Source organism: Marmota flaviventris, chromosome 6 (assembly GCF_047511675.1).
Source record: "Marmota flaviventris isolate mMarFla1 chromosome 6, mMarFla1.hap1, whole genome shotgun sequence".
In the NCBI taxonomy this organism is placed as follows: Eukaryota; Metazoa; Chordata; class Mammalia; order Rodentia; family Sciuridae; genus Marmota; species Marmota flaviventris.
In genome coordinates this window covers 124,537,386-124,609,474 of record NC_092503.1, presented here as the reverse complement: position 1 = coordinate 124,609,474, position 72,089 = coordinate 124,537,386, and the positions used below count along the sequence as shown (strand labels likewise).

The window sequence follows — 72,089 nt, the reverse complement described above, 5'->3', positions numbered from 1 at the left end:
ATAGCCTGAGCCAATTTCTTCTGTGACTTGTTTTGTCTTTTAAAATCCTTTGTCTTCCAAATTTGTTGACGTTTATATTAAGTCTTTTTTTTAAAGTTTAGCTTTTAGTTGGACACAATATCTTTATTTTATTTATTTATTTTTATGTGGTACTGTAAGGGTAAAAGAAATTGAAGTTAAAGCATAAAAGTTAAAGGGTAAAAGACCGGGTGTTGTAAAGTTTCTAAGCTGCAAGGTCTGAGTTAAAATGTAAAGGATTAGGTATTGTTAGGTTTCTATGTTACCTGCAAAACCTGAAATTTCTGTAGCTGTTAAGACAATGCTTGGAACTGCCCAGTAAATATTTCCCCCTGACTATTTGGTTGTTTAATAAGGGCTCTGTGTGGTCGCACGTAGGCATTGCAGGGCCTGAACCAATCAGTTTGAATGTGTACTCTCCTTAGGAATGACCTATCACTCCAGCCTGACCTGTTCCCGCCAATGAATGAACTAATCATGTTTAGGAGTTGTTGTTCAATTTTCCCGCGCCTCATGATGATTTGTTCTGATGTGTACAAAGCACTCCGCCCTCCCCAAAAAGTGTACTTAAGCAGTGCTCAGCCCCTGCTGGGGGCTCTGGGCTGCTTTCCCTTCTTGAGTGGGCACGGAGCCCCAGCATGCTGGTTCAATAAATCCCCCTTCTGCCAATTGCATGAGTGGTCACTTGGTGGTCTCTTTCTCCGACGTTTCGCGGGACCCTTACAGTACTGAAGATCGAACCCAGGGCCTTATATGTGCGAGGCGAGCGCTCTGCCGTTGAACCACAACCCCAGCCCTATATTAAGTCTTTTAATTCAAAAGTTAGTGAAAATAGGTTGTACAATAAACAGGGACAATTCAACCTTTAACTTAAAAATTTCTAAGATGTTTAAGCCTTATATACTTACTGATGGTTCCCCAGAATATGAAACGGTATACCTCATGACATATTTTTTAAAAATTATTGTGGAAGTTTCTAAACCTATAAAAAAGTAGAGAAAATATTGTGAACCACTAGGTTTCAATAGTTAACAACATTTTGCTGTTTGGTTTGCTATGTTTGCCTTGCTCTTCTACTAAAACAAACAAGAAAACTGGAATATTTTAAAGCGAATCCTAGACATATTCTACTTCCTCTGTAAATGCTTCCAGATGCTTTTCTAATAGACTTTGCTTACATAAAAATGCCATTATTACACTACACCAAATTATTCATGTAAAGACTTAATAATTTTACAATATTAATACCCAATTCATAATAAAATTGCTTGATCTTACTAAAGATACCTTTGTACAGTTGTCAAAATTCAGATTCAAACAAGATTTGTATGAAAGAGTTAAAAAAAAAAACCCTCTGGCTGTAGTGGTGCATGCATGTTGATCCCAGCTACTCAGGAAGCTAAGGCAGGGATTCAAGGCCATCTTTGGCAAGTTTGAGACTGAGAAACTGATGTGACTCCATTTTTAAGAAACCAGCCTCTACCTCAGAGCAAAGCCTGTCCAGGGAAGGAGGGTGGCTCTTGTCCTTGGAAAAACCCACAGAGCACTCCTAGGCACATACCCACCCTGCTGAGTTGTTTGTCTACAATAACAGGAAAGATCTGAGGCTCAAGTGTCCCCAACTCAGTTAGGCTAGGTGAGGACCCATAGCAACCCCCTAGCAACCACCAATCAGAATGAGACAGATGACCAGATGACCAGATGGGATGCCAGATGACCCCCCAGTAGTTTATGGTGGTTATTAAATGTTGGGAAACCATGTAGTTCAGCATGAACTCCCCTTGTGGCTTAAACCAATCAGTTCAAAGGAATCCCCCTCTTATAGTAACCAATCACCCCTACCCAACTTGTTCCCGCCAGTGAATGTGCTAATCAATGTTAAGAGTAGTTTGATTTTCCCGAGATGTGAAATGATTTGCTGTGTGATTTTGAGGGCCACAGCTGAGTCAGGATGACCATAGCATATTGCCAGAAGGAAGTGGTTGAGAGGTGACCAGCGAGCCATTGAGATGATGATGGTTATGTTAAGCTGTGTATTCAATTGTATATTTGACCTTTACTGTCTGGCAATAGGGCGGCTCTTGCTGCCTCCGGCACCCACTACTTTGGAGTTCCCAGGGAGTTCTCACGGTTCCGAGGGAGAGTGTGGCGAGGACCCCGGGGGAGGGTGAGAGTGTTCCCGAGGAGCGTGTGTGGAGTTCTGGTGGAGTTTGGCAATAAAGAGTTGCTGTTTTGAACCTACAAGTGCTTCGTGGAGGCTTGGTTATTTGTGCCCAGCCAGACTGCGGCATGAAATGATTTGCTGTGTGATGTTGTGATGCATAGAGTATACCAAAAAAAAACCTATAAATCCTCACTGGACTAAGGGCCAGGACTCACTCCTCGGGACCACTGAGTCCAGGCTTGAGCTTGCAATAAAGACTCTTGTGTGATTGCATTGGATTCGGCTCCTGGAGGTCTATTGGGATCCCACAAATCTGGTGTTACAAGACCAGTCTGGGCAAGCGAGACCTTGTCTCAAAATAAAAAATAGAAAGGCTGGGGCTATAACTCAGTGGTAAAGCACACTTGGGTTCAATCCTCACTGATTGCCCCCTCCCTTGCAAAAAAGGATCCCAAACTTGAAAATAGGCAAAATGATGACTTTATGTCCTTTCTCTATGGCACTGGAGCATTTTCTAACAGGCCTACACAGAATTATATAATTCTCTAGGGTATCTTTGCTTTATCTTACTATTTTAGTATTTAGAGTACTCTTTAAGGGTAATATTGTTTGTAGAAAAGTAATATTGATGTAAATAATTCTTGGTCAACAGCAATGTAAATTAATTTTGCTCAGTAGAATAGGAAAGATGTATGTTTGACAGTGCCTGTGTATGTTCAGTCTTTTAAATTCCCTTCTGACTAGTTCTTTTTGTGAGTACCCCTGTTAATATTAGGGGATAGACAAATGAAGATGGTGGGAATGAGGTTAAGAGAATAATTCCATAAAATGGGCCCACTGTGCTGACCCCCACATGCTTTCTTTACCAAAAAGTAATTTGTCTATAGTCCTGCCTGGCCTAAGGGGACAGGATATGTCACATTTCTTAGCAAACTACCTGTTATCTGTAAGAAAATGCAGGCAGAAAATAATGTTGATAAGAGGGAACCAAGTTACTTTGAAAGCAGTGACTTTTGTGACCCTTTTTACAGACCAGATTCTGGAAGATGAATATAGTTTCTCCTAACCATAAAATCTGTAAGAATGTATGGTTAAGAATCCAATTAGAACAAGTCAGCGAGGGCCAAGGTGACCTAGAGTTGCCATAGCAGTGGAGGCTTGGAAGTCTGATGACACTCTGCTGTCAGTCAATAGTCAAGAGGTGGACCTGGGAAGGACTCTGGAAATTTCACTGGCATCCCCAATAAAACTGGAGGGCAAGAGAGGAACGTTGATGAAAAATGTCCCCTTTCTCTTTTCCTATCCCTTCAATAAGAGTTTATTGAAGAGTTTCTCTTATTCTGAGCAATATTTCTAAAATCTTTCTGACCTTATCTAATTCTAAGCACTTCCCAAAGGTTCCACATCTAAACACAATAGTCAATTGATTTGAGTGTCCATCCTCTTCATACCTCACAATGAGATTAAATGCCAATATGAGTTTTGGAGTTTGGGAAGGGACAAACCATTTTCAAACCATAGTAGGAGATATCCTGCTTTAAACTTTTTAAAATTTTTATTTTGAAAACACATTGCATTGTATTTTTATGTTTTTTTTTTTTAAATCCTCATATCTATAGCAATTCATCCTTCCTTTACTGTCATGTTGTTGATTTGTTGGAGAAACCAGTTCATTATCCTGTAGAATGGTCCACATTCTGGATTTGGCTGGTTACTTCCTCATGGTGTTGGCTAACTTATTCCCTTAACACCTGTATATCTTGTAACTGGGAAATCAAGAGATTTTCTCAAATTTGGGCTCAATTTTTTTAAAGACAAGAATAGTTCATAAACAGTGCAGTGTACCCATTGAATCACATGTAGAGGCATATGGTCTCCATCCATTTTTTAGTGGTGCTAATTTTGATAGAAGGTGCAAGTATTACTGGCCTGATTCCTCCACGTCCCATAGTGTCGGTATGGATTTACTGCCCTTTGACTACAAAAATGGTCCTGAGCCCTTTAAGTGTTTTCTTTGCCAGCTGGCCCTGAAGCTTTGCCAGTAGAGGGCACTGGAGAGTCATTGAAGGAAAAAGAAAAAAAGATTTTGCTTTCTTGGTGTGGTCAGCTCTTTGCCAGGTTTCCGCAACATGTGCATAGCTCTTCTAGCACTTGCTCCTGCAGCACCCGAAAATTCCATAGCATCCAGCATCTGCAGTGCATAATCAGCAACACCCAGCAGCCAGTGGCTGTTAATTAGCTACCACTTCTGAAGAGGTTTCGTGCTGGAGAGTTCCCGGTACAAACAGCTTTTGCCTGCTCCAAAGAGGGTAGATTTCCAGCAAGTTCTGCCTTCATAGAATCACCATGACATCTCTACCATCCAGTGAGCCACTGTTGCATCCTACCTAACAAGGCAAGATTCTATCCCCTCTTGTTTTCTCAGACTAAATAGTCACACATAAATACCTCATATCCTGTGTAAGCAGTTTTATTTTACTACACATGAATTATTCTCATGAACATACAAACATGTTATAAATTTCTCCCATTAAAAACAAAATAAAATAAACTCCTTGATATCATAATTTTTTTTTTATTTTTTAATTTTTTATTGTGGGTTGTTCAAAACATTACAAATTTCTTGACATATCACATTCCACACTTTGATTCAAGTGGGTTATGAACTCCCACCTTCACCCCATACACAGATTGCAGAATCACATCAGTTACGCATCCATTGATTTACAAATTGCCATACTAGTGTCTGTTGTGCTCCGCTGCCTTTCCCATCCTCCACCCTCCCCCCTCCCCACCTCTCCCCTCCCCTCCCCTCCTCTCTCTCTACCTCCTCCACTGTATAACCCTGAGGGTCTCCTTCCATTACCATGCAATTTCCCTTCTCTCTCCCTTTCCCTCCCACCTCTCATCCCTGTTAAATGTTAATCTTCTTCTCCTGCTCTTCGTCCCTACACTGATCTTAGTTACTCTCCTTATATCAAAGAAGACATTTGGCATTTGTTTTTTAGGGATTGGCTAGCTTCACTTAGCATAATCTGCTCTAATGCCATCCATTTCCCTGTAAATTCTATGATTTTGTCATTTTTTAATGCAGAGTAATACTCCATTGTGTATAAATGCCACATTTTTTTTATCCATTCGTCTATTGAAGGGCATCTAGGTTGGTTCCACAGTCTTGCTATTGTGAACTGTGCTGCTATGAACATCGATGTAGCAGTGTCCCTGTAGCATGCTCTTTTTAGGTCTTTAGGGAATAGACCAAGAAGGGGAATAGCTGGGTCAAATGGTGGCTCCATTCCCAGCTTTCCAAGAAATCTCCATACTGCTTTCCAAATTGGCTGCACCAATCTGCAGTCCCACCAGCAATGTACAAGTGTACCCTTTTCCCCACATCCTCGCCAGCACTTGTTGTTTGACTTCCTAATGGCTGCCAATCTTACTGGAGTGAGATGGTATCTTAGAGTGGTTTTGATTTGCATTTCTCTGACAGCTAGAGATGTTGAGCATTTTTTCATGTACTTGTTGATTGACTGTATGTCCTCCTCTGAGAAGTGTCTGTTCAGGTCCTTGGCCCATTTGTTGATTGGGTTGTTTGTTATCTTATTGTCTAATTTTTTGAGTTCTTTGTATACTCTGGATATTAGGGCTCTATCTGAAGTGTGAGGAGTAAAGATTTGTTCCCAGGGTGTAGGCTCCCTATTTACTTCTCTTACTGTTTCTTTTGCTGAGAAAAAACTTTTTAGTTTGAGTAAGTCCCATTTGTTGATTCTAGTTATTAACTTTTGTGCTATGGGTGTCCTATTGAGGAATTTGGAGCCCGACCCCACCGACTGTAGATCGTAGCCAACTTTTTCTTCTATCAGACGGCACGTCTCTGATTTGATATCAAGCTCCTTGATCCATTTTGAATTCACTTTTGTGCATGGCGAGAGAAAGGGATTCAGTTTCATTTTGTTGCATATGGATTTCCAGTTTTCCCAGCACCATTTGTTGAAGATGCTATCCTTCCTCCATTGCATGCTTTTAGCCCCTTTATCAAATATAAGATAGTTGTAGTTTTGTGGATTGGTTTATGTGTCCTCTATTCTGTACCATTGGTCCACCCGCCTGTTTTGGTACCAGTACCATGCTGTTTTTGTTACTATTGCTCTGTCGTATAGTTTGAAGTCTGGTATTGCTATACCGCCTGATTCACACTTCCTGCTTAGCATTGTTTTTGCTATTCTGGGTCTTTTATTTTTCCATATGAATTTCATGATTGCTTTCTCTATTTCTACAAGAAATGCCATTGGGATTTTGATTGGCATTGCATTAAACCTATAGAGAACTTTTGGTAATATCGCCATTTTGATGATGTTAGTTCTGCCTATCCATGAACAGGGTATATTTTTCCATCTTCTAAGATCTTCTTCTATTTCTCTCTTTAGGGTTCTGTAGTTTTCATTGTATAAGTCTTTCACCTCTTTTGTTAGGTTGATTCCCAAGTATTTTATTTTTTTTGAAGATATTGTGAATGGAGTGGTTGTCCTCATTTCCATTTCAGAGGATTTGTCGCTGATATACAGGAATGCCTTTGATTTATGCATGTTGATTTTATATCCTGCCACTTTGCTGAATTCATTTATTAGCTCTAATAGTTTCTTTGTAGAGCCTTTTGGGTCTGCTAGGTATAGAATCATATCATCTGCAAATAGTGATAATTTAAGTTCTTCTTTTCCTATTTTTATGCCTTTAATTTCTTTCGTCTGTCTAATTGCTCTGGCCAGTGTTTCGAGAACTATGTTGAACAGAAGTGGAGAGAGAGGGCATCCCTATCTTGTTACAGATTTTAGAGGGAATGCCTTCAGTTTTTCTCCATTCAGAATGATGCTAGCCTGAGGCTTAGCATAGATTGCTTTTACAATATTGAGGTATGTTCCTGTTATCCCTAGTTTTTCTAGAGTTTTGAACATAAAGGGATGCTCTACTTTGTCGAATGCTTTTTCCGCATCTATCGAGATGATCATATGGTTCTTATTTTTAAGTCTATTGATATGGTGAATAACATTTATTGATTTCCGTATATTGAACCAGCCTTGCATCCCAGGGATGAATCCTACTTTGTCATGGTGTACAATTTTTTTGATATGTTTTTGTATCCGATTCGCCAGAATTTTATTGAGGATTTTTGCATCTAGGTTCATTAGAGATATTGGTCTGTAGTTTTCTTTCTTTGAAGTGTCTTTGTCTGGTTTAGGTATCAGGGTGATGTTGGCCTCATAGAATGAATTTGGAAGTTCTCCCTCCTTTTCTATTTCCTGAAGTAGCTTGAAAAGTATTGGTATTAGTTCTTCTTTAAAGGTTTTGTAAAATTCTGCTGTATACCCATCCGGACCTGGGCTTTTCTTAGTTGGTAGTCTTTTTATGGTTTCTTCTATTTCCTCAATTGATATTGGTCTGTTTAGGTTTTCTATATCCTCCTGACTCAATCTGGGCAGATCATATGACTTAAGAAATTTATCTATGCCTTCACTATCTTCTAATTTGTTGGAGTATAAGGATTCAAAATAGTTTTTGATTATCTTCTGTATTTCGGAAGTGTCTGTTGTGATATTGCCTTTTTCATCCCATATGCTAGTAATTTGAGTTCTCTCTCTTCTTCTCTTCGCTAGCATCGCTAAGGGTCTGTCGATTTTGTTTATTTTTTCAAAGAACCAACTTTTAGTTTTGTCAATTTTTTCAATTGTTTCTTTTGTTTCGATGTCATTAATTTCAGCTCTGATTTTAAGTATTTCTTGCCTTCTACTTCTTTTGCTGTTGTTTTGCTCTTCTTTTTCAAGGATTTTGAGATGAAGTATGAGATCATTTATTTGTTGTTTTTTTTCTTTTTTTAAGGAATGAACTCCAAGCAATGAATTTTCCTCTTAGAACTGCTTTCAATGTGTCCCATAGATTCCGATATGTTGTGTCTGTGTTTTCATTTATCTCTAAGAATTTTTTAATTTCCTTCTTGATGTCTTCTATAACCCATTGATCATTCAGTAACCTATTGTTCATTCTCCAAGTGATGTATGCTTTTTCCTTCCTTCTTTTATCGTTGATTTTCAGTTTCATTCCATTATGATCAGATAAGATGCATGGTATTATCTCTACTCCTTTATATTGTCTAAGAGTTGCCCTGTGACATAATATATGATCTATTTTTGAGAAGGATCCATGTGCTGCTGAGAAAAAAGTGTAACTGCTTGATGTTGGGTGGTATACTCTATATATGTCAATTAGGTCTAGGTTATTAATAGTGTTATTGAGTTCTATAGTTTCCTTATTCAACTTTTGTTTGGAAGATCTGTCCAGTGGCGAGAGAGGTGTGTTGAAGTCTCCCATGATTATGGTATGGTGGTCTATTAGACTCTTGAACTTGAGAAGAGTTTGTTTGACGAACATAGCTGCACCATTGTTTGGGGTATAAATATTTATGATTGTTATGTCTTGTTGGTGTATGGTTCCCTTAAGCAGTATGTAGTGTCCCTCTTTATCTCTTTTGATTAACTTTGGCTTGAAATCTATTTTATTTGATATGAGTATGGACACTCCTGCTTGTTTCCGAAGTCCATATGAGTGATATGATTTTTCCCAACCTTTCACCTTCAGCCTATGTATGTCTTTTCCTATCAAATGCGTCTCCTGTAGGCAGCATATTGTTGGGTCTTGTTTTGTGATCCATTCTACTAGCCTGTGTCTCTTAATTGGTGAGTTTAAGCCATTAACATTTAGGGTTATTATTGAGATATGGGTTGTTCTTCCAGCCATATTTGTTTATTTCTGTTACTAAACATGGTTTGTTTTCCTCTTTGATTATTCCCCCCCCCCCTTTACTGTCCTACCTCCCACTGTTGGTTTTCATTGTTATTTTCCATTTCCTCTTCCTGTAATGCTTTGGCGAGGATGTTTTGAAGAGATGGTTTTCTAGCTGCGAATTCTTTAAACTTTGTTTATCGTGGAAGGTTTTAATTTCATCCTCCATCCTGAAGCTTAATTTCGATGGATACACAATTCTTGGTTGGAACCCATTTTCTTTCAGTGTTTGAAATATGTTATTCCAGGATCTTCTAGCTTTCAGAGTCTGTGTTGAAAGATCAGCTGTTATCCTGATTGGCTTACCCCTAAATGTAATCTGCTTCCTTTCTCTTGTAGCTTTTAAAATTCTCTCCTTATTCTGTATGTTGGGCATCTTCATTATAATGTGTCTAGGTGTGGATCTCTTATGATTTTGCACATTCGGCGTCCTGTAGCCTTCTAGGATTTGGGATTCTGTCTCATTCTTCAAGTCTGGGAAGTTTTCTTGTATTATTTCATTGAATAGACTTCTCATTCCTTTGGTTTGGGGCTCTGTACCTTCCTGTATCCCAATGACTCTTAAGTTTGGTCTCTTAATGTTATCCCATATTTCTTGGATGTTCTGCTCATGGTTTCTTAACAGTCTTGCTGAGCTGTCTATGTTCTTTTCCAGTTGAAATACTTTGTCTTCATTGTCTGATGTTCTATCTTCTAAGTGTTCTATTCTGCTGGTAGTATTCTCCATTGAGTTTTTAAGTTGGTTTATTGCTTCCTGCATTTCTAGGATTTCTGTTTGTTTGTTTTTTATAACCTCTATCTCCCTGTATAGTTGATCCTTTGCTTCCTGGATTTGTTTGCGTAATTCGTTGTCGAAGTGATCTTTCATTGTCTGATTTTGCTGTTTAATGTCTTCCTTGATACTCCAGATCATCTGAAGCATGTATATCCTGAATTCTTTATCTGACATTCCATCTGTTGCAGCTGTTACCTCTTCTAAAGTTGCGTTGACCTGCATTTCTTGTGGTCCTTTCTTTCCTTGTCTTTTCATACTGCTTGCGTATCTTTCCTGCAGGTGCGGGCGGCGGCTCTGCTCTCTCCTTATTCCAATTGGGGTGTCGTGGCTACCACGCCGGCAGGTCACTGGGCCTGTTCTGGGAGCTGGCGGCGGCTCTGTTCTGCCCCTACTCCAATTGGGGTGACGAGTGTACCACGCCGGCAGGCCACCGGGCCTGATCCGCCGGTCGGTTGCAGGTTTGCCTACCCTGCAGGTGCGGGCGGCGGCTCTACTCTGCCCCTACTCCAAATGGGGTGACGTGTCTGTCGTACCGGCAGGCCACTGGGCCTGTCCCGCTGGTCGGTCGCAGATCTGCCCACCTTTCGGGCACGGGTGGAGGCTCTGCTCTGCCCCTACTCCAATTGGGGTGTCGTGACTACCCCGCCTGCAGGACGCTGGGCCTGTTCCTGGCACGGGCGGCGACTCTGCTCTGCCACTACTCCAATTAGGGTGGTGTCTGTACCACGCCGGCAGGCTCCTGGGCCTGATCCGCTTGTCTGTTGTAGGTCTGCCTACCTTGGAGGCGCGGGCAGCGGATCTGCCCTGCCCCTCCTACCATGCCTGCGGACCCCTGGGCCTGATCTGCAGGTTGATCACTGGTCTGCTCACCCTGCGGGCACGGGTGGCGGTTCCGCTCCGCCCCCACTCCAATTGGGGTCACGTGACCACCACACCGGCAGGGCCTGATCCGGGCGTGGGAGAAGGATCTGCTCTGTCCCTACTCCAGTTGGGGTGACGTGTGTACCACACTGGCAGGCCACTGGGCCTGACCCGCCAGGCTGTCACAGGTCTGTTTACCTTGCAAGCGCGAACGGCGGCTCTGCCCTGCCCCTCCTACCACGCCCATGTACCACTGGGTCGCGGGTCTGCCCACCTTGCGGGTGCGGGTGGCGGCTCCGCTCCGCCCCCTCTCCAATTGGGGTCACGCGGTCACCACGCTGGCGAGCCGCTGGGCCTGCTCCGGGCGCTGGCGGCGGCCCGGCTCCTCCCCTCTGGCTCGACGACAAATTGAGGAGACTCAGGTGACTGTGCCTCACCCCCCCTACCAGGAGACCAACTGCTTATGTCACCGCTGGTATTGATGAAGTTCCCTCCTCCGCCGCTTTCTGCAGACATCAGATCTCTGCCATGTTGGTATCCTATGCGAATGGCAGCATTTCGTTCCCCTTGCCGGGCAACCAAAGCACCGGGTGAGACCTGACCGGCCCTCAGCAGGACCCGGACGGAGAAGCAGTTTCCGTGGGCTCCTAGCCCCGGGCCAGGGAAGTTCCGGGAGCCGGAACTCGGCCGCTCCGTGCTCGGTGTAAGCTCCTATAAGTGTAAGCTCCAAGAAGCAGTCCCCGCGGGCTCAGTTCCGGGAGCCGGAATTCGGCTGCTTAGTGCTTGTTGTATGCTCTGATAGGAGCAGGGTCCAAGAAGCAGCCTCCGCAGGCTCAGCAGCCCTGGGCCAGGGCGGTTCCGGGACGGTTCCGGGAGCCGGAACTCGGCCGCCCCGGGCTCGGTGTTCACTCCGATAAGATCAGGTTCTAAGAAGCACCCAGGCGCTGAACCCTAGCAATCTGTCTGCAAGCCGCAGGCGAATTGCAGCCTGAAATTACCTGTTCTATGGCTGAATGAGCTGCGGTCAGTCGAAAACAGGGGTGGTGACGTCAGTTTACCAACATGGTGGCTGCTGGCCTCCTCTGTGGTCTGACCGGTGTGGAGAACCGAGATGGACCGCTTCCTTCCCCCATCTCGAACCCAGAATTCAGCCCTGAGTACAGTGCTTGCGCGGCTGGCAGAAACTGCAGCGCTGTAACCCTGCGTCTCTATCCCAGCGCGCGCTGCAGACTCTAGCCGCGGGGCGATTTGCTGAATAAGCAGTGTTACCCTCCGTGCGACAAACCTCTCGTTTGAGTCCCCGTAGCTGATCCTCGTGCGATGGAAATCCTTCCTCCAGGTTCCGGAGCACCCCACTATTGCTGGAAATTCCTAACAAGATATCTTTTAGCCGTCCTGACTTGTCATACTCCCACACAGTGAAGCAGCACACAGGGGCAATGCACTCCCCTCGCCGCCATCTTCCTCTGATATCATAAATTTTTAAAGGATTTTTGTTGCAACTGCTCCCCCATTTCTCTGCCCCCTGTTTATAGCAAAACTTGGAAATCTTATGTGTCGATGTCTGCATTTTTTATAACAATCATTCACTAGCTTTTCTTTGTACTTCTTTTATACATGTATATATTCCTAAACAGGACATTTTCTGGGTTTGCCTATTTCTGAACTATATACACATAGCACCATACTGTATGTACGTCGTCTTCTGTGACTTGTCTTTGTTTTTGAGATTCATCATTTTCATGCACGTGGCTCTGGCTTATTCATTTTTACTGCTGTGTAGTGGTTCAAATATGAATATTTTTTAATATTTATTTTTTAGTTATAGGTGGACACAATATCTTTATTTTATTTTATGTGGTGCTGAGTATCGAACCCAGTGCCTTACGCGTTCTAGGCAAGCACTCCACCACTGAGCCACAACCCCAGCCCCTACATTTTTTCTTCTTATACTATTCCTGGAATTTGATTGGTCTTCATCTTTTCCCTATTATGATCAATTATGCTACAAAGACTCTCACACATGTACCCTGACACATACCTATAAGACATTTTAGAGTATGTAACTAGGTATGGAATTAAAACTTTACAATATATGTATATATATAGTATTACTTGGTAAGAGGAGACTATTTTCCAGGAGTTGTATAATTTATACTTCCTCTTGGTAGACAAAGTTTCCATTAAGTCACATCTGCAACTATATTAGCTTGTTTTCTGCTATTATAATGAAATACCTGAGGTTGATTACTTCATATTGAAAAGAGGGGTTTGCTTTTTTTCCCCACACAGTTCTGGAGGTTCAAGGACATGGTGCCAGCTTTTGCTCAGCTTTGGTGAAGGCTCATAGTAGATGGCACCACAATAGTGAGAGCAAGTGGAAGAAGGAGACATCACATAAGACAAAAGGCCAGAGCAAGGGACTGATCCTACTCTTTTTTTTTTTTTTTTTTTTTGGTACTGCAGATTGAACTCAGGGATACTCAACCACTGAGCCACATCCCTAGCCCTATTTTGTATTTTATTTAGAGACAGGGTCTCACTGAGTTACTTAGTCCCTTGAAGTTGCTGAGGATGGCTTTGAACTCAAGATCCTCCTGCCTCAGCCTCCAGAGCTGCTGGGATTACTCTTTTGTTGTTGTTTGTTTGTTGTTTTTGTGGTGCTGGGATTGAATCCAGGGCCTTGTGCATGCGAGGTAAGCACTCTACCAACTGAGCCATATCCCCAGCCATGATCTTACTTTTTTTTTTTTTTTGATAGAGAGAGAGAGAGAAAGAGAGAGAATTTTAATATTTTATTTTTTAGTTTTTGGCGGACACAACATCTTTGTTTGTATGTGGTGTTGAGGATCGAACCCGGGCCGCACGCATGTTGGCGAGCGCGCTGCCGCTTGAGCCACATCCCCAGCCCTCTTACTTTTTTTTTTATAACAACTCATTATCATGAGAATTAATTGGGGTGCCCCCAAAACTACTATATCTCTCCTGAAGATAGTACCTCCAATGACCTCTCACTCTCTTAGAGTTCCCAGAACCTCAACACTGCCACACCAAAAACAAAACCTCTAACACACGAACCCATGGAGACAACATCTAAATCATAGCAGCACCTTTACTTGGTATTGTTGATGTTAGCCATTTTACCTTTCTGATGTGTGTGAAATGTCTTGTTTTGGTTTTAATTTGCTTTTTTCTGATTATTTTTCTTGTTTCTGATTATTAGTGAAGTTGAACATTTATCTTTACTTACTTTCCTTTTAGCCATCTGTCTTCCTCTTTCTTTGTACTGTCCTTTATGTTTTAAATACTTTTTCCCATTGGGCTATTTTTATTTTCCTTATAGATGTATGGGAAGTATTTGTTTTTCATGTATTTGGGACCTAATGTTTCATTGCTTATATTTTTTGCAAATAACTTCTTAGTGTTTCAGACTTGTCTTTTCTCCCTATGGTATCTCTTAAAGAAAAGTTTTTCATTCTAAAGTATTTAAATTTATCAATCTTTATATTTTAGACTATGAGTTTAATTTAATAAGTCCTATCCTGTCCTGAAATCACAAAGGTAATATCTTACATTATTATTATTATTTAAAAATTGTTGTTGTTGCTGTTTTGCAGTACAGAAACAGATAAATAAACCTTTTTTTTTTCTTTTTTTTGTGATACTGGGGATTGACCCCAGGGGGATGAGCCACATCCCCAGACCTTTTTATTTTTTATTTCGAGAAAAGTTCTTGCTAAGCTGCCCAGGTCGGCCTCAAACTTGTGGATCTTCCTGCCTTAGCCTCCCAAGTAGCTGGATTACAGGGATGCACCACTGTGCCCACTTCCTGCAGTATTTTCTATATATTTTAAAGTTTTGCTGCTATGTACTGACTATTAATATTCTTATAAAACTTGTATATTGAAGCTTATCCCCCAGTATGATGGCTTTTGGAGGTGGGACCCTTGAGAGGTCATTATCTTATGATAGTGAAACACTAATAAATGGTATTAGTGTTCTTATAAAAGAGATCTCAGGGAGTGCTCTTGTCTTATGCCATTGAGGACACAGTAAGAAGTTGGCTACTTACAACCTCAAAGAGACCCTTCACTGTAACCTAAATGCACTAGCACCTTGTCTTAGACTTCCCAGCCTCCAATATGGTGAGAAATAAATATTTGCTGTCTAACCTGCCCAGTATGGTATTTTCATTATAGCAGCCTGAATGAAGTAAGATAGGGAGTAGATATCACAATTTTTAGTAGGGAGATTAGGGAAGGCCTCACAGAGAAGGTAACATTTAGCAAAGACCTAAAAGATATGAGGGGGTCAGCTTTAAGAATACCTGAGAGAAATGTGTTTTAGGCAAAGAGAAGGGCTTACAAAAAGGCTCTGAGGCAGGAACATGCCTGGCATATATAAGGAACTGTAGGGAGGCCAGTATGCCTGCATCAGAGAAAAGAAGAGGTGGAGTGTAGGATGTGAGTTCATGAGGTCAGAGATGAGTGGATCCAGATTGGGGAAGACCAGGCCAGCCATTCTAAGGACTTTGTTCTGCTTTAAGATGGAGGTCATTGAAAATTTTGAACAAAGGCTCCAACTATTGACTTTAATTTATGTTTTAATTTCTATGGCTACTCTATTGAAAATGGAACCAGAGAGGCAGGGCATTTTAGTCAGCTTTTGCATTGCTGTGACCAAAAGACCTGACAAAAACAACATAAAGAAAGAAAAGTTTATTTGGCTCATGGTTTCAGAGATTCAGTCCATTGTTGGCTGACTCCATAGCTCCAAGTCTGAGATGAGGCAGAATATCATGGTGGAAGAGTATGGTGGGAAAAAAGCATCTCAGAACATGCCAACAAGAAAGCAGAGGAAAAAAAGAGTTCTGCTCACCAAGGACAAAATATAAACCCCAGAATCACACATTTAATTCATTTTAACTACTATTGATTGCTACCCTCTTCTCTTATCTTTCAGATTTCTGGGCAGCACTCAATCTTCCTGATGCACGTTCTTGGAATGCTGCTGGGACCCCACACTTGAACAAGCAAGACACTTTTACACATAACAAAACACTGCTTTTAAGCCTACTTCTATCTCTTCAAGAGCCTCCAAATGTGGATTTAATACTTTAATAATCCTAAACGTTTTAGAAAATCAAATATGTAATAAAAATTTCCTATTTTTACAATTTACCATGCAACTACTTTTACAAAGAGTCTCCAATGTTTTCCAGTGAAATAATTTTTCATCATTTATTTGGTCACAGTTGTGACAAACGAGTGGTGTAGAGTGCCTGGAACAAAAGGATTTTCCAGGATATGTCACTTTACATGTCAAAAGGGACTTTGCAGATAATTGAGATTAAGGAACTTGAAATAGTGAAATCATTGTGGATTATTCTGGCAGGTCCAATTTAATCACATGAGTCTTTAGAAACAGAGAACCTTTCCTGACTTAAGAGGGAGGGAGGTGGTGGCGGGGAGAGAGATGGATGGAAGAAGCATCTGAGAGATGCAATATTGTTGACTTTGAAGATGGAGGAAGTGGGCCATTAGCCAAGAAATACAGGTAGCCTCTAGATACTAGAAAAGGCAATGGGACAGATTCCTGAACTTCCAGAAGGAACACAGCCCAGCTGACATCTTGACTTTAGTTTAATGAGACCAGAATTAGACTCATTAACACATGGGCCTTGGGGGGACATGACTCACATTCAAACTGTAGCACAAGTTATCATCCAGTTATTATTAAGAGAGTTCAGTACACCACTATAATATTTTATGAACCCAACTTCTTCTGGGTGATGGGACCTGCGTTAAGATCAGTGAATTCCATGGGCATAAACCTATTTCCACATTTCCTAGGTTGCCAAATATGTCACTTTAAAATGTAACTCTTTATGGAACACCACGGTGACAAAGTATTCTTTAAGTTTACAGGGCTGTGTCAACCCTGGAGCAGACCTGTGTTGCCCAAACCCTTCTTATTACCAAAAAGAGCCTGTTTTCATGACTGGCCCTTGATCAGCTCCTGAGAACTGAGCTCTTTGAATGTCCTGATTCATAAGAATATTTTGTATGCTGTAGTATGAGGCCTAAAATTATGTGCTTAATTTTATAAAATTATTGCAAGTTTAATATTATTTGTTAATATTAAACTCCACATCTGGTAAAATTGGGAGGATCTCAAATGGCCTAACCACAAGTTTCCCTCCTCATCCTGATCTTGCAATAAAGTCCTATAACTAAACAACCTTCCTTATCAAAAGGGGCTGGCTCAGTTCCCTTTTATCCCTGAGTAGTAGACTTCAGTTCCCTGACAACCTGAAAAATTAATTAAATAAGCAAATCACAAACTCCCTCAGGAGAGTATCTTGGCAGTACCCTACCATGTTGATACTATAAAGTCTGCCTGTACAGCCACTGGTTATTTACTGTTACCAAATGCAACCCCAAAATGTCCTTGAATGGTGTGCAGTGTTCTTTTCCCTGGTTTATGAGTATATATGGCTAATAAATTGCTAATGAATTAACCTCTAGTTTTAAGCATCATATGTTTGGCCATCCCAAACCCTAAGGCGAGCATCCTTTACTTACCCACAGAATGAAAAGAGGGATGATTAAAACACACGTGTGGGATTTTGAGCCATACATTTTTTTCTAGACAGTTTATACTCCAAATGCATGTTTTCTGGTTGTTGTTGTTATTTCTTCATTTATTTTTGGTGGTACTAGGGATTGAATCCATGAGTGTTCTACCCCTGAGCTATATCCCTAAACTTTTATTTTTATTTATTTACTTATTTATTTTTTTGGCACCAGGGATTGAACTCAGGGATGCTTAACCACTAAGCAACATCCCCAACCCTATTTTTGTAGTTTTGTTAGGGTCTCACTGAGTTGGTTAGTGCCTTGAAGTTGATGAGACTGGCTTTGAAATCACAATTCTCCTGTGTCAGCCTCCTAAACCACTGGGATTACAGGCATGTGCTACCATGCCTGGCTATCCCTAAACTTTAAAAATTAATTAATAAAAAATTCGAGACAGAGTCTTGCTAAATTGCCCAGGGTGGCCTCAAATTTGTGATCCTCCTGCCTCAGCCTTTGAAGTAGCTGGGATTACAGGCATGTGCCACCATGCCTGGCTAACAATACATGTATTTTAGTGTGGACACCTGCTTTCTCTCTGGAGAGAATAAAAATAAAAATAAATGAAAATAAAAAATGTAGACTCCTAGGCTTAGATGAGGTTTCCTTGATTGGTAACACTTCACATATATTGTCACACATTTTTGCTTCAGGAATTAAGCATGTTCTGTGTGAATTTCCTGGGAAAGGACTCTTGAAAACCTGAACTTTTGGTTTCCTTTGGACTTCACCCTGTATGCCTATTTCCTTTACTGATTTTATTTTGTATACTTTTGCTGTGTTATATGATATATGTCATGTGAATATAGCAGTCTTTGGTTCTGGTGAGTCTTTAGCAAACCATCAATCCTGTCCCTTCAAAGCATCTATCTCTGTATGGTCTAAGTGATATCCTTCCATAAAGGAAGAGATCTAATAGAATCAACCTATCATCTGGTAATTAGCTGGGCCCTCTCATGAGTTATCCTGTATCAGGAGCCAAGAGTTGATTTAGAGGTTGAGAGCTCACCAGTATTGGAAGTTTTGGGGTCAAAGTCCATTTTTATTGAGCTATGCATAACCTCCAGCTTTGCCACGGTGGCCATTTTGTATGTAGATCTATTGATCAAGCATCAAGGTGATTAATATCTACAGGCTGGATCATTATACTTTATGTTGAGAGGTTCTTTCAGAATTTTTCCCCATGAAATTTATGCATGTATTTCTCTAGCTGCTTAGGCTTGATGACCAAGAGTTTATACTCTCCCTCCAAAGATTTTCCTCTGCTAAAGAGTGCTGCCTGGCTCTGTTATGTTCCCTTCCCAAGGGCAGCCTACATGTCATGATTGGTCAGTATTGAGTTCCAAAGGCCTAGACTTTGCCTCAGTGTAGGATGACTCTGCAGCACCATCCCAGCTCCACAGTTCCTCAAGATAGTTATTTTTTTTAAGGTTACCTATTTTTTTTTTTTTTTATTAGTAGGGGCTGGGGATTGAACTCATGGTCTTCATATGTGTATTAGTCAGGTTCTCTAGAGGAACAGAACCAGCAAGAAGTATAATTATAAAAGGGAGACTTATTAGGTTGGCTTATGCAACCAGAAGCTGGATAATCCACAATGGCCATCTGCAGGCTGGAGAGATGGAAGAACCAGTAAGCTGCACAGTCCAAGAGGCTGAAGCCCAAGAACAAGATGGATCAATGATGCTATATGAGTCTGAGACCAAAGGCCTCTGGAGAATCACTGGCAGAGTCCACTTTGGAAGAGTGAAGAAGCGAGAGTCAGATATCCTCAGATGATTGCAGCAGCAATCAAGAACCTGCTTAATAACAATCTAGCTTGCATCTGCTGCTGCTTTCTTGTTCTTCCCACTTTTTTTAACTTTTTTTTTTAGTTGTAGTTGGACATAATACCTTTATTTTATTTGTTTATTTTTATGTGGTGCTGAAGATTGAACCCAGCGCCTTGCACGTGCTAGGGGAGCCCTCGATTGCTGAGCCACAACCCCAGCCCCTGTTCTTCAAACTTTTATTACATGCAAGCCATCATCCTAATGGACGGTGCAGCACACACTTAGGGAGGGTCTCTATTTTAGTTGGCTATCCCACATGCCTGTCATTCCTAAATCCACCCTCCTTGACACACTCAAAATCCTGTTAATCTTTAGCATTTCTTACTTCAATCAAATTGACAATTCAAATTAAGCATTAGGGTATACTAGGCAAATGCTCTGCCACTTAGCTACATTCCCAGTCCAAGATAGTTGAAGTTTTGTTGTGCTCAATTTCCAATTTTTCCAGACATACATCCTGAAAGTACTCCCTAACAACTTCCTCCACATTAATCCCTGTCTTTAGAGTCTGCTACTCAGGGAACTCAATTTGAAACAGAGGCTACCAAAAGTGAGGTCTCAGAAGGTGATCTCAAGCTGTGTGTGGTGGTGTATGCCTGTAATCCCAGCAATTTAGGAGGTTGAGAGAGGAGGATTGCAACTTCAAGGCCAGTCTCAGCAATTTAGGCCCTAAATAACTTAGTGAAACCCTGCCTAAAATAAAATAAATAAAAAATAAAATAAAATGGCTATTGATGTATTGATGTAGCTCAGTGGTAAAATGCCCCTGGGCTCAATCCCCAGTGCCAAGAAAAAAAATGACCTGTAAAATGGGATTTGGGAGTATATGAATTACTTGCTGGCTTTCCTCATTCTTGGTGGTAGGTGAAACAATGATAGCCACTGCATAGTTAGGAACACAATTGTTAAATTTTCCAGCATCAGTAAACTGGGATAAAGTACCAGAGGAAGGAAATGTATCAGTGGATACAATGTAAAAAATCATCTGAAAATAAAGACAAAATAGAATTATGTTTTAAAATACAATTGTAGGGCTGAATATGTAAGCAATTATTGTACTACGGAGTGTAATAAGACTAAAGGTAATAAATCAGTGGTCAAAGATTAAGTTTAAAAGTCAGAGGACATCTTGGCAACATCTGCAGCACCACCCCAGCTCCACAGTTCCTCAAGATAGTTAGTTATTTTTTTTTTAAGGTTACCTAAATATATCTTTTTTGTTGTTAGTAGGGGCTGGGGTTTGAACCCATGGCCTTATCTCTTGCAGCAGGAAGGTAGATAAAACTGAGGGCCAGGTCCAGGGCTTAATGACAAGATAAGTTGAAATATAGAGACAGTTGAATTCTCAATATTACCATGTCTGTTATGGTAAAATTGGGTCCTTGTTTGAAAAAAAATGGGAATCCTGAGGCATGGGATGGGAAATATGTGGGTCAATGCACAAAAAACTTGACTACTACATATAGAGCTGGAGAACTGACCAGAGTGTACCATAAAGAACCAATTGCTACACAATCTGAAATCCCTCTAGGCTCACTCTGGGCATAGGGAATATTTCTCAGTTAGGTCCCAATTCTGATCTCTATGAGAGGTTTCCTAGTCCATTATTTTTCAAGGCCTTGGTTCTGCTCTTTGACTAGCTTGGTACACCTGACCCTTAGCAAGTTCACAGTTCTTTGGGGGAATATTTCTCGCTTGGGGACTTAGAAGCTCTTGCATCTGTCAATGTAAGTCTCAAAACTATTGTTTTAAAATCTAGGTTAGTAGACCTTTGATGTGTAACTCTCAAAAACTTGTAATTAAAAAAAAATCTATTTTATGTCTGTAATCTCCATGTGACAATAACCATACCAACAGTTCTTTACTAGATAGTATAGTAGTATTTGCTATATTTCTTTGCTTTCTCAATCTCATGTCCTTCTCTAATGTGAAGCTTAATTCCAGGGACTGAGCCCATTAGGCTTCTCTGGAGGAGCTACATTCCCAGTCTCTTTTTCCTGAGCCATTTCATGGAATTGAAAGGATTTACAAGGCATCATCTTTTAGTTGAAACCTTCCTCTAAGACTCTAATCCATTTAAGAGTTTTACCAATGAGTGTGATAGCCATGCATTTGATTAGACACTGGTCAAAATTTGTGTCAATTGGCAGAGCACCCCTGGATTCAATTCCTAGTGTCACAGCAACAATAAACAAACCAACAACAGTGAAACCACAACAACAAAACACCCCGGAAATCAAAGATTCAGGTGGACTTCTTGGTTGGCAATACTCCTTATGTGTTGTCATACATCATTGTTGGGATAATAAAATGCTAGGTCTATCAATCAATCAATCAATTATCTATCAATCAATCTATCCAGAGAGGACAAGTGGTAAACTGGTGTGCTGGACTCTGTCCTATGTACCTTTTTTTTGTGTGTGTGGTACTAGGGATTAAACTCAGGAAGAGTGCATGCGAGGCAAGTACTCTATCAACTGAGCTATATCCCCACGTCCCTATGTACCTTTTGTTTCTGATAATTTTAATCTTTTCATTGTAATAATCCACTACAATGATTATAAGAATGAGAAAGTAGCTTTTCTTAAGCAAAAGAAAGACCCTTCAACAGATGAATGGATAAAGAAAATGTGATATAGATCCACAATGGAGTATTACTCAGTCATTAAGAAGAATTACTTTATGACATTTGCTGATAAAGGAGACTATCATGCTAAGTGAAATAAACCAATCCCAAAAAACCAAAGGTTGAATGTTTTCTCAGATACGTAGAAGCTAACCTACAATTGGGGTGGGGCATAAAGAAGTTCAGTGGAGTAGACAAAGGGAAATGAAGGGAAGGGATAGGGGATAGGAAAAGAAAAGACAGTGGAATGAATCTGACATAACTTTCCCACGAACATATATGAATATATCACAATGAATTTCACCATTGTGTACATCCACAATAAATTAATGTAAAAAATAACTATGGGTAAATGACAGAATGATCAATAGAGGGAAGGGAGAAGGGAGTGGAGGAAAGGAAAGGAAGTAGAGATACTGGGGACTGAATTAGAACAAGGTATATTCCATGCTTTTATAATTATATCAAAATCGATTCTATTTTCATGTTAACTAAAAAGGCAAAAAAGAAAAAAGAAAAAGAAAGAAGAAAAAAGTAGATTTTATGATTTCTGTAATTTCAGGGTCAGGATAAATTAGGTCCTATTGCAGTAGAAACACCCCAATATCAGTAGCTGAAAGACTAAAGGTATATTCTCACAGATACTTTATTCATGATCAGCTGCAACTTTGTAGTTTGTAGTTAAATTGGGATCTAGGATGACAGAACAGCTAATTATTTGGAATCTTGTTGATTGTAATGGCAAAGAAAGAGACAAAGATACAGAGAGAGAGAGAGACTCTTAAAGCTTCAGTCCAGAAGCAACATACACTAGGGTTTGCTCACATTTCGTTGGCCAAAGTAACTCACGTGGTCACACAAAAGGGACAGTGGAAAGCCAGAAATTAATTGTGAACAATAATGACTACCATAGTCATCATTAACCTCAATTCTAACTATTGACCTTTATTCTAAAACCTTGCTTCTTTAAAAATTACTACAGAGTACTTTGGGCTTGCTAGAGCTTGTACTAACATACATAGAACCCAACATATTTTGTTTCAGTAATTCTATTTATTTCTTGATTTGGAGTAAGTTGTGACATAATGACCAAATACATATACATTTTGGTTTTTTTTTTTACATTTTAAATGTTAAAATACACTGGATTTATCATTAAGTATATCATTAACCAAGAGTAAGTATACATACAATTCAGTGGCATTAACATTCACAATGTTGCATAACCATCACCACTATATATATATATATATTCCAAATATTTTCATCTTCTCTAACAAGAACTCTGTTTATGACAACTCTTTTTTCTCCTGCTTCCAGTGCCTGGCAATCTCTATTTTATTTCCTGTGACTGTGAATATACCTATTCTGGGGAATGCATGTGAGTGGAATTTTACAATATTTGTTCTTTTACATCTGGCTTATTTCCCTGAGCATAATGTCTTCAAGGAGACATTATTTTAGCTCAAATGGGCTTTGTTGTAAGGTCTATCATGTTGAAGCATGTGTTAAAATTCCATTCTTTGTATGCCTGAATAGCCTTCCATTTCATGTATACATATGAATGAGTTTGTTTATTCATTTGTTGATGGACACTTGGGTTCTTTACACTTTTTACTTATTGTGAATAAAACTGCTATGAACATTGGTGTTCAATCCCTGCTTTTGAGTCTTTTAGACATAGACCTATGGGGCAATTGCTGGATTACATGGAAGTTCTATGATTAACTTTTTAAAGAATTGCCAAAGTGATTGGAATTAGCAAAGTGATTAAGGAGTATAAAAGTGGCTGCACCAATTTTACACTCCTACCAACAATGAACGAGGGCTCCAATTTCTCCAGATTCTTACCAATACTTGATATTTTCCCATTTAAAAAAATTTTTGATCAGTTTAGTAGGTGTAGAGAAGTATTTCATTGTGATTTTAATTTGTATTCCTTTATTTTGAAAATCCTTTCATGTTATTATTGGCCATTTATATGTCTTTAGAGACATGTCTATTAAAGTCTTTTTCCTGTTTTTGACTGTGCTGCCTTTTTGTTGTTGAGTTATAGGAGTTATTTATGTATTCTGGATATTAAGTCCTTCTCAGATTTATGACCTGCAAATATTTTCTACCACCTAAACACTTCTTTTTTGATTTCTCAATAGTGTCCTTTGATACACAAAAGTTCTTAACTTTGATGAAGCTCAATTTATCTGTTTTTTTCCCCTTTTTTGCCTGTGCCTTTGATGTCATATCCAAGAAATTGTTGTTAGATTCAATGCCATATATTTTCACCAATGTTTTAGTTTAAGTACTTTGTAGTTTTAGCTCATAATTTTAGCTCAAATGGGCTTTGATGTAAAGTTAAGATCCAATATAATTCTTTTATATGTGTTTATCCAGTTCTTTCTGCATCATTTGTTTGGAAAGACTGTGCTTTCTCCCAGTAAATGGCTTTGTCACTCTTGTTGAAAATCACTTGACAATATGTGTCAAAGTTTATTCTCAGCTGTGTATTCTACCTCACTCGTTTAAATGTCTGTCCTTATGCCAGTACCATATTATTTTTATAGCTGTAGCTTTGAAATAAGATCTGAAGTTGGGAAGTGTGACACTTTTAGTTTTGTTTTTTAAGTTTGTTTTTGCTATTTGGGGTTCCTTTCAATTCCATATAAATCTGAGGATCTGCTCTTTCATTTCTGTGAAAAGGGCTGTGAAAATTTTGATAGATTGCATTGAAATTGTAGATTATGTTGGGTATCACTGACATTTTAACAAGGTTAAGTCTTCTTATCCATGAAATAAAAAGATTTTAAAAAATTATTTAGAGCTTACTTAATTTCAGCAATATATTTTAGTTTTCAGTGTAAATATCTTCACCTCTTTGGTTAGGTTCATTTCTGAGGATTTATTTAGATGCTAATATAAATGGAATTGTTTTCTGTTTTGCTTTAGATATGAGGTGTTCCCCTAAACCCATGTGTTAATGCAGGAATGTTTGGAGGTGAAACAATTGGATTGAGAAAGCTGTAACCTATTAAATTCATCCTAGCGTAAGTGGACTGACTGGGTGGTAATTGTAGGCATGCCTGGATGTTGAGAGCCGCAGCCGAGTTGGGATGGCGCCTGGCGTTTTGCCAGGGGGAGTGGTTGAGAGGTGGTGCCAGCGAGCCATTAGGATGGTTGAGTTCCCGTAGAGTTCTTGCGGAGTTCCCGTTGAGTTCTGGTTGAGCTCGCCTGGAGTTCCTGGAGGGTCCCGTGGGTGGCGTTCGCATGAGTTCGGAAATAAAGTTCGTTCGTGCTTAAATCTACAAGTGGCTTGTGACCTCCCGGTTATTTGTACCCAGCCAGACTGCGGCACCTGGAGGAGGTAGGGCACTTGAGGTGTGTCCCAGAAGGGTTCATCCCATTCCACTGGTACTCTAAGGAAAATGTGGGGCAAGAATTTTCGGATTAGCTGGTCTTGGTGGCTCATGCCTGTAATACCAGGGGCTCAGGAGGCTGAGGCAGGAGAATTGATTCAAAGACAGCCTCAGGCATTTAGTGAGGCCCTAGCAACTTATCAAGAGACCCTGTCTAAAAAATAAAATAAAATGAAAAAATAAAAAAAAAATAAAAATTCTAGGATACCAATGTATATAATTGTCTTTGAGCCAGACAACTATGCTTTTGTGTCCCTATTAGATCTTCAGGCTCTCCAGTTTCATGTCTGCTTGAAAACGAGGCTTGTTTCCAGATATCTACCTCATTCTATTATATGACAAGCTGGAGCACAGGTCTCCTTTTCTATTCTCACTGCATTCCCCTCTAGCTCTCCCTTCTTTGTGTTAGATTTGGGCAGTTCCACCAATCTGAGGGGCTCCAATGTCTCATGACCTCTCCAAAAGTTTGGTGGAGGGGGGGCTGGTAGGTAGGGGAGTAGGAGAGAAGCACTTGGAATTTTCAAAAAGGCAGAAGGAAATAATGGTTGAGAATGGCAGATGCCGCAGTCTGGCTGGGCACAATTCAAGAGCCACTTGTCAAGCAGGAACGAACTTTATGTTTAGCACCCACACCGAACCTCGAGAGCTCTCCAGGAATTCCGGAGAGCCCAACCACCACCTCTGGCACTTCTGGCGAGAACACTCAACCTGAACTCTTAAGTTATTTTCAATTTTCCCCGCTCTTGAGGCAGATTGGCTGGGTCGCATGGGCGGAGCCAAAAGAGTCCCCCAATGAGCAGCTCCATGGTCTGAAAAGGCGGGGGAAATAGCCCAATGAGCGTCACTGCAGAGGAGCCAATCAGCTGGAAGTTTGCTGGCCACCAGCTACTGTGGCGGCAGGCTTGAGGGACCCTCAGTGCCTGGCAGAAGGCTGCTGGCTGCGGGAGGCAAGAGTCTGTCGGGAGCAGCTCGGCTGAGGTGGTGACCGCAGACTGTGATCTGGCCTGGACAGGGCTCGCTGCCCTCCAGGTGGCGGTGAGCCGGTTTGGCGCGCACAGGGTAGCCTCCATCCTCGCCCCGCCCCTCACCTCAGCAAGCCGGGCGATTTCCCTGCTCATCTTCAGGTGCATGTCGTGGCCGCCAGCTGGCCGGGGACCAGGCCTGCTCTCACCTCAGCCCGCGCCGGAGGAGGCGTCGTGGGCAGCGTGGATCCCCGGCCCCGCTCGGCCCGCTCGCAGGCGGCACCCGGGACTGGGCGAGATGGCCGCAGCCGGGGCTGCGGAGGGAGGTGGAGACGGGACGGGCCACCTCGAGGGAAGGCGGGGACACGGAGGAGGATGAGGGAGCCGCGAAGCGGCCACCATCCAGGTTCGGGGGCCCTCAACAGGCCGAAACACTTAACACTAGATAAACAAAACCTCTGCCACAGAATCTAACTCCACTTGACCCTTGGTGCGGGAAGCCAGGCTTGGCCAGGGGCGTGGGCAACCGCGGGGCTCCCCTTGACAGCCATCAGAGGCCTCTCGAGCTCCGCCATCTTGGCTTGTTGGTGTTGGCGGGGTTACTGGCCTTGTCCTCAATTTATCAGTAAAATGGGACTACTAGCGCCTTTGTGTCCCCCTTCACTGGACTGTTGAGCGTCACAACACGGTACAAACTGCAATTACTGTAAAAACATATTAACCCACTAATTCCCTTGTGGCGCAGCCAACCTGCATTTTTCCGAGGCGACCCGAGCACGAGGGGCCAGAAGGCCCAGGCGCGGGGCTCTGGGCAACGGCTGCGGTTCCTGGCATGAGGGGGTGGAGGCTTCATAGAGGGACCAAACGGTGGACCCAAGGGCCTGGGGTCGCGGAGGCGCAGGAAGGGTCGGGGCTGTCCTGGAGGGCTCTGGAGTGATCGCCGAGGCTTCTGCAGAGTGACCGACCCAGGGCGTCCCTGATAGCCCTGGTACCAAGCACGCGGTCCCTCTGTCTCAGGCTGGCGGAGGGAGGGCAGACCAGGCCTGAGCGGGCAGTGTGGCGGAAATAAATAAATAAATATAGGGGACAAAATAAGGATCCCCATGAGGCTCAGGATGTCAGCTGAAAACAATACATTTGCTCTGATTTATTGTGGTGGAAGTAAAAAAAAACAACATTTTGTAGGGCATTTTGCCTTGCAAAATGATCTTCACTTACCTGATCTCATTTAATCCTTTCTGCAGCCCTCTTAGAACAGGGATTATTAATATTATCCCCTTTAGGGAGATGTGGAGGGGGAGACATGCTTCAGGGCTGGATTAAGGCCAACTGATGTCCTAAGAACAGCCCTACTATGGTACCTCCTGGGCCTTTTCCATAGTTTAACCTAAAGAGCCGAAGGATCCATTGCACAAATCTGTTGTTGTTTTCAATGCCAGTTGTCACTCACTCCAAAAGACCAAAACAAAAATATAAAAGTATATCTGAAGACACCTTCAAACCACTTTTAGGCACTCACCATGCCAAGTAAAACTGCCCATTAGAACAACAACAACAACAAAAAATCCCAGTTTATTGTGGCAATGATAGAGTTAAGGAACAGGATAGCCCCCAAACTCACCCTTATTTTGCCTCTCCAGGGCTGAGAGGCAAATTGTGGAAAGGAACAGACCAGACTGGAGAACCGATTCTGGCTTCTACCCTTAGTGGCTGTTTGAATTCTCACAATTTTGCAATCTCACTTGATTATATCTTGTAATAAATAGAGATGGTGCTTTAACTTTCAGGGATGTTGGGAGGATGACAGTTTACAAAGAGAATATATTACCATCACTAAGATAATTTTTTTCCCCATTGCCTTAAATAAGGAATGTGGAGGTATATGTCTTCCCAGGGTTATTCAGGGCAGTTTTGCAAACATCTAGAGACCAGGTGTGGGGTGGTGGGGGAGGATATTCTCATTCTTCAGAACTTCAACTGAGACATGTTAAAACTTTTATTTTTAAAATTTTTATTGATTGATTTTTTTACATATTTTATAAAATTTATCTATTTCATGTTTTATGCTACTATTGTAAATGATGCTGTTTTTAAAAATTACAATATCTAACTTTCACTTGTTTTGTATAGAAAAGTACAATTTTTAAAATACTGATTCTGTGTTTAGTGGTTTTGTTAAACTTGTTTATTACTATTTTTTGTAGAATATTTAGAATTTTAATGTAGACAATTATATTATTTGTAAATGAATACTTCCAATGAATATTTCCAATCTGTATGCCTTTTATTTTTCTTGCCTTAGCACAATAACTAGGATGTTTAGTTTGAGATTGAAAAGAAATGGTAAGGACAAATAAACATTCTTGTCTTTTTCTTAATTTTTTTTTTTAGTTGTATATGGACACAATGCCTTTACTTTATTATTATTATTTTTTTAAATGTGGTGCTAAGGATCCAACCCGGAGTCTCACATGTGCTAGGCCGGTGCTCCACCACTGAACCACAACTCCAGCCCCCTCTTGTCTTTTTCTTTACTTTAGGGGAAACAACATTTAGTCTTTCATTATTAAGTATGCTGTGAGATATATTTTTTCATTATTTTTGATGATGGTTCTCCCTTTTATTATTTTGAGGGTGTTTTTTTCTTAATTGACTATGAGTTTTTAATCATAGTCATAAATAGAAGTGGAACTGTGTAAAAACTTCTTATTTCTGCACTTTTTGGGATGACCATACACTGTTGTTCTTAATTATATTGTTGATGTGGTGAATTACAATTTTTGCATTTACAAGATTGAACCAGTCTTGGATAAACTATACTTGGTCATGATAAATATTTGGATTCAATTTGCCATTACTTTGTTAAGAAATGTTCATGAAGAATTGCCATCTGTAGTTTTCTTTTCTTGCACTATCTTTGTACTATTTTTGTGTGTCAGGGTATGGATGGACTCAGAAGAGAAGTAGGGAAATGTTTGTGGAAAATTGACATTATTTCTTCTTTAATTGCATGGTAAAATTCATTAGTGAATTCATATGAGCCTGGAGTTTTCTGTGTGGAAAAATTTTAAATATACTTTTCTGATTTCTTTAATGGATAATAGGACTGTTTAGGCTATTCTTTCTTGATTGATCCTTGGTTGTTTGTATATTTAAAGGAATTTTTTTTCATTTCATTTAAGTTGTTGAATATATAGGCAAAATGTTCTTTTTAATATTATTATCCTTTTAATATTTAGAGGGTCTTTAGTAATGTCTCCTTTTTCATTCCTTTTGTAATTTATGCTTTTATTTATTTATTTTTTTTGGTTATATTGGCTGGAGGTTTGTCACTTTATTGCTCTTTTCAAAGAATAACCTTTTAGTTTCCTGGAAATTTTCTATTGTTTTTCTGCTTTTGATTTTTATTAATTTATTCTTTTATCTTTATTTTCTGCCCTTACCTTTTGGGGGTTTAATTTGCTTTTCTTGTTTCATTTTCCTCAAATGAAAGCTTAGTTAATTGATTAAAGGCCTTTCTTTGTTGAGTGTGGTTTGTAATACTATAAGTTTCCCTCTAATAGTAATTTAGCTGCATCTCACAAATTTTTATATGTTGTGTTTTTATTTTCCTTCAGTTCAGAACACTTTCTAACATCCTTCATGATTCTCTTCAACTCATGACTTACTTAGAAGTGTCTTGTTTACAAATGTTTGGGGACTTTCTAAATATTTTTCTGTTATTTATTTCTAGTTTAATTCCATTAAGGTTTAAGAACATACTTGCTATAATTTTAATTCTTGTAAGATTGTTTAAGGTTTACTTTATGGTCCAGAATATGGTCCTTTTCTGTGACTATTCCAGGTGATTTTGAAAAGAAAAAGTATTTTGCTTTTATTGGGCACAATATTTTGTAAATGTCTAGGTTATGTTAGTTGATAGTTTGTTTAGGTCTTCATAAATTTATCTATATTGATTTTTTACCGATTTTTCTCAATTTTTGAGGGAAAAGAGTTGAAATCTCCAAGATAATTTTGGGTTTGTCTATTTTGGATTAAGTCAATTCTGATTTTTTTTTTTTCCTGTGTGTGTGTGTGTGTGTTTGCAGTGTTGGTGATTGAACTTCTGGTCTGGCCTTGTGCATATGAGGCAAGTATTCCGTCACTGGGCTATATCCCCTGTTCAGTTCTATCAGTTTTTGCTTCATGAGTTTTGGTGCTCTGTTGTTAATTGCATACACATTTGAGATAACAATGTTTTTGTGGGAAATTGATCATTTTATCATAAGGTAATAGACTTTTTTACCCTTGGTAAGATTTCTCAGTCCTAAGTTTACTTTATAAATATAGCTACTTCAGCTTTAAGCTTTTTTTTTTTTTAGATGTACAATTTATAAGGATAAATCTAAATTCTAACATCATTTTCTAGTATTTTAATTTTTAGTTTATAATATCAATATGTTTAATACGGATTTTCTGGAGATAGAAAATAGTTTGGTCTTTTTAAAAAAAACTAATCTAACAACCTTCATCTTTTAATAGGTATGTTCTAATAGTTGACATTCATAATGATAACAATAATCATTATTGTTATTATTATTAGTGCTAGGTATTGAATCCATGTCTTGCACATACTAAGCTCCACCGTGCGACCAGCACGCAAGCTTCATACAAGAGGTTCGTAGCATAGAAGTTAACTAGTGAGATCAAAATAAACACACAAAACTCAATTTAACTTTTTCTTGACCAGGTCTGAGATGGCTCTCCCCTCTGGCTCCTGCCTTGAGCCACCCGGTGGGGCACCGAGGTTTACACAGACTAGCAGGAGAGACAGAGAGAGCACGCCAGGGAGTGGCCTTTTATTGGGGAACAAGAAATTCAGGGGAAAATTCCATCCAATGAAGGTCGAGGGGGACAGCATTCCAAGGTCAGGGTCAGTGATTGGTCTCAGGGTCAATGGTCAGTCACACCCCCACACGGATGGGCTCTTGCACCTAGAGAGGGTGGGGAATAGTTCCGACACAGTTTAGCCAGAACGCCTCACACCCAATCAGGGAGGTGCCCAATCACGTGCGAGAACGGCTTCCCACACTAAGCATGTTATCACTGAGCTACACCTCCAGTTCAAATGTAATTATTGATCTTGTTGAATTTAGACCCACCATTTTATTATTTCTTCTTCATCCTGTTTTTTTTTTTTTTTTTTACTTTCTGTTCCCCTTTTTCTGCTTTCTTTTGGTTTATTTTTTAGTATTTCAAGTTAATTTCCTTGTTGGCATTTATAATAGATGGTTTTTAATAGATGGTCTCTGTGTTACTTTTCATAGTATACTTTCAGACTTTATGACTTTAAGTAAAATGTAGAAGCCCTACAACTACATAGGTCCCTTTTCCTATAGTTGTCTTCTGTATTACATCTCATATATGTGAACATCATCTCAATGATTTTATGTTGTATTTTTTTTGCTTCCAATAGTCCTTAATATTTTAAAGAACTTCCTAGGTATAAAATAGGTAATTTATGCAAATTTTAACCACTTTTGTTGTTCTTCCTTCATTCCTCAAGTTCCAGATTTCCCTTTGGTATCATTTGTGGACAGCCTGAAGAACTTCAATTAGCAGTTCTTTTATAGCAGGTTTGCTGGTGACATATTTTCTTTACCTGAAACTGCTTTTATTCCTGAAGAATATTTTTGCTGGTACACAAATCTGAATTTACATTTTTTTTCTCTCCCAGCAGTTTATAATTTTCCCATGTTTTCTGACCTCTGTGGAGTCTAATGAGAAATATGATTGAATAGAAAATAACATTTGAATAGTTTCCCCCTTGATGTAATGCCATTTTTTTCTGTCTGCTTTCAAGATTTTTTTCTTTGTTTCTGGTTTGTAGCAGCTTGGTTTTGATGTATCTCAGGTGCTTTTCCTAGAAATTGTCAATTGACCAAATTGTCAATTGGCATTTGCTAAACTTCTTGACATAAATTTAGGTCATGTCATATTTGGGAAATTTCAGCCATTCTTCTTTAAATATTTTTTTCTTTACCAATTTCTTTTTCCTCTTCTGGAGTTTCTAATGACATGATTTTAGAACCTTGATAGAATTTCAAAGGTCAATAATTTTCTAGGTTTTATTAATTTTATTTTATTTTTAGAAATGGGGTTTTCTGGCTTATTAGAATTCTATATAATAGTGGGATTCATTGTTACATATTTGTACAGGCACACAATAAAAACAATATAATTCTGCCAATTTTGTTTTTCATTATCTCCCCTTCCTATACTGCTTGTTTCCCTTCTATTTTCATGAAATTCACTCCCTCTTCTTACTCTTTTTTTTTTTTTTTAGCTTTTACATGTAAGAGAAAACATAGGAGCCTTGACTTTCTTAGTATCTGATCTTCCTTTGAAATATTACACCAGAACAAGCTGCCTGTGTAACATCTAAGTTTGCAGGCCAGAACTTGTCCTAACTAGTGTTCTGGAAGGAGCTTTGGATTTTGAGAAAAAAGGTGGGGAACAATCTGAACATAAAAAAATAAAAAACATTTTCTCACATTTCCATTTTGATGTTTATTAAACCCACAGCTTCCATTTTATCTTCGTCTTCTTAGAAAGTGATTCCCCACCTCAAGAGGGAACTCTGCAGGTCCTGAACATAGTGATCATGGCTGCTGCCTCCCCTCTGAGAAACCTGGAGGATGAGGTGCTGTGCTCCATCTGCCTTGACTACTTGAGAGAGCCAGTGACCATTGACTGTGGTCATGTCTTTTGCTATCACTGCATCATTAAGGTCTGTGAATCTTCTAGGCAGCCATTATATTGTTCTCTCTGCAAGACAGCTTTTAAGAAAGAGAATATCCGCCATGTATGGCAGATGGCCAGTTTGGTGGAGAACATCTGGAGGATGAAAGTAGATGAGGAGAGACAACCCAGAGAGGAAAGATCACCTGAGCAAAGGGCAGAGAAGCTGTGTGGGCGACATCTGGAGAAGCTGCATTACTACTGCAAAGATGACCAGCAGATTCTGTGTGTGATGTGTCGGGAGTCTCGGGAGCACAGGCACCATGCTGCTGTTCTTCTGGAGAAGGCTGCACAGCCTTATCGGGTAAGAATCTGGTTGAAACACAGGTCTGTTCTTGTAGCCAAGAAAGTTCTACCATTCCTTCAGGATAGGGTCAAATTTTTAAACCACTTTATTGAGGTATGATTGACATGTGGAAAGCTGTACATATTCAGTGTGCATAAATCAATAAGTTTGGGGATAAGTGTACATCTGAGAAATCACCAACATCAAGGCTACAAACGTATTTGATCACTTCCTAAAGGTTATTTATGTCCCCTTTATTATCATTGGTTTATTTATTTATTTATTTATTTGTGTGTGTGTGTGTGTGTGTGTGTGTATGTGTTTGGATAAGATCACTTATCATGTGTTTTGCCCATTTTGTTAGTTTAAGTAGACAACACAATTTTGTTAGCTTTAGACATTATGGTATTTAACAAATCTCCAGAAGTTATATATCTTGTTGTAATTCTTTGATCCCTTTGACTTCCCATTTTTCCTCCACCTACCTCTGGCAACTATCATTCTGTTCTCTGCTTATGAGTTTGACCATTTTAGATTCCATGTACAAGTGGAATATTGTCATATTTGCTTTCCGGATCTGACTTATTTCCCTGGGTGTAATGTCCTTCAAGCCCATCCATGTTATCATAAATGGCAGGATTTTCTCTTTATTAAGGCTAATTAATATTTCATTGTATGCATATGGTACATTTTCTTTATCCATTCATCCATAAGTAGACACTTAGGTTGATTCCATGTCTTGGCTCTTGTGAATAATGCCACAGAGAACATGGGAATGAAGATATCTCTTGGAGATTATGATTATACTTCTTTTGGATAAATATGAAGAAGTGGGTGGCCAGATAATATAGTAATTTTTACTTTTAGTTTTTGAGAAACCTTTATACTTTTTTTAAAGAAATGGCTATACCAATTTATATTCTGACCAACAATGTATCAATATTCTCTTTTCTCTACATTTTTGCCAATACTTGTTATTTTTTTTAAATAACATCCCTTATAACAGGTATGATGGTCCAAATATTTTAGTATGGAGAGTTCTTGGGCTAGATTACACACCTGTAATCCCAGTAGCTTGGGAAGTTGAGGCAGGAGGCTCCAGAGTTCAAAGTGCCTCAGCAGTTTAGCAAAGCCCTAAGCAACTTGGCGAGATCCTGTCTCAAAATAAAATTAAAAAAACAAGGGTTGGGGATCTGACTCAGTGGTTAAGGACCCCTGTGTTCAATCCTCAGTACTAAAAGAGAGAGAGAGAGAGAGAGAGAGAGAGAGAGAGAGAGAGAGATATCTCAGGGATTGAACCAAAGGGTGCTTAACTACTAAGTTATATCCCAAATCCTTTTTATTTTGAGACAGGGTCTTGTTAAGTTACTTAGGGCCTCACTAAGTTGCTGAGGCTGGCTTTGAACTTGTGATCCTCCTGCCTCAGCCTCCTGAGCCACTATGATTACAGGTGTGTACCACCACACCTGGTGGTGACTCAATTCTTGAATTTGGATAATAAAACTGATTGTTTCTGTCTTGGTCTGCTTTGTGCTGCTGTAACAAAATACTATGAACTAGGCAATTTATAATGAGCAGAAGTTTATTGGCTATTGGTTTTGGAAGCTGGGGGCCAAGATCAAGGTACCAGCTTCTAGTTTGGGTCTTCTTGCTGCATTAAACAAAATAAAGGCATCAGCATCACAAGGGGGAAAAAGGGTGGGCAAGACCAAACTCACCCTTTTATGAGGAACTTATTCCAGTGACAGCAAACCTGCTCCCGTAAAAAATGGCATTAATCCATTCACAAGAGCAGAGCCCTCAAGACTAATTTCCTCTTAAAAGTACCATCTCTTCACACTCCTTCAGGATTAAGTTTCCAACACATGAGCTTTGGGGGACATATTCACACTTGCCAGTTTCCACAGCTTTTATGCTAATAAGTCTATCCCAATACCTGCATGTGTTGGTTTTTGAGGCATTTGTATCAGGTCTCAATCAGCAATATAGATTATCAGCCCTCTTAAGTATATAGATTCACATTGTGTGTTCTTCAGCATGTAATCATCTTAAAAATATTTTTGAAGATAGTGTTTCTAGTGTAAATCTTCAGTATAAGTTTTCATTCAGAATTTAATTTCAGGGAAAATATCATTTTCGCTGACAGACTAGAGTATTTTCTCTTGTCTATTAAAGAAAAATGATGCAACTCATTGTTTTCCTTTTCTCCTTGGCTCACAGGAAACTTAAAACTAATTAAATCATTCTTTACATAATTTGGTGTTAGGATATGATATAGTTTGTCCCCCAAGGTTCTTGTGTTCCGAGCTTGGTCCTCAAGTGTAGCAATATTGGGAGGTGGTGGACTTTTAAGATATAGATCCTAATTTTGCTAAACTTGTTAAACTAGCCTCTTACTGAATTCTGGCTTTCTGTGTGGTGATTTGATCTCTCACATGTGCTGCTGCCATTGTGATGCCATCACCATGAGGTCTTTATCAGAGCTGGGATGATGCCAATGCTCTGCCTGTGAACCTTCAGAATTGTGAGATAATGAAACTCTTTTCTTTATAAAGTAACACAGCCTTTGATAGTTTGTTATAGTGATAGAAAATGGGCTAAAACAGCATGTATACTTTCCTTCACTTTTTATATTGATTTTCTTCTATTTTCATATTATTAATGGATTTTAATTTAAATTTTTTGCGTTTTTTGGTGGAAAAGAACCCTGTAAATATGAATAAAAACTATACCATAAGTCTTAATAGTTGTAATAATAGATTATTCTTTTATTTTACTTTTAAGAAATTGCTTTTGATTGTAGTATATAAGGTCAAATGCTATCTGATTTTACTATGGAATCACTTTTCATCTCCCTTTTATTTTTTAGGTCATTTTCTTCTTTTTTTTTTTTTTTTTTTTTTTTTGGTGGTACTGGGGATTGAACCCAGGGCCTTGCAATATGTTATTTTCATCTTAATCTTGAGATTATTCATATTTATTTCCATAGGGTAAAATTCTAAATCATCTGAAGATTCTGAAGGGAGACAGGGATAGAATTCAGAATTTTCAGTCTACAGGAGAAGATGAGATTCAGGCCCTGCTCGTAAGAGAAATCTCCAGGGAATGTTCTGTGTACACAGAAGGAGAATGTTCTGTGGGAGAGGGGTGTGTGTGATTTTGGAGGGGATTAAGAAGCGGGGAGGTGTTTGAAGGGATTCCTGTTCTGAACTCATCCCTAAAGATCTTACACATGTTCTAGTGTTTTCTGACCTCCCAGAAGAAATCATTCTCTTTCTACATTTACTATAGACAAAATTCCAGGGCCACAGGCAAGATATTGTAACAGTGTTTGAACAGGGCCATCAGTTCTTGAGAGAAAGGGAACAGTTCCTGTTGGACTTGCTAATGGAGATGGAGCAAGAGCTCACAGAAGGGAGGAGCAGCCATATAACTAAAGGCTCAGAGGAGGTGGTCCGGCTTGGGACTCTGATTTCTGAATTAGAGAAGAAGGTTCGGCAGCCAGCACTGGAACTTTTGCAGGTGAGGGACCACCTAAATTGTATCTAAATCATTTTGCCCCAAACTGGTGTTGCCTCTCCATTAGTAAGAGACTTGGAGGAGGAGTGAGGAGAGACAAGGGTTTACTCTGATTTATTGAGTTCTTTAACAAGTTAATCAGCCAGCCAGTGGATTATAAGCTCTAAATTGCAGGAGACTGTACTGTCCCCTCTCCCTTGGCAAGGGGTGTGGGTGCAGTGTTTGGCCATAGAGAAATGAATGTGATAATAAACTTGTGTGGGAGGTGGGTGCAGGTGCTGAGGAAGATAGGAATAGGGAGATAGATAAGAAGACAGGAAGGGGACAGAGTGAGGGGGCTACTTTTCTAGAGGAGTAAGTTTAAGTGAGAAAGAAATTGAAGGGAAGAAGAGGTGGGTAAGATGGGGCCAACTGAACAGAGGTCTACCAAGACAGGCTGAGATTTCAGACTTAACCTGAAGATAACAGAGTCTTAATAGACTATTATCTATTAATCAAGGAAGTTTTCCTGGTAGGAAGAAAGTAGATCTGAAAAGGGAGGAAAGGAGGGAGAAGTATGTATCCCTGTAAACTGCTTCTGCAGTGGAGAGTAGAGCAGTTTCAAGCCCATCACATTAACTCCCTGTATGGTCCTGTTGTGAACCTGCTCCCCAGGGGTCCCACAGGGACTGCTGATGGCTCCTGAGGACATTCTTTCCATGATAGTGTTTGTGTTCTCTTCTTTTCTAGGACCCCAGTGACATAATAAGCAGGTAAGTGCGTCTTATTTAAAAAGCACTTTGTTTTCTCTTCTCTACTTTTAATTTATTAAAATTTCACAAGGTCTAGAAGAGGACTTCTTAGAAGTTCTTCAGGTAGCATAGTTGAAATGCATTGCATGGAATTGGAGAGGCAGTTATAGAAAAATTATTGTCATAGAACATGTTAAGATGGGAGTGGGCTGAGGTAGAAATGAAATGGGAGGCGGTTATAGAAGAGAATTACAGAATATTTAGAATCTATGTCCATTTTTAAAACTCAGTTTCTGTTTTTCCTTTCAATTCCTCCCTAGTTCTCAGCTGCAACTTCTGGCTGTAGTTTCCTCCATACTCTGTAGAACACATTTCACCATCAGATCATCCTCCTTGCTTGGTCGTGATGGCTTCCTTTGCTCTGAGTGTAGGAAGAGGACACTTCTATGTGTCACAGGATGATGACTCTCTGGCATTGAGTCTGAGGAAATGTCTGTTAAAAACTTAACATCTGGGCTGGGGATGTAGCTCGGTGGTATAGTGTTTGCCTAGTAAGTTTGAGGCTTCGAGTTCAATCCCCTGCCAAGAACAACAACAAAACTTACACAGAAGATTTAGGCAGAGATTCAGAGTCAGGCATTTTGCTAATGCGCAGCTCATCTCCAGAGACATAATGGACTATTCACAAATACTGAGCATATACTGTGGACCAGACATTGGGTAGAAAGGAGGTAATGAGGTAGGTTACCAGATCCTGTCAGGGGAAACTAAACATATTAAAGACAAGTAATTATGTAAGCAACTAGGGTGACAAAAATGGGTGATACTTCTTGCCTTGAAATATGTTATTTGCTATTAATAGACTTTCCCACTTTTTGGACTTTTTAATGTGCAATGTAAATTTTGGTTTTGCTTCTTTTCTTTCTTTTTTAAATTTGCAGTACTGAGAACCGATACCAGAGGGCGCTTGTACCTACCACTGAATTACTTTTTATTTTTTTAAATTTTAAGAAAGTATGACTAAGTTGCCCATGCTGGCCTCAAAATTTTGACCTCCTGCCTTAGCCTCTTGAGTAATTAGGATTGGATGTGCATCATCATACCCCACTTCATTTTATATTTTGCTATTTTTTTTCTGTATGGTCTTTAAGAAGAGTTATATCTTAACTGTGGATTATAATCCTTAGGTAATGTAAACTACCTTTTGTTGTCTTGTTTAATATTTTTTTCTGCCTTGAATTCAACCCTATATAATAGTAAGATCAAAACCTCAGATTTCTTTCAGTTTATAGTTAACTTAAGTATCTCTTTCCAGCTTTATCTTAATTTTAATGATTTAGGGGTTTTGTTTTTTTGTATTTGTTTTGGTGGTCCTGAGGATCTAACCCAGGGCCTTGTGCATGAGATGCAGACACTCAACCACTGAGCTACATGTCCAGCCAATTTATCTTAGTTTTCAATTAAAAGCTTTAAAATTTTCTGAAATTAAAATCGGTACTTTAATTTTCTTTATCTGGTATATATCCTCAAGCAATTTCTTTAGAAGTTGTAACATTAATAGCATGTTTCAAAGAGCTCCAATGTAGAAAATGGCTCTCTTTTCTTAACATCACACATAAATGATATATTGATGGGTAGAGAACATTTTGGTTGTGGCCCTTCTTCAGAACTCTGTAAATTTTACCCTTTGACTCTCATGTTGGAATTGACTCCTTGGAGCATTCACTAATTGTGCTGTCACTAGTGTGCCTTGTGTGCGGTGACAGTGGCCATACATGTCTTTCTTCCAGTGGTTTCCACCATGATTCTACTTGCTCTAGGTATCCCCGGAAGAAGTTCTGGATTGAAAAGCCCATCAGTCCTGCAATCAAAAAGCGAGCAGAAGAATTTTCTGATAAAATTCTTTCATTAGAGAAAGGCCTGAGAGGATTCCATGGTAATGGAATGGGTGAAGAAAGGGGCTCTGAGCCTAGAAAACTTTGTCTTAGTGTTTTCTTGGGTTTTGATTCTGGCCTTAGCTATTTATTTATTTATTTATTTGATACTGAGGATTGAACCCAGGGGTGCTTAATCACTGAGCCACATCCTAAGGGTTTCGTTGAGTTGGTAAGTGCCTTGCTAAACTGCTGAGGCTGTCTTTGAACTCACAATCCTCATGCCTTAGCCTCCCAAGTCACTGGGATTACAGGCATGCGCCACTGCACCCCACTTGGCCTTAGCTTTTTAGCATTCCTTATTCTTGTATAGGTCACTTATACCAGGCAGGGATATTGGAGAGGGAATTTAAGTCTAAACCAGGATGTCTTTCCCATGACAGTTGAAAAATGATACCTAGACTAAGGTAGAATGATAGTTAATAGGTCTTGGAGTTGATTCAAAAAATACTATCTAAAACGTGAAAAACATTGGAAGGCCAAGGAAAATGGCATGATTGTTTCTCCAAAAAGAAAAAAAATACTGTATGCTCCATTCATTGCATGTTTTGATAAATATCCAGAAGAACTGAAAGCAGGATCACAAATAGATATTTGCATATCTATGTGCATATTCATAATAGCAAAGAAATGGAGTAACCCAAGGGTCCATTGGTGGATAAGAAAACCTTGGAATATTATTAAGCCAAACAGAAAGAAATTCAGACACATGGATGAAACTTGAGGCCATTTTGTTAAGTGGAACAATCTGTCACATAAAGGACAAATACTATATAATTCCACTTATATGAGATATCTAACATAGTCAAATTCATAGAAACAGAAAGTGAAATGGTCATTGCCAGAGGTGCAGAGGAAAGGAAAATGAAAAGTTGTTATTTAATAGCTATAGAGTGTCAGTTTTGCAAGATGGGAAAAGTTCTAGAAAGTGGTTGCATGATAATGTAAATATACTTAACACTACTGAAACATAAAATTTACAAATGGTAAGGATGATACATTTTATGTCATGTGTCTTTTACCTTAATTAGAAATTTAAAAAATTTAAAAACAGATTGGCCTTCATATATATCCACAAGGCACCATTAAAAAAGAAAGAAAGAAAGAAAAAGAACTAAGTAAGTAGAAGAAAGATCAGTAGAAGACTAGAGGGAAGGGCACAAGGAGAGGCGGGAAGGGAAAGGGGAAGTCCTAGGGACTGAACAAGAGCAAGTTATATTCCATGCTTGTGTAATTATGCCAAAATGAACCCTAATATTACATATAATTAAAATAAACTAATAAAAATTTTAAAAGAAACATATTGGGAGAATGAATCTCAGAATTATATTTGAGAGTAGAGAAAAAATGATTAAGGTATCACAGTTGAGGACCTCATTAAACAATAGAGAATATGGTCCAAGTGCTCTTTAATGAAGCACCAGGCACTTTAGGCAGATGTTGGGATGGGTACTTGAATGAGCCACTTTTGAAGGTACAACTCTGGGTAAGGTTTCTCTATTTCACTTGAGTTTTCATGGTTCCTTTTCACCTTTTAAAGTGGTATTAGCCAACAATAACAGAATTTGACTTAGAAAGAGGTGGTGTCAGAATCTCTTACTATCTTTTTGTTCCTTCCAGGAAAATTGTTGAGGGATCTGGAATATAAAACAAGTAAGTAGTTGGAAGGGATTATTTTCTGATTTTTTTGCTTCAAAGTGAACTTTCCAAACTCAAATTGCAGTTTCCCTGTGAAGCTCTTTTCCTTGTGGCCCATCTCTTTAAATAGGTCTTCATGGTGGCTAATCTACCTAAATTCTTTACCTGACTTGCCAAATTTCAAACTCACAAACATTTAAAGAAAGATTTCCCCAGCTATAATGATCACAGTCTCTCTTTTTCTGAGGTTTTATCACACTGCCTGTGCCCTTGAATTTTCTCCCCACATTCCCTGCACTTTCTAGATAGAGGAGCTAGTGGAAGTATGAGCACAAGGACTGAGGCCCTGGTCCCCAACGGAGGCCATGTCAGAAGGGCTCCTGAACCCATGGGAAAGATCTTCTTCAATACCTTTTAGGATGCCACACCTGTTTCCCCTTGTTCCCACAGTGAGAATCGTCCTGAATTCTCAGACAGCCAATGGCTACCTCTCAGTGTCTCCAAATGGGAAAAGTATGATATTCACTGGCTTGTGGATGAACAAATACCAACATGGTCAGCGATTCGATCCTGAGCCTGGTGTGCTGGGCAGTAAGGGCTTCACCTGGGGCAAAGTGTACTGGGAAGTGAAAGTGGATAGGATCTGGTGGGGAGCAGAGGAGGAAGAAGAAGCAATGAAATACAGAGGTGGAGCCAGAGATGTGTTTGGCAGTAGCTATCTTGGTGGGTTCACAGGAATCACTGATGGATATAGTTCTCCTGGATACAGAAATGAGAGCGAAGAGTTGGAGGAAGAATGGTCTCAGGAAAATGGAATATGGCCGAAATTCTGCTTGTTGGGGGTGGCAAGAGAGTCAGTGGTGAGAAGAGGGTTCCTGGCCTTCACCCCTGAGGAGGGATTCTGGACTCTACAGCTATCTTCAGCAGGGGTCTCTATATGTACAAACTCTGAACCTTTCCAGATACTGTCCTACTGTCCAAGGCAGATTGGCATTGCCTTGGATTATGATGGAGGGAAGGTCACCTTTACAAATGCTAGAACCCAAGAGTTTATCTATGAATTCTCATCTTCTTTTACTGGGAGAATTTTTCCTTTTTTGTGGCTTAACTGCATGAGATCTAGACTTACACTGAGACCCTGAGAGGAAATAATCTGGGCACAGTCCTTGGTTTTTTCATTTATCTCTTTTTCCTCTACATCATTCCCAATTTTCTACTTTGGCTAGACTGACCTGCTGGATTTCTGAATCCCTTAGGTGACTGAAACAGTATGGTAGCCTCAGGAGTATTCTGCCCTCTCTGCTTTGTTTCTAAAATGGAACTGATAATACTTGATCTGCAGTGCAAAGATTATAATTGCTTTAAAGTATTTATTAAAGTGTATGCTATTATTAATAATTTTTTCCATTGTCTTTGATTTGGTCCTTGTCTTTGTCTGCCACTGAGACAAATGTATGGGACAAATGCCTGGGTCATGGAATTGCAACCTCTACTATTAATGCTAATTAATTACAACATCCATATGGATTTCTCAAGAGCCTTTCCTGTCTCATTATTGTTTCTGCTAGTTTCCTAAGCAGCTGGGAAAACAGTAAATATTTTGATGCAAATCATACTTGATCAGGCATTTCATGATTAAACATTGTGAGGTGTATTATGTATTAGTGGAAATTTGTTAATTTATTTACAGTGTCTTTTTCAAATTTTATAATAAGAAGGGGGAGAGAATTATGTGAAGTTCAATATACCTGAGTTTTTGGAAATAACTGCCTTGGAGTATGTCTTATGTCAGCTGGGTTTTGAGATGGTAGAAATAAGTATTTAGCTTAAAGATAAATTAATAGTCGTAGCTTAAAGCAGAAAACAAATCTGGATAATTTTAGCAGAAGAGAAACCAATTAAACATATTGGGAAAGTAGAATGCAAAGAGGGAGGGATACCTTTGTCCACCCATTTATAAATTCTGCAGTTGCTACTGTTCTTCCACAAGAGCTTGAGTACTAGTCAGTGAAGGGAGTTGCAGTGACAGGAAGGAGGAGGTGTGGGAGTCATCAGAAATTGAGAGGATCTTGGGATGATCACAATGTCAATACAACACAACACATATGAGTATAATCTACTTTTCATCTTTCAAGAAATGGAGAGTGTCTTAGTCTGTTTCCTGTTGCTGTAACAAAATACTGAGACTAGGTGATTTATAAAGAATAGACGTTTATTTGGCTTATGATTCTGGAGGCTTGGAAGTCTAAGAGCATGGTTCCAGTGATAGAACAACCATGCTAGTTTGGGTGTTTCTTTCTCTTCTAATAAAGCCATTACTACCAGGATGTAGAAATTAGCTCTGATAATTCAGTTGTATAAGAATGCTTTGTTGAAAAATACAAAATTACTGTATGCTATGTCTACATTCATCAGTATAATCAAGTAGAAGTGGATTGTCAACACTGTATGGTCAAACTCTTGATATAGCAGGGACAAAGCAATTTACAACCAGAGGTTTTCATATAACATATAGCCACAAATTCTAACTAGCATATTCCATTACATCTCAGTTCATGTTTAACTTGCAGGACCCAAGGGAACAGATTTTATGAGTTAAAGATGCAAAATATGTTCCAATGATTTTGGTTAGAGATAAATGTGAAACAAAATATGCATAAGTAGAAATGAACAGGGTCAGAATTTAGCAAGACAACAGGGAAATACAGATGGAAACAGACAGTGGAAGCTGAGAGCAGCAAAAAATAGACACCAATGCTGGCATTTTGATCTTGTACTTTCCAACCTCCAGAACTGTAATAAATAATTTTTTTTTAAAAATAAATTACCTGGTCTATTTTTTTAATGCTGCATAAACAGACTAAGACATGGGTATGGAAAAATATGCAAACCATAGAAAGAAAAAATTTATATATATATATATGGAAATGCCCAGAATATATAAAGAATGCTTATAACTAAATAATGAAACAGATAATGCTTTATAAAAGCATTATTACCACCTAATATTTGTGGAATGTTAAAGATGCAGGTTTTAATTATTACAACAGTTCACTAAAGAAGATATGCCAGTCACTGATAAGATATGCCAGTCACTGAAAGGTGCTCACCAAGCAGTAATCATCAAAGAAATGCAAATTAAAACCACAATGACTTACCACCACGCAGCAACTAGAATGGAGAACATTAAAAACACCTGGGATAATACCGCATCTTAACAGGACGTGGAGTCATTGGAAATGTCATGTGCTGCTACTGGAAATGAAAAAATGTCACAAGTCAGTAAACAGTAAAACATTATCTCAATTCCTGACATAAATATTTACCTTACAACCTAATAATCCACATTTGGGCATTTGTCCAAAGGGTGAGAAAACATGTCTATATAGACAGACTTATACTTAAATGTTCATAGTGATTTTATTTATAATTTACCCAAGCTGGAAATAATCCATTTTTATCAACTTCTCAATAGGTAAACCAATGTGTAAATTAGAATTTCATCAATACTCAGCAACAAAAATGAACAAAATATTAATACGTATAACACATTGGATGAACTTTAAAATCATTATGCTATACAAGACTGCATACTATGGGATTGCACTTATATGATATTCTAGAATATTCAAAATTACAGAAAGGAATAGGGCTAGGAATAAAGGAGAAAATCGAATACAAACAGGTAAGAGCACATCTGGCTTGTGGTGATAGCTGTGATACTAAATGATTACCAATGTTTAACTTTATGCCTAAAATTAGCAAATTTATGTGAATAAATAAAAGGGGGAAGAAGGCAAAATGAATGCATATTTAGAAAAAACTCAATTCAGTGAGAAGTCCTGCATTACAGGTAATTTGAAGCAAAGTGCTTCAGGACATAGTTTCCTATATTTTGCTGGTTGTAGATCAATGTTACCACCTAAGATTTGTGGAATGTTAAAGATGCAGGTTTTAATTATTACAACCAAAATAAGAAATGAATGCAAGGAAATATGTGAAAAAATCCAGGAGAGGAATAACTAAAAATAAAAATTATTTGAAACAAAGGAAAGTAGGAAGGGAGGAGCAAGAATGAAGAAAAGATGAGATACTTTAAAAATAAATAGTAAAATAGTAAGCTAAAATAAAAGTATATAAGTAATCAGATTAAATTCAAATGGACTTAAATTTCAACAAAAAGACTGAAGTTACCACTTTGATAAAAATCAAGATAGATCACATGATATAGATAATAGAAATGCAAAATGAAACTTCAACGTGAAAGTTGGAAGATGAATAAAAAGGTCATTCAAGTAGAAAGCATAAAAAACTGAATGTATTACTGTGAAGGAAAATTGACTTCAAAACAAGAAGTATTGTTAGGGACAAAAAAGAACATTCTACAATGATAATAAGTATCACAAAAGACATAGGTAATAAATATAGAAATAACTAATTATATAACTCCAAAGTAGATAAAGTATAAATTAGTAGATTAGAAAAGGAAACTGACACTAAAAATCACAATATTTGATTTTCAATACTTGTCTCCCATTAATAGAATATGTGCAAACAAAGAAGTAGAACACTTACCCTCATTGTGAACCAATTTGATCCAACTAATATTTGTTGAATACCATATCCAATAGGAACTAAATAAACATTTTTCCCAAGTGTAGATGGAACATTCACCAAGACCAGCCATCTCCTAGCCCTAAGACAAGCCTCAATTAGTTGAAAAGATTGAACTCATTGAATGTATTGACATTGGATTAGAAATTAACAACATTAGAATATCTGTAAAATTCCAAACATCAGGAAATTAATCAAGGTACTTAAAAATCCATGGGTTGAAGAAGAAGGGAAATTAAATTTTTTTAACAATAAAATATAATCAAGGCATGAAGAATGCTGCAAATACAATATTTATAATGTTTAATGAATAATAAAATTTTTATAAACTATAATATAAGCCCAAGGCCAACATCATTTAAATGGAGAAAAATTGAAAGCATTCTATCTAAAAACTGGAACAAGCCAGGATGTTTTCTTTCACCACTTCTATATAGTCCTTGAAACACTAGCCAGAGCAATTAGACAGATGAAAGAAATTAAAGGAATATGCATAGGAAAAGAACTCAAATTATTACTGCTTGGTGATGACATGAATCTATACCTAGAGGATCCAAAAAGTTCTACCAGATAATGTCTAGAACTAGCAAATGAATTCAGCAAAGTATCAGTATATAAAATCAACACCCATAAATCAAAGGCATTTTTGTACATCAGTGACAAATCCTCTGAAAGAGAAACTAGGAAAATTACCCAATTTAAATAGACTAAAAAAAATCAAATACTTAGTAATCAACTTAATGAAAGAGGTGAAAGACCTCTACAATGAAAATTACAGAACACTAAAGAAAGAAATTAAAGAAGACCTTAGAAGATGTGAAGATCTCCCTTGTTCATGGATAGGCAGAATTAATATTGTCAAAAATATGGATAGGAAAAGAAACCATACTACCAAAAGCACTATACAGATTTAATGCAATTCCAATCAAAATCCCAATGGCATTTCTCATAGAAAAAGCAATCATGAAATTCATCTGGAAAAATTAAGAGACCCAGAATAGCCAAAGCAATCTTTAGCAAGAAGAATGAAGCGGATGACATCACTATACCAGATCTTAAACTTTACTACAGAAAAATAGCAACAAAACCAACATGGTATTGGCACCAAAATAGACTGGTAGTCCAATGGTACAGAATAGAGGACACAGAGACAAACCCATATAAATACAATTATTTCATACTAGACAAAGGCTCCAAAAACTTATATTGGAGAAAAGATAGCCTCTTCAACAAATGGTGCTGAGAAAACTGGAAATCCAGATGCAATAAAATGAAATTAAGCCCCTATCTCTCACCATGCACAAAACTCAAAGTGGATCAAGGACCCAGGAATTAGACTAGAGACCATGCGTCTATAGAAGAAAAAGTAGGCCCAAATCTTCATCATGTCTGATTAGGCCCTGACTTCCTTAACAAGACTCATATAGTGCAAGAAATAAAATCAAGAATCAATAAAAGAGATGGATTCAAACTAAAAACTTCTTGTCAGCAAAAGAAACATCAGTGAGGAAAATAGAGAGCCTACATCTTGGAGCAAATTTTTACCATATGCACATCAGATAGAGCACTAATCTCTAGGACATATAAAGAACTCCAAAATCTTAACACACACACACACACACACACACACACACACACACACACACTCATAACCCAATCAATAAATGGGCCAAGAAAATGAACTGACCCTTCTCAGAAGATGATATACAATCAATCAACAAACATGAGAAAACGTTCAACATCTCTAGCAATTAGAGAAATGTAAATCAAAACTACTCTAAGATTTCATCTCACTCCAGTCAGAATGGAAGCTATTAAGAATACAAACAACAATTAGTGTTGGCGAAGATGTGGGGAAAAAGATACACTCATACATTGCTGGTGGGACTGCAAATTGGTGCAACCAATCTGTAAAGTAGTATGGTGATTTCTTGGAAAACTTGGAATGGAACCACCATTTGACTCAGCTATCCCACTCCTTGGTTTATACCCAAAGAACTTAAAAACAGCATAATGCAGTGACACAATAGCTAATTGTGGAACCAACCTAGATGCCTTCAATAGATGAATGGATTAAAAAATGTGGCATATATACAGAATGGAATATTACTCAGCATTAAAACAGAATAAAATCATGGCATTTGCAGGTAAATGCAATCCCCAAACCAAAGGCTGAATGTTTTCTCTGATACATGGATCCTGGTCCATAATGGGGGGTAGGGGAGGAAGCATGGGACAATGGATGAACTTTAGCTAGGGCAAAGGGGAGGGAGGGAAAAGGAAGGGCCATGGGGGTAGGAAAGATGGTGGAATGAAATGGAATTCATTATCTTAAGTACATGTATGAAGACACGAATGGTGTGAATCTACTTTGTGTACAAACAGAAACATGAATAATTGTGCTCTATATGTGTACTATGAATTGAAATGTATTATGCTGTCATGTATAACATATTAGAATAAATAAATAGATAATTAATGTGTTAACTTCAAAACATTATAGTAGGGCTGGATGTGGCTCAGTGGTAGAGTGCTTGCCTAGCATTGTGTGAGAACCTGGGTTCACTCCCCAGCACTGTGCAGGCGCATGTGCACATACATATTATGCTAAGTGAAAAAAAGCCAAATAGATCACATACTACATTCATTCCACTGAAATGTTCAGTAAAACAAATCAACAGAATTCAAAATCAGATAAGTGTTAGCCTAGTCCTGGGAGTGGGGGCAGTGCAAATGAGTGGAATTTCTTAAGGTAATGGAATTATTCTATATTTGTATTGTAATGCTGGTTGCATAAATCTATACATTTATTTAAAATTTAAATTGTTAACATATAAAAGTAGGGAACTTTGGACTAATGTTACCCATGAACACTTGATAAAACATCAGCAAATCAAATCCAATTTATGATGAATATTTAAAAAATAAATCCTAATTTAATATATTAATGAAATAAGGGAGAATAATCACAGGATCATCTCCTTGAACAAAAGGCATTATACAAATTCAAAACCTGTTCTTGACTAAATCATTTAGCAAACCAGGGGGGTAAAAGGAAACTTCATCAATCTGATAAATGGCATCTCTGAAAAATCTACAACTAACAATGTCCTTTATGATTGAAGTGCTTTTACTTAAGATATCCTATTAGTCAGATTTGGATTGCTGTGACAAAATGCCTGAAATAATGCAACTTAAATGAGGATAGGTTTATTTTGTATTACTGTTTCAAAGGTGCCAGTCCATAGTTATTTGGCCCTATTGCTTTGGGCCTGTGGGGATCCAGAACATCAATCTATATCTACCATAATGCAGGGTAGACATTCTTTACTGGAGCATGGGGCAGAGAAATTCCCTTCACCTCATGAAGCAGGAAACAAAGAGAAAGAAGAGGGGACCAAGGTCTCAGCATCTTCTCCAAGGGCATACCCCTAATAAAGTAACTTTCTTATACTGGGTCCCACCTACTAAAGGTTCCACCATCTCCCATTAGACTGGTGGCCAAGACTTTGGCATATTGGGCCTTTGGGACATTCAGGATCCAAACCCTAACTCATAGGCAAGTATGTTTACTCTCACCTCTTCTATTGCACACTGTAACTCAACATCTTAGCCAGAATCTTGAGGCAAGAAATAAAAATAGAAGGGTGTCAGGCAGGGTCTTAGATTTAGGAACAGATTCAAGATCCTGGCAGGTGGAAGAAGATGCAAGATGCAGTTTGGATGGTAGACATGCTTACTCAGAGGTGGCAACAGTCTCTGGCTAGCTTGCGGTTCTAACTTCAGCCCCTAGCCAGTTCCGTTTATCCTCTTTTGGCTTCTGCATAGGCCTTTAGTTATATGCAGGCCAGACAAAGAAGGCACACTGACAATAGGTTATATCAGTAGGCACATGCTCACAGCAAATGTTTTTGACCTTGAGCACATAGGCTGAATAAAAGTGTTTATGACCTTGACTACACACAGAAAATATAGCCCACCAGAAGCCTCACTACAGTCATTTGGGGCCTGCCCTACAATGGAATATAAATTGTAAAAATTATATTTCAATTCATAGATTATGATGTACATTAATTTGAAGATAACATGAGGGTATACATAGAAAATCCTAAGATAAAGAAAATTCCTAGAACTAATAGATGAATTTAGAACATTTCAAAGTAGTAAGTCAATTGTATTTCCATGTACTAGCAACATAATACTTGGAAAACAACAATAATCAAATTCCATTTATAATAGCATTGAAATAAAATATTTAGGTACCCATTCTTAAATGTAAGTAACCGTTTAATCAGCTTTTTTGCTGACTAAAGGACTTGACAAGAACAAAAGTTTATTTGGAAACTCACAGTTTCAGAGGTCTCAGACCATAGAGGGCTGATTGCTTTTCTTGGTGCTCCAGTGAGGTGACACATCACAGCAGAAGGGTGTGGCAGAGGAAGTCAGCTCAGGACATCACATCAGGAAGGAGAGAAAGATAGTTCTGCCCAACAAGGACAGAATATATACCCAAAAGGCATGCCCTCAAGGACCCACCTCCTTCACACACTCTACCAGCCAAAATTAGCACTCTTCTAATCCCTGTCAGGGGGGTTAATTCATTCATTAGGTTAAGACTTTCGTAACCCAATCATTTCACATTTAAAACTTCTTGTATTGTTTCACACATGAGCTTTTGGGGAACATCTAATATTTAAACCTTAACAGAAACACTTTACACTAAAATCTATAAGCCGTTATCAAGAGAAAGAAAAGAAAAACTAAATAGAAATACTAGAGTCAAGGATTACAATAGTTCGTTTGTATTGACAAGGTATCAGTTCTCTCAAAATTGATCTGTCAAATGAAATCAAACAGGCATTTTTTTTTGGACACTGACAAATGGAATTCTATAATTAGCATGGAAATGAAAAAAAAAGTTGAATGTTTAATATTTTTTTTAACTTACAAGGTGCACACTATTTGATTTCATTACTGCTTTCAAGTAGTGAAAACAGAGTTCCTGGCACAGGATAGTCTACATGGCTAGGACAGAATAAAGATGCACATCTGTACTGATGGAAAGGGCTCAAGGAATCCAATGGGAGAGGATTGTCTTTTCAACAAACAGAGGTGAACAATGAGACACAGGGAGAAGAACATATACCATGCTTCAAAACAATCTGAAATGAATCACAGACCTGAACATAGAAGATAAAATGGTTAAGCTTCTCAAACAGAGTTAGTCAATAAAAGTATAATTTGAACAACAAATGTGAGCCATAGATGCAGTCTCAAGTTTCCTAGTACATTTTTAAAAATAAAAAATGGATAAAATTAGTATTTTATTAAATTAGTACATTCAAAATATAATTTCTGCATGAAACCAATAAAAAAGAGTGTTGTCAAGATATTGTGCATTGCTCTCATACTTACCTTTTCTCATTACTACTGTTTGGAGAATCTGAGGGCTAAGAAGACCTCTATTTTAGGCCCTGCGAGGTGGTGACTGTCCTCCAGCTCCAAGGACTCTAGCATTTGCTGAACACGTCAGATTCACTGACACCTCAAACTCTGCAGGCAAGAGAAAAGCACAGCGTTGGAGTTGGAATGGGACCCCACCTCAGCTTACTCCCTCCACTCCCAACCTTCTTCCAAATAGCAATACTTCAGTCTCCCCAAACATCAGGACTTCAGAGAGCCTTCATGAGGCACATAAGAGAAGCCCCCATGCAATCCCACTTGCATTTGGCTCAGAATTACTGACAGGAAGTCCTTCCTGAAGTCTGTCCATTCCCATTCCTGCTGCAGTCTGTTGTTCTCTAGTGTAGCCCAGAATGTTCAGGCAGTAATCAAATGTTCTTTCTCAGTAAATCCCATTTTAAGAATAATAATTAAAATAATTAAAAATTACAACCTTCTTTATTCTTACTTGGTTCCTAAATCACTCTACTTTCTGATACTCCTATCCTTTACTATAGACACCTCATTATTTATTAAGTCCCCCATCTGAAGGTAAGCTCCCTGAGGACAATGGATTTTGCCTGGCTTTGGTTTCATATACTGTAAGTGCCAGGCACATAACAGATAAACACTTGTTAAGGATTAAGTAAATCCAAGGACCAGATTTCCTTGAAGCCTAGTCTAGGAGAGGAAAGGCAAGTAGTTTTCTTGGATGTGATTGGGAGGTCCTCTTTGTGTATGTGTGTATGGTGGGGGCTACTTATGGCTTTATTCCCACCTGGAACCCCTCACACAACAAGCTCTATAGCATCCTCACACTCTACACAGAGTACCAAGCTCAAGACCAAGAGAGGAGTTCTGACCACTAACTGTGTTCACAGCCTCCTGGAGTCAGGAGGGGGATCCTGGCCAGGTGTGGGATGCTCCCTGTAGCCTAAGCTCCTGAATTCACCACTGTGTCCTACCCCTGCTGTAGACTGTGGATCCCTCAGGAGCCTCCTCACTAGACCACAACCCCCAAACTCTGGGTCCACATAACAGGGATCAAAATAAATTCAAAACCACAGGACCAAAAATTTTGTGAAATGGAGATGACAAGGGGGTAAGGCCTGAGGAATGTAGGTCTCAAGGAGAAGAGGCAGGATGTTGTGTCCTGGATTCTGGGGGTTGTACAGAGGAGGCCCTCCAGGCTTCAAGAGGGTGTGTGATCTGATGTCTTGAAGAAGGTCCACCCTTGGCATCCAGAAGAATGGTGGTTGGACACCTTCATTTGGAGGTCTGAAAAGGTGGAGAAGGATCACCTCGGCATCCAGGGGAGATGCTGGGTGAACGCCTGGGCTCCCACTCATCACAGGTCTGGTTGTAGCCCCTATGGTCTTTAGCTACTGCCATGTCTATTCTTTTCTTTTTCTCTTTTTTTGGTGCAGGGGAATGAACTCAGGGATGCTGAACCACTAAGCCACAGCCCCAGACCTTTTTTGTGTTTTATTTAGAGACAGGATCTTGCTGAGTCACTTAGGGCCTTGCTAAGTTGCTGAGGCTGGCTTTGAACTTGAGATCTTCCTGCCTCAGCTTCCCAAGCAGCTGGGATTACAGGCATGTGTCATCATGCCTGGCCACATCTATTCTTGACCCTCTAAGAACACTGTCTCTCTGGCTGTCAGCTGTGTCAACTTCCAGCCCACAGCCCCATGTTCCTACAGAAGCTTCTGCTGACTTAAGACATCCAGATAGCCAAGGCTTGTTGCAGGATACCTGGGGATGGGCTTGACAAAGACCATGACATTATACCACAATAAGTGGGACCCTGGGAACCCTGGAATCAGGACCAGGGCTGGACCCTTCACCTTGAAGCATAGGCCTTATTCTTCCGTCGGGAGCTGCCACATAGGAATCATGTACCCCTTAGCTTTGAGCATTGAGAATGTGGAGTTGTGGCAAGCCAGCCATGGGCTGCATGTGTGAACTATGAGCATTGAGCATACAGGATGGACTGAACTGATGTTGCCCCTCTGTTTGGGTGGGCAATGTATGCATCTTTTCACATGCTCTGTCTATGATCCCCACATACCCATGAGATAGGCGTGGCCTTCCAAGATGTCAGTCAACCTGATGACAGCAAGACATTATGAAGCTAGACTCAACCCTCTGAAACCCGACCCCTTGCCTCATTTGAATATTTCTCCCTAATAAAAGGGCTCTTTCTTGCCTGCCTTGTCCCCCTGTGGGAGCTGTGGCTGAGGAGCGATCACTGAACCTGAAGAAAAGGTACTTTCTGTGTTTGTGTCTTTATTTAGTCCCCCAAATTCACTTGGAGTGACCCTGATCGGTTTAGTTGTGTGATGCAATACTCTTCCATACTTTCTTCTGTTCTGCCTGCCACCCCAGCATTAGTGAGTGTCCCTTTAGTCAATTCTCCTCTTTCATCTGATACTTTTCACATTTCTTCTCTGTATATTTGAAATATACTATACATGTAACACAGAAAACTGTGCAAAGCATACGATGGCCTACTGATGAATGACAGCTAATACCTGTGTCACTACCATCCTAGTGAAAATGGAGGCCTTCTCCAGCACCCCAGCCAGAAGACCCTGAACTTCTCCCCAAACAGACCCATCCTCCTCACAGGTATTCACTAGGCTGATCCTTCCCATGGCTTTTTGTTGTTGTTGTTTGATTCCTTCTCCTCCCTTTTCAGCCTCCATTTCCTTAATGTCCCACTTTCCTCCTGATTTTCACATCTTCAGGAGGCTCCTTCATCACCCTTTAGTGGCTCCTCTACTCCTGCCCCATCAGTGTCACAGGTAAATGGAGAGCTGAAGCACCAAGCCTACGTTCTTGTGTCCCCATGAAAGAAAATTTAGAGTCACACATGAAAAGCCAAGCAAGAGAATTTTATAATAAGTGAAGGTAAGGATCAAGCAAAGAATGCTCAAAAGAGGAAGAGAGTATGTCATTCCCCCAGCGGAGAATGACAAAGGAAACTTGATACTACTTCCAAATTTATTGTTTGATATTTGCCAGTAGAAACGGGGTTCACCTTTTGCAATCTTCACTAATTTGATACTTAACCACTCCTTCATGTTGCTCAGGGTAGTTTTTGACTCTAGTTGGTCCTTTCCGTTATTGCCACAGTAACCATTCCATTCAGGGGAGCTTTATCCACACGTCAATCCTGTGTTAAGATAGGTAGGAGCTGGGTTCCATGACCAGGCAAACTTTACCTTAGTGTACCATTGCTATTAAAGTTCCTTCTGATACACATTGAGAAACCTATGGCTGTAAATCCTAGCTTTACAATGATCTCACTAGACCCTACGAAGGGTTAGCCCCCTAGATCGTTCCTTCTGGACTTGTTTCTTCATTGGCTTCCTTTTTCCCTCTGTTTATTCTCAGGATTAGTACACCTGTTTCCACCCCCTCACCATGAGTTACTCCTTTATTTATAAGGTTTTTTGTTGTTGTTGTTTGTTTTTGTTGCCAGGAATTAAACCAAGGGACACTTAACCATTGGGTCACATCCCCAGCCCATTTTTCATGATTTATTTTGAGACAAGGTCTAAGTTGGTGAAGCTGGCTTTGAACTTGCTATCCTCCTGTCCCTGTCTCCCCAAGTTGCTGGGATTACAGGCGTGTAGCACCATGCTGGCTGTTCATTAATATTAAATGCAATTTAAAGAAAACCACATGACCCTGTTACCTTATTCATTGATATTCCACTGCTCATTACTAATTACCACCTACCACTAGGATTAGAAAATCTGGCCCAGTAAAGGGGACCTTTGATCCTGGGAGCAGCAGCAAGAACAAATCTCAGGGATTCAGGGGTACAAGGCTCCATCCAGGAAACTGAGGGCAGGCGTTATGTTTGCAGGGTTCGTCCAAGACCTGGGAACTTGCCTTTGTGGTATGGAGATCTAGATGCTCCGTGGGACAAGAGTCCACTTTTGATCGACTGGGAGGAAACATATTTCATCTTGTTTTTTGAGTAACAGTTGGACATCCTGAATCTGACAAAAGGATGAAGGCTCCAATTTGTGCACACAGCCCCGCACAGTTGCCGTAAGTCTAGGGAGACCCAGGACTCCCAGGTGAGCCCAGGACATGGGAGCTCAGGTCTCTGTGTTCAGAAACATGGCTACACGGGGGCGCCACTGCACTACCCTGGGAAGCTGCCAGGCAGCTCTGGAGAGGACCAGGCAATGGAAGGACTAGGGTAGAGATGGTTGACTTAGAGAGGGTGCATTGATGTGGGGATGAAGATACTTCTGAGTTGTCTTTAAGGGCACAAGAGTTATAGGACGCTCCTACAAGAAATCCTGCCGAATTCTTAGATCTTTCTCCATTTTCTGGATAATAACCTGGAGAACTGAAAGAAGATTTATATATATATATATATATATATATATATATATATATATACACACACACACACATATACATATATATGTATATATATTATATATATATATATACACACACACACATACACACACATACATACACATGCATACACACACATGTACATATATATATTTTTTTCATAAAAGCTAATGAAAATATGTTTCATACTTTATGTAAACACAAACACATATTTTTTCTTCCTACAAACTGTTTCTTTCCCAACTGTTGCTTTTTTTTTTTTTTTTTTTTTTGGTATGGGGATTGAATTCAGGGACACTTGAACACTGAGCCACATCCCCAGCCCTATTTTGTATTTTATTTAGAGACTGGGTCTCACTGAGTTGCTTAGTGCCTTGCCATTGCTGAGGCTGGCTTTGAACTGGTAATCCTCCTGCCTTGGCCTCCCAAAGCACTGGGATTACAAGCTTGTGCCACCACCATGCCCAGCCCAACTATTCCTTTTTTAATTTTTTTTTCGTGGTACATGGACACAATACCTTTAGTTTATTTATTTTTATGTGGTGCTGAGGACTAAACCCAGTACCTCACGCATGCTAGGCAAGTGCCCTATCACTGAGATACAACCCTGGCCCCCAACTATTCCTTTTTAAACATAGACTTTAGCAAGGCCTGGTGTTGCACATCTGTAATCAAAGCTATTCCAGAGATTGAAGTGGAAGGATTCCAAGTTAAAGGTCAGCCTGGGAAGTTAGCAAGATGCTGTATCAAAATAAAAGGAAAAGGTTTGGGAATGTATATTAGGGGTAGCATGCCCCTGGGTGCAATATCCTGTATCATCAAAATAAATAAAAACATATATTATTCTTTAAAATAATATCTTCAGATTTAGAAAAGGTAACACAGAGTGCCTGTAGATGGCACACTGTTTTACCTATTGTTAAAATCTTACATTATAATTATGCATACATCACACTATTAAAGCAATATTGATAAATTAGTACTCAGCAGCATGTTCTTTTTGGATTTAATTAGCTTTTTTTTGATGACCCTTTTCTGTTCCAGGTTGTCATCCAGGAGCTCCGCTTCATCTCCGTGGGCTACGTGGACCATTTGTAGTTTGTGCGCTTGGACAGAGACAGCGACAGCGACGCAGAAAATCCCAGGGAGGAGCCTCGGGCGCCCTGGATAGAGCACGAGGGGCGGGAGTTTTGGGAACTGGAGACATGGATTGCCAAGGGCAACGCACAGTAGTACGGAGTGTACTTGAACACCCTGCGGGGCTACTACAACCAGAGCGCCGGCGGTGAGTGCCCCGGCCCCTGTCAGAGGTCGCGACCCTTCACGTCCCTCGTGAACGGTCCCGAGTCGTCAGGGATCCCAGGCGGAGCTTCACCCCAAGGCTGAGGGACCCGCGGGGACCCTCGACCCAGAAAGCGCCCACGGGGACTGTGATTTCAGTTTAGGAGAAAAACCCGCGGGGTGGGCGGGGCGGGGACGCGGGTGACTGCTGGGGCGGGGACAGGCTCTCACACCTACCAGAAGATGTATGGCTGCGACGTGGGGACAGACGGGCGCCTCCTCCGTGGGTACATTCAGGACGCCTACGATGGCGCGGATGACATCGCCCTGAAGGAGGACCTGCGCTGCTGGACCGCAGCGGACAAGGCGGCTCAGATCACCAAGAGGAAGTAGGAGGCGGCCGGTGTCTCAGAGCAACACAGGGCTAGTCTGGAGGGCACCTGTGTGGAGTGGCTCACCAGACACCCGGAGATCAGGAAGGAGTCGCTACTGCGCACAGGTATGAGGGGCTGCAGGACACCCGCCTGATCTCCTGTAGGTCTCTCCAGCTTCCCACAAGGAGGGGAGAAGAATGACGCCCACACTAAACACCTCTTGCTCCTTGTCCAGCGGGGAGTGAGTGGGCCTGGACCCCCAGGTGCTGCACTAGAGACACCGCTTTCAGGACAAGTGAGGGATCCCGTCTCTCTCTCCCTGGCTGGTGGGAAGGACAATAAATACCGGACCACAGTTATCTGTTCAGGGACAGACTGTCAGGTCCACTCCAGCCTAGTGTTTTTGGAGGTCTGAGTCCAGGTTTTCCACATGTCTCAGCCTCTACCAAGACCAGAATCTGAAGTCCCTCTCAGGGTCCTGAAGCCTCTTCCACTGGGTTGTCTCAATTTGATTCTAGAAATCTCCAAGGAATGTGTTATGTTAGAAGCCTCAGTCCAGGCTTGTGTCTAGGTTTTGTGCTTCCTATCCACCCCAATCATGTTGTCCACTCTCAGGATGGTCGTGTGAGTGTTGCTTCAGATCTCTTGAAGATGCATGTGACTCACCATCCTAGCCCTGACGGGGACATCACTCTGAGGTGCTGGGTGCTGGGCTTTTACCCTAAAGAGATCACCCTGAACTGGAAATGAGATGGGGAGGACCAGACCCAGGACATGGAACTTGTGGAGACCAGGCCTGCAGGGGATGGAAACTTCCAGAAATGAGCAGCAGTGGAGGTGCCTGCTGGAGAGGAGCAGAGGTACACATGTCATGAACACCATGAGGGGCTGTCTGAGCCCCTCACCCTGAGATGGGATAAGGAGGGGGTGAGGGCCCAGAACCTGTTGTCAGGAAAGCAGGAGGCTTTCTGGAGACCCTCATCAGGGTAGGGACTGAGAGCTGGGGATCAGGGCCCCTCACCTGACTTCCCTTCTCCTCCCAGAGTCACCCTCTCAGGCCACCATCCCCATTGTGGGAATTGTTGCTGATGTGGTCCTCCTTGGAGCTGTTGCCACTGGAGCTGTGTTCGCTTTTGTCTTGTGGAAGAAGAAAAACACAGGTAGGGAAAGTGCAGGGAGCTGCTCTGGAAATACACGCCCTTAAGTCCTGAGCAAGAGAATCTGAAGAATCATTGCACTCCGCAATAACTTGGACTTTACTTCCGCTGGGATAATGAGAAATTGCTCCAGGAGTAGGCGTTACAGGGTGGGGTTGAGTTACACTCACCTGTTCCTTTGTAATCCTACCCCTTGCCCTTTTTCAGATAGAATGTTCTAAGACACAGCATCCCCCAATAAAAGCCAACTCCAGAACATGCGCTCCCTCTCTAGTCAGCCTCTTGAGACTTTCTCTTGCCCCTCTTATGGGAGCCTGAGGTTAGGAGCTGGGGAAGCAGTCCTGAAACTTATAAAAAGGTATTCCATGTCTGCGTAGTATTTTGTGTCACCCCAAATTCACACGAGTGACTTTTGTTCAGTTGCCCACGCTGGATAGGGGCAGCAGAAAAGTGCAGGGTCTGAATTTCTGTTTCAAGTATCTGGTAGAAGTGTGTCCTGCCTTGTTAATGGGAAACAATATCTACAATTTCCTTACCCAACCTAGGATACTTTTTACTCTTTGTAAAGCACATATAAAATAAGGGGAAAATATATCCTCTTGATTTTTGTAGTATGGGGACCTGATTTCCAGCATTTGGAGGCCACAGGGGAATTTTCCTGCTCAGGGCAACCCTCCAGGGGAGCAATTGGCTCCATCCCTACCTATCTACTTTCTTCTTGTCTCCTGATCCTTCCCTGCATCTGCAGTCACAGTTCTAGAGACTTCCCCAGACCTATCTCCAGACTGTTCTCTCACAGGATGCTTTCATCCTATAGATGTTAATAAAAGGGGCCCTATGCTCCAGCTGCCTGTAAGTATGAAGAACACTGATCCCTGAGGCCCATGGAATAGGGTAGTGGGAAGTAATGGGGGAGCTGATCCATCCCATAATTCCTCCACTACCCACATCTCCTGTGGGCTCTGACCAGGTTCTGTTTTTGTTCTGAAACAGGTAAACAACAACAACAACAACAACAAAAAACAGTGCCCAGGGCTCTGATGTGTCTCTCACTGCTTAAAAAGGTGAGACTCTGGAGGCCTGAAGATAGATAGGGGTTGGGGAATGAGGAGACTCCTGAGTTATAGGGATTGTCACAGGGACTTTTGACATTTTGAGTGTTTAATGGATTGTTCAGAGTGTCTCCGTTACAATGAATGATCTGAATCTGTTCATAATACTTTCTTTTACAGTGTAAGATAGCTGCCTTCTGTGGGACTGAGCAATACAAGATTTCTTCGGTTCTCTTTCTGCTCCTTAGTGTGATTTCAAACTTCTCTTTGTGCAGCTAACATCTAACTATGTCTATGTGTCTGTGTTCCTATCATCATAATTGGGGAAATGGAGAGAGGAGCGCATCCCTGATCATCAAGACCACTCCCTGCACTGTCATTTTGCCACATAAGCAATGAAAACAAGAAAATGCAGCACATACATAGCAGAAAAAATAATCTAGACAATTAACATTAAGGCAATTATTGTAAATTAATTACTCATGCTCAGAAGGTTACACAAGAGACATAAAAGGTATGCAGAAAAATCAGTCATGATAGCTTGAGCTTGTAATTCCAGTTACTCAGGAGACTGAGGCAGGAGGATTGCAAGTGTAAGTTACAGCCTGAGAAAAAAACCATGTCTAAAAATAAAATAAGATCTAGGGTTACAGTGCTTGCCTAGCATGTACAAGCCCTAAGTTTGATCCTTAGTATCCAAAAATAGATAAATAAAGAGGAGAGGTTACATAAAAGATTACAATCAAATTTCTGAGGATGAAAGTGTCTGAGATGTGAAGTGGGATCAATGGAGAATAAAAATCACTGGAGAATAAAAATCCGTGAGTTTGAAAACAAAAAAACAAAATCTGTTAAAAATTACACAAAGCAAAACCTATAATGATTATTGGGTTTATAACATATTCAGGTACGTTATTTAAAGATAACAGCACAAAAAAGAACAGGAAATACAACTATCAATAATTTCCATATTTTGCTGAAATTAAGTTAATATAAATCTGAAGTAGTTTTTGAGACAGTAAGTCCTAGAGCAATCATTGATAAACCTACAGTGAAAAAATTTTAAGGGAATTAACTAAGGGAATTTCCGTTACTGTAGAAAATCAGGGCTGCCACTCCCACCATAGGCCACAGCTCCATCAGAGTAGACAAGCCTGCCTCCAACTAGGACTCAAAGTGGGAGACCCACTGTGGTTTCCACAGGCCAGGCTGTTGCTGCCTGGAGTCTGGAAGTCAGGGAAGCCCAGCTGAGCCTTGGTGGTATCTGGTTTCACAGGATGACAGCTGGAGAGACATTTGCTTCAATGTCTGACCCATATCTAATTTAAATTAAATATTTAGAGGAGACTATGGACATAAAACATTAGAAATGATTCTGGATTAAGATTTGGGAGGGTATTGGATAGATGAATATTCTTATATGCAAAAAGGGTCTAGGGCAGGACAGAGTGCTTGTATAACCCCACTTCCCCCATGAAAATGTATTTGTTGAAATTATATTTCCAAAGTAACTGTGTTTGGGGACAGGGTATTTAAGAGATAATTGAGGTTAAGTATGGTCATAAGAATGGAGAGGAGGGAGGGAAGGAAGAAAGGAAGAAGGGAAATGGTGCAGCCCCCAAACAATAAAACTGGTGCCCCATAAGACAAATAAAAGATCTTCCTTCTTCTTCTTCCCCTTCTCCTTCTGTTTCTCCTCCTTCTCTCTCTCTCCATTAACCACCCCCCCCCCCAAAAAAAAAGGCCAGATTGTTACCAACTAGCACAATAACCCACTCTGAGAAGAAGAGATTAGGACTCAATTGTTATTGGGCAGCTGTAATACTGCCTGGGAAGAAGGAAGCCAGGCCATAATTTTCTTTGCTCCAGAAAAATTTGAAATCAAATTGGTAGGAAAAATGGGTTTTATTCAAAGCCAGCTTTGAAGGAAGAGGGATGAAATATAATTGTTTCAGGAGTTCCATGTCAGAAAAACTCTGGGACAAGCAAACTTTTTAAAAGCAGGAGTGGTACATTAGGAAGAAAGAAGTCTCACAGGTTTTACCTCCTTAGGAGTCATTGTGGCCCCAAGAAATTTTACAGGTTTTGTCTATTTCTGAGTTCCTGGGCCTTCTCATATCAAAAGGAGCCAGGACTTCCTGGGACCAGCATCTGTGCCTCATCATTGTATACGAGCTTTGTCAGGATGCAGATAGCTCCTTTTTTAAGTCCACAGGGTGAGCTTTCGTGAACTGTATGTGGAGAGCTGCACTGACATCAGTTCATTTAAAGAACTCATCTGTGCCTGATTTAGATGATGAGGCTCTGGAGTTGACACTGATTAGGTGATGAAATGAGATTTTTGGAAGTCTTGAACAGAAAGCAGTTTATTGTGCATGTGGAAGGAATATGAATAATTTGTGGTCAGAAGGATGACTATGGTGGTTTTCAGCTGATCACAAGTTCCTTGATACTCAAAAAGGGGAACTAGTTTCCTCTCCAGGAACATGGCTGGACTTATTAAATTCACTGCTAAGTGAAGAGACAAAGCAGAACCGATGGTGTGCAGCCACAGACAAAAAGACACTGGGATTTCTTGCTAGCTGTCCTCCCTCTTGCATCATTCATTCCTGGCTAAGTCATCTTCAACTGGACAGTCAACTAAAGGGAGCCCTCCATGGCCAGGAACTGAGGGCTGTGGCCAAGAGTTACAGGAATGAACTGTGAATGAGGTCCTTCCATGTCAATCAGTTCTGGTCTTGAACATTGCCCATAGAAAAGAGGCAAGATAATAAACCCTGGTACTATTAAGCTACTGTGATTTGGGGTGCTTGTTCCAAATCACTAAGTAATAAAAGTACAGGGAATGACTATGCGATCAAGGACATTTTTCTCTTCAGAAACAAATAAAGGCATCCAGAAGAAATTGGAGTGATTTATACAAATAATTGGTAGAAAAAGACTGCCAAATAACTTTAATCCACTGAAACTGCCCTTCGAAAGTCTCCTCTTGAATGATTTCACTTGTTTTCAGAATTCCATTTTAATTTTATTTCTAGCTTTATTTTTTGCACTACTTTCATAGGGGTTTTCTTAGGATTACAGTGCTCATCTTAACTTTTCAGTGTCCTCCACTTAACATTGTCTTAGTTCACATAGAAATCTTTAGACTTCTAAACTGTCCCATTGTTATGTTTAGATATTATATTAAATATATATATATATATATATTCAGCATTCAAAGTCCCCAATAAAAAGCTCTATTTGTATTTATTAAGTAAGCATAAATGGTCAAAGAGAGCCAGGCATGGTGCTACATGACTGTAAGTCCATCCTCTTGGGAGGCTGAGGCAGGAGGATTGTAAGTTCAAAGCCAGCCTCAGCAACTTACCAAGGCCCTAAACACCTTAGTGAGACAAAGGGGCTGGGGATATGGTTCAGTGGTTAAGTGCCCTTGGGTTCAATCCCTGGAGAGAGAGAGAGAGAGAGAGAGAGAGAGAGAGAGAGAGAGAGAGAGAGAGGGAAAGGTCTTTTACATTGAGTCAGTTGCCATTTCTGATGCTCTTATGTAGGATTCTGAGTTTTCTGAGTTTTCCACTGGTACTATTTGCTTTCAAACTGAAGGATTTCTTTACCATTTATATAGTTCAGATCTATAGGTGATGAAATTCTTTACCATTCATTGGAGAATTTGTTTATTTTTTCTTCCTTCTTGAAGGATACTTTTGCAAGATAAATACTTCTGGACTATGTTTTGCTCAGAACCTTAAAGGTGTTCCCTCATTTTTTTGTTCTATGATTTTTGATAAGTCATCAGGCAGAACTATACCTTCAGGAGAACAAGAAACAGGAAAAGTAACTGGGTAGACCCCAAACCTTTGATGGTAGCCGCTACAATAAACCTTACAAGTCAACCCCACTCCCATTAAAATGTTAATAAGTTGAGAGGCAGAGGTGTGCTGTTGGCAAGATATGCACTTGCAGCCTAAATACTGAAGTGAAAGTCAATTCATGGGAAAAGATACACCATGCCAACAGTAAGCTTAAGCAGGCTGGAGTGGCCATGATGCTATCAGAAAAACACATTTCAAAATAAAATGTATTCTTAGAGATAAAGAGGTGCACTTCATGAGGATAAAAGGGTCAACAGGAATACACAGTCTCAGAAATGTACATGGTCCCAACAACACTGCTTTAAAATACAAGGTAAAATTGACAGAATTGCACAGAGAAATAAACAACTCCAGAAATGCAACCAGAGACTTTCATACATTTCTGTCTCAGCAATTTAGACAACAACTAGCAGAAAAGAAAGCAAAGAGATAGATAGGAAAATACTAAAAGCAACCCAGATTTCACTAACAGTAAGAAAATGCACACAAATGTCAAAAAGAGCCTATGTATTATTTCAAGTGCAAATGGTAAGTCTGCCATGCTAGACTTTTTTTTTTTTTGGAACCATAAACAAATTCTCAACAGATCTGAAAATACTGTAATGATACAGAGTATAATTTGTGACTATAATAGCATTTAATTAGAAGCAAGTTTCCATATGATAACCAGTAAATCATAAATATTTGGAAATTAAACAATAAAATTCTAAATAATCATTGGATTAAAGAAAAAAATCGGAAAACATTTTAAACTAAATGATAAGAAAATGCAGCAGATTAAAACGTAGCATATCTCAAGTTACTAACTTCAACCTTAAAACACTGCATACTCAATGCAAGTAGAAGGAAGGAAGTGAAGACAAAAATGAAATAGAAAGACATCTGTATTTTATTTCTCTTACTTTAAAAAATTTGTTCTCGGGGCTTCGCTCCAGGAGGGTGCGCTTGGTGCCGTGTTTCCTGTCTCCAGTGCAAGGCTGCAGCGCCGGCCTGAGGCCTGACCCAGCAGGACCATGGCTTCAGCTCTGGACAAGCTGCAGAATAATCTAGAAGAGGTAAGGATGTTGCTGGAAAAGACCTCTAGAAAAAGAGTACGTGATGCTCTTACAGCAAAACAAAAACAAAACAAGATTGAAACAGAAATAAAGAACAAGATGCAACAGAAATCATGGAAGAAACCAGAACTTCTTGGCAATGAAAAGCCAGCTGCTGTGTGTGCTCCCATCACAACAGGATATACCATGAAAATCAGTAATTATAGATGGGATCAATTCCATAAGTTTTTGAAAATCTACATCACTTTAATGGGAGTTCATCAAGTTACCACCGAGAATGTGCAGGTTCATTTCACAGAGAGGTCATTTGATCTTTTGGTAAAGAATCTAAATGGGAAGAGTTACTCCATGATTATGAATCTCTTGAAATCCATGTCTGTGGAAGGCAGTTCAAAAAAAGTTAAGACCGATACAGTTCTCGTCTTATGTAGGAAGAAAGCAGAAAACACACGGTGGGAGTATTTGACTAAGGTTGAAAAAGAATGCAAAGAGAAAGAAAAGCCTTCAGAAGCCATCGAAACAGATCCTAGTGAGGGATTAATGAATGTTCTAAAGAAAATTTATGAAGATGGAGATGATGATATGAAGTGAGCCATTAATAAAGCCTGGGTGGAATCAAGAGAGAAGCAAGCCAAAGAAGATACAGAATTTTGAGACATTTAAGTCTTTTTGGGCACTGAAATGAACCTGCACATTCTCGGTGGGAACTTGATGAACTCCCATTAAATATGTGGAAATATGGATGTTTCCAATAAGGGAATGTTGGAGAGCTGCACATATAAATTTGACATAACTATTTACACAGTAAAGGCAGTAAATTCTCCTTTACTGGAGGATTTATTTAAATAAAATGTGCTTATTAAATATTCCAAAACAATTTGTTCTCTTTAGATATACATGACAAAGTATTTTTTTGACATATTTATACATACATGGAGTATATCTTATTTTAATTAGGATCTCAGTCTTGTGGTTATACATGATGTGGAGGTTCACTGTGCTGTCTTCATATGTGAGCATAGGAAATTTATGACTCATTCATTCCACTCTGTTTCCTATTCCCATTCCCTCTCATTTCATTCCCCTTTGTTTAATCCACTGAACTTCTATTCTTCCCTGGCGCCCCACCCTGTTGTGTATTAGTATCCACATATCCGAGGGAATATTCTACCTTTGTTTTTTTTTGAGATTGGCTTATTTCATTCAGCATGATAGTCTTCAGATCCATTTATTAGCAAATTTCATCAAGTCATTCATTTTTATGGCCGAATAATATTCCATTGTGTAAAAATACAAAAATTTTTTTTTTTATTGATTCAACTGTTGAAGGGCACCTAGTTGGGTTCCATAACTTAGCTGTTGTGGATTGAGCTGCTATAAGCATTGATGTGGCTGTGTCATTGTAGTATGCTGAATTTAAGTCCTTTGGTATATACCAAGGAGTGGGATATCTGGGTCAAATGGTGGTTCCATTCTAAGTTTTCTGTGGAATCTCCAAAATGCTTTTCTGTAGTGGTTGCTTCAGTTTACAGTCCCACCAGCCATGTATGAGTGCACCTTCCCCCCCACATCCTCACCAACATTTATTGTTGCTTGTATTCTTGAAGATTTCCTTTCTTTTTTTAATTCTATTTTTTTAAAATTCTAACTTGTTATATATGACAACAGAATGCATTACAATTCATATTATACATACAGAGCACATTTTTTCTTATTTCTGGTTGTATAAATAAGTATATCCACACCATTCGTGTCTTTGTACATATACTTAGGGAAATGATGTCCATCTCATTCCACCCTTGCCCCTTCCCTTTCTCTCCCTCCCCTTTGCCCTATTAGAGTTTGTCTAATCTTCATGTGCTCCCCCTCCCAATCCCACTATGAATCAGCCTCCTTATATCAGAGAAAACATTCAGCATTTGTTTATTTGGGATTGGCTAACTTTGCTTAGCATTATATTCTCCAACTCCATCCAGTTACCTGCAAAGATTGTCTTTCTGAATGGAGTGAGATGAAATCTCAGTGTAGTTTTAATTTGAATTTCTCTAATTGCTATAAATGTTGAAATTTTTTTATATATATATTTCTTGACCATGGTCGTTTCTTCTTCTTATGAAGTATCTGTTCAGTTCCTTTGCCCATTTGTTGGTTGGGTTATTTGTTTTTTCATGTGACTTTGTTTTTGAGTTCTTGATATATTCTGGAGATTAATTGTCGGGAGCGACAGATTAATCATTGCTTCGAACTCCACAGCCATGGACAGCTAGACTACCTTTTGGGTTTCTCTCAGTACAACAGTGCTGAAAGACATGCCCATTTGCAGGTGGCTGCTGTTAATGATGCAGATTCCATGTTCCATAGCTTTGAATTCAGGTGTCTGCTGCCTTGGGATGAAAGAAACAGCCCTTAGGTGCCAGCTGTCCTGAGCAAGAAGATATTGCACAAATAGATAAGCCCCAATTAGTCTGTTTCTACAGACTTTGTTTACCTTGAAGAACCCTTCATGACAATAAATCCCTTTGATGTACTTCCCTTTAAATAAAGCATTCATGGGCTTTTTCTGTTGTTAGGGAATAGACCCAGAATCTATTCCACCCACCAGGGCTCTGCTGTAAAACTATTTTTTTTCATGTCTTTTGTCTTTTATTTCTTATTAATTATTTCAGACTTAATTTTTTAGCCAGTTCATGCCTCCATTTGGTTTATTGATCCCTTGCTGGGAAGGATACAGCAACAATTAATGCTCTGAGGTGCAGGTGGCAAAGATTTTCTCCCATTCTGTAGACTCTTCTTTTCACACTCTTGATTGTTTCCTTTGCTGTGGATACACTTTTTAGTTTGAGACCATCCTATTTATTGACTGTTGATTTTACTTCTTGCAGTTTAGGAGTCATGTTGAGGAAGTTGGGGTCTAAGCTGACATGATGAAGAGTTGGGCCTACATTTTTGTCTTGGTGCAATGTACCTAGGTCCTTGATCCACTTTGAGTTGAGTTTTGTGCAAGGTGAGCTATAGGGGTTAAATTTCATTCTGTTACATATAGATTTCCAGTTTTCCCAGCACCATTTGTTGAATAGATTATCTTTTCTCTGATGTATCTTTTGTGTAGTATGTGCTCTGTATGTATTTATGTGGGTTTGTCTCTGTGTCTTCTATTCTGTTCCATTGGTCTTCATGTCAGTTTTGGTGCCAATACCATGCCATTTTTTTTTTTTTTTAACTATAACCCTGTAGTAGAATTTAAGGTCTGATATTGTAATGCTTCCTGCTTTTTCCTTGCTAAGGATTTCTTTGGCTATTCTGGACCTCTTACTTTTCCAAACACATTTCATGATTGCTTTTTCTATGTCTATGAAGAATGTCATTGGAATTTTGATGGGAATTGCATTGAGTCTTTATAGCACCTTTGACAGTATTATGGTCATTTTGACAATGTTAATTCTGCCTATTCAAGAATGTGGGACATCTTTCCATCTTCTAAGTTCTTCAATTTCTTTATTTAGTGTTCTGTAGTTTTCATTGTAGAGATCATTTGCCTCTTTTGTTAGATTGATTCCCAGGGTTTTATTGTTGTTGTTTGGTTTGATTTTTTTGAGGCTATGGTGAATGGATAGTTTTTGTAATTTCTCTTCAGCTAATTCATTATTGGTATATAGGAACACAACTGATTTATCAGGGTTAATTTTATATCCTGCTACTTTGCTGAATTGATTTATTAGTTTTAGAAATTTTCTGGTGGAGGTTTTTTTTTTTTGAGTCTTCTAAATATAGGATCATGTCATGGGCAAATAGGGATTGTTTGACAGGTCTTCTTTTTTCTATTCATATTCCTTAATTTATATTGCCTAATTGCTCTGGCTACAGCTTCAAGGGCTATATTGAATAGAAGTGGTGAAAGAGGGTTTAGAGAGAATGCTTTCAGTTTTTCTCCATTTGGAATGATGTTGGCCTTGGGTTCAATGTATACAGCTTTTATATATTGAGGTATGTTCCTACTATCCCTAGTTTTTCTAGTGTTTGAACTTGATGGATGCTATATTTTATCAAATGCCTTTTTGCATCTATTGAAATAATCATGTGATTCTTGTCTTTAAGTCTATTTATGTGGTAAATTATATTTATTGATTTCTGTATGTTAAACCAAACTTGCATCCCTGGAATGAATCCCACTCGATCATGGTGCATTATCTTCTTAATGTGTTTTATATGTGTTTTGTCAGTATTTTATGAAGAATATTTGCATCTATGTTCATCAGGGACATGGATTATATTTTATATGAAATATATTATCTTATGAGCTTCTACTTTGATTGATTTAGAGGAAAAAGATGCAAACTGTCAATATTGGGAATGAAAGAAAGGATACCAGTATGAATATTCTACATTTTAGAATTATGATCTGGGAATATTAGTAATGAATTCATGATAACACACTTGATGATCTAGATGAAATTAATAATTTGAGAGTCATAAATTAGGAAAAATATTATAAGTCTTATATACCAATGTAGATATTTTTATTTTGTGATTAGAATCCTTCCCATAGAGAACACTTCAGAACCATAAGCTCTCACAGGTGAATGATGTTGAACATATAATTAAAAATAACATCAATTGTAAATATACTCTCAGATATAAAAGCATTGGAATAGCTTCCAACTTCTTTTAAAGACAATTATTATACTGCTTCCAAAACTAGGCAAAGATCACAAGAAAGAGAACAATAGCCAAAATCCTTCATGAGCTTGGACTAAAAAATCTGAAAAACATATTAGGAAATCAAGTACAAAAATAGGCAAAAAGCAGCATACATCTGTCCACAGATGGTTTTATCCTATCATGGGAAATCAGGGTTGGTCTTTTGTTTTAGAATAAAACAAAAATCCATATTGCCATATTAGGAGAATCATGGTGAAATGTCAAAGATTCATTATAATGGATGCAGGAAAAGTTATTTGTTTAAATTCAACATCATTTCATGGTAAAATCTTTAGGACTACAGGAATTGAAAAGAACTTTCTCAACAAGGTTAGGGAGAAGAATGAAATCCTACCAATAGCATCCGTGTCAGTCAGGAAAGGCTCAACACTTTCTTTTTTGGATCAGCAACAAAGTAAATATGTTGGATCTTAGCATTTTTATGTAACTTATTCTGGATGACAGCCAGCACAACAACACAAAGGCACAAAGGAGCCCCTGGTCTGCCACAATGTTCAAATACGCCAGGCAAATGCTGGAGGTTTCTTGATTAGGATTCAGTCTTTGTTCTTCCCAAGAACCATTTCTGGGAAGTTTCTATCTCACTTCTACAGAGTGAGACAGATCTATTTTGCACTCTTGGTAGTTCATTGTTTTTTTCTCTCAATGAAATGCAGCCTATGTTTGCAGTTGCATAATTTCTTCAGTGCTTCTTGCTTGTAGAACTGGAGGGCTCTATAAGTCTCTTTTTATTTTGTACTGTCTCTGTACCTTACATTTCTGTTTCTACTAATCAAGTTCTCCTAAAACAGTTTCTTCAAAGTCCTTTAATGTCCACTCATTTCCCAGTTCAAATGATACTCCATCCTTTTACACTTTTTTAAGATGGCTCCCCAGTTTGGTTGCTAGTGTCTATTGTAGTTACTTATTGCTGTGGAACAAATTGTAACAGAATTTATTTTTAAATCTTCTCCTTTGCAAAAATATGGATAAATCAGGGGGACATTATGATAAATGAAATAATGTTATGCTTGAATTCGGGACCCGCCAAAAACCACCAGAGACCAAGATGGATGTAAGCAGTAAAGAGGTGTTTATTGCGAGCTAGCTCAGTCCTCCGTGCACACACAGCAAATGGTGACGCTGAAAGGCCCCGAGCCCAGGGTTTGCAGCATTTTATACACTCTTTGGGGAAGGCAGGGACTTCACATACATCATAGCATCTCTTAGCAAATCATCACACACCAAGGGAAAATAATAAAACAACTCTAAAATATGATTAGCACATTCACTGGCGGGAACAAGTTGAGCCGGGGTGATTGGTTACTACAAGAGGGGGATTCATTTGAACTGATTGGTTTAAGCTATGAGGGGAGTACGTGCTGAACTACGTGGTTTCCCAACACATTATCAACCACCATAAACTACTGAAAGGGTCATCTGGCATCCCAGGTATTTCCCTGTCTCATACTGATTGGTGGCTGCTAGGGGGTTGCTATGGGTCCTCACCTAGCCTGAGTCAGGGACACCTGGTGCAGTAGACCTCTCCTGTTATTTGTATATAAACAACTCAGCATGGTGGATATGTGCCTAGGATGATTTGTGGGTCTTTCCAAGGACAAAGGTCATGCCCCTTCCTTGGACAGGCTTTGCTCTGAGGTAGAGGCTGGTTTTTCAGTAAGACAGGTATAGAAATACTGCCTGATCTCACTATATGTGGAATCTGATGTTGGGGAAATGTATTAGTCAAAGAGTACTACATTTAAGATATGCCACATGACTAGGGACTGGAGATGTAGTGTATTAATATACAACTTGGTTACTATAGCTAGTAATACTGCAGGTGTACTTGAAATATGCTAAGAGGGCAGATCTTAAGTTTTCTAAATGAAACCAGATTTAAAGATAGGTAGTTAGTGTAGTTAGGTAAATCGGGTCTAATATGGAGTATCTTTGTAGGCTTTGTTAGGGCTGAGTATCTGTGTTCAAGTTCATGCACTTGGCAATTAGTCAGAGGCCTGGTGATCCAATGTGTGGGTCTATCCACAGTTATCCACAGATATCCACAGTACCTGATTCCCATTACTGAGGGTAATGATGTCCATTTCATTCCAATATCTTTCCTACCCCCATGTTCCCTCCCTTCCCCTCTTACTCCTTTGCTCTATCTAGAATTCATCTAATCTTCCCATGCTCCCCCTCCCAACCCCACTATGAATCAGCCTCCTTATATCAGAGAAAACATTCAGCATTTGTTTATTTTGGGGGGATTGGCTGACTTCACTTAGCATTATATTCTTCAACTCCATCTATTTGCCTGCAAATGCCATGATTTTATTATCTTTTAATGCTGAATAATATTCCATTGTGTATATATATATATCACATATATGTGTATATATATCACATTTTCTTTATCCATTCATCTACTGAAGGGCATGTAGGTTGGTTCCCCAGTTTAGCTATTGTGAATTGTGTTTATACATTGATGTGGCTGTGTCCCTGCAGTATGTTGTTTTAAAGTTCTTCGGGTATAGACCGAGGAGTGGGATAGCTGGGTCAAATGGTGGTTCCATTCCCAGTTTTCCAAGGAATCTCCACACTGCTTTCCATATTGAGTGTACCAATTTACAGTCCTACAGGCAATGTTTGAGTGTACATTTTTCCTCACACTCTCTCCAACACTTATTGTTGTTTGTGTTCTTAATAGTTGTCATTCTGACTGGAGTGAGATGAAATCTTAGTTTTGATTTGCATTTCTCTAATTGTTAGAGATGTTGAAGATTTTTTATATATATTTGTTGATTGATTGTATATTATCTTCTGAGAGTTGCCTGTACAGTTCCTTGGCCCATTTATTGATTGGGCTTTTTTGTTGTTGTTGTTTGTTTGTTTTTTGTTTTTTGAGTTCCTTATATACCCTAGAGATTAGTGCTCTATCTGTTGTGCTGTTATGCTCAAATTTGGGACCCCCCAAAGACCACCAGAGACCAAGATGGATGTAAGCAGCAAAGAGGTGTTTATTGCGAGCTAGCTCAGTCCTCCGCGCACACACAGCAAATGGTGACACTGAAAGGCCCCGAGCCCAGGTTTGCAGCAGTTTTATACACTCTTTGGAGAAGGCAAGGACTTCATATACATCATAGCATCTCT

The 72,089-nt window shown here is 39.5% G+C and overlaps 2 protein-coding genes and 1 pseudogene across 2 annotated transcripts; all 3 read left to right on the top strand.

Moving 5' to 3' along the window:
* Positions 1–32,760: 32,760 nt before the first annotated feature.
* Positions 32,761–42,147, top strand: LOC114080484 (tripartite motif-containing protein 26-like). Its single transcript, XM_027922098.2, has 7 exons — positions 32,761–33,201; positions 36,173–36,268; positions 36,475–36,705; positions 37,432–37,454; positions 39,254–39,369; positions 40,988–41,020; positions 41,456–42,147. The coding sequence occupies exons 1-7, from the start codon at positions 32,761–32,763 to the stop codon at positions 42,145–42,147; spliced, it is 1,632 nt and encodes a 543-aa protein (XP_027777899.2).
* Positions 42,148–52,379: 10,232 nt separating this feature from the next.
* Positions 52,380–59,631, top strand: LOC114080513 (class I histocompatibility antigen, Gogo-OKO alpha chain-like; annotated as a pseudogene).
* Positions 59,632–64,196: 4,565 nt separating this feature from the next.
* LOC114080481 (calcyclin-binding protein-like) lies at positions 64,197–64,885 on the top strand. Its single transcript, XM_027922093.2, has one exon. It carries the CDS (start codon positions 64,197–64,199, stop codon positions 64,827–64,829), a length of 633 nt encoding a protein of 210 aa, XP_027777894.1. The 3' UTR covers positions 64,830–64,885.
* The last annotated feature ends 7,204 nt before the right edge of the window (positions 64,886–72,089 follow it).

What these genes read in the sequence shown, in the direction of transcription:
- LOC114080481 (XM_027922093.2), top strand. Translation starts at nt 64,197, where the DNA reads ATGGCTTCAGCTCTGGACAAGCTGCAGAATAATCTAGAAGAGGTAAGG.
- LOC114080484 (XM_027922098.2), top strand. Translation starts at nt 32,761, where the DNA reads ATGGCTGCTGCCTCCCCTCTGAGAAACCTGGAGGATGAGGTGCTGTGC. An exon ending in CAGCACTGGAACTTTTGCAG is followed by an intron (nt 36,706 to 37,431) that starts GTGAGGGACCAC and finishes CTTCTTTTCTAG; the next exon opens with GACCCCAGTGACATAATAAG. An exon ending in GGATCTGGAATATAAAACAA is followed by an intron (nt 41,021 to 41,455) that starts GTAAGTAGTTGG and finishes TTGTTCCCACAG; the next exon opens with TGAGAATCGTCCTGAATTCT.